Here is a 72,089-nt window from a genome sequence, read left to right as displayed (position 1 = left end):
TTCATCCTAATCCATTGGTTTGAGCAGATATTGTCACAGTTCTGAGATGCTGTTAATATAAGAGGTCCCTTACTGCACATAGTCTCAAACTATGAATGAGGGTTATAAACATCAGTAAAATGGGATTGAATATACTAGAATTTGGTGTGTTTATAACTCTAGTTTTTATTCTAGGTTCCCAGAGTCTCCCTAACTAGACTGATCCTTTTCCAAGATGGACTACGTCCTTTTGTTCCCTCACCCCCTAACCCCAGTATAAGTACCCTGTGTAGATTCATGTAATGAATCTGTAAATGTTATTGTTTAATATATTATTGACTAATACTCTGTAAATGTCAGTTAACATCTATTCTATAGTACATTGCTAAATAGCTTTTGTAACTGTGGTTTTTGAGCCCAGCCAGTACCATGCTTTTATAATTGTGTGTCAGAGTTTCTTTTTTTTTTTCTGGGAAGCAGGAACTGAATCATTTTCAGGACTTACATAGAACCTAGTCTGTCATCTTTAGTCCAAGATTAAACAAACAGTGTATGCTCTTGTGGCCTATGTGATACAAGGTATGAAAGAGCTATAATCAAAACACCCCCTGAATGGCTCACTGCAGCCCAGGAATGTTTACCGGAATGACTCGTAATCCAGCATGAAGCTGAAGGAGTTGAGAAAACACCCGCTTTTTCTTTCCATTAGGGCCTGCCCTAAGTTGTCACTGCATTGTCAGAGCTTGCTGCACACAGACACAGAGCACCTGGCATGTGAGATGGAGTAGATTACCCATTCATGTGCTGTCTCACCCATTAGACTGTAAGTGCCTCAAGGCAGGGGCAGTGTTACTCATCCCTTTAGTCCTGCACCTCCTTCTGTGCTTGTTTTTTTTTTTTGAAAAAATATTTATTTATTTATTTGGCTGCGTTAGGTCCCAGTTGTGGCACGTGGGATCTTTAATTGTAGCACTTGAGATCCAATTCCCTGACCAAGGAACTTCCCTAATAGCTCAGTTCCTAAAGAATACGCCTGTAATGCAGGAGACCCCGTTTCAATTCCTGGGTTGGGAAGATCCGCTGAAGAATGGATAGGCTACCCACTCCAGTATTCTTGGGCTTCCCTTGTGGCTCACCTGGTAAAGAATCTACCCACAATGTGGGAGACCTGGGTTTGATCCCTGGGTTAGGAAGATCCCTGGAGGAGGGAAAGGCTATCCACTCAAGTATTCTGGCCTGGAGAATTCCATGGACTGTATGTCCATGGGGTCACAAGAGTCAGACATGACTGAGTGACTTTCGCTTTCACTTTCCCTGACCAGGGGTCAAACTGGAACTCCCTGCATTGGGACCACGGAGTCCCAGCCACTGGACCACCAGGGAAGTCCCTCATGCCTATTTTTGGACTTGAAAAATGGAACCAAACAAAACCCCAAATCCACACAAAAGACTGGAATTAGAAGTCTATGTGTAGCAGAGAGAGCAGCTGGACTTGGGATAATAAATGCAGCAGGCATCTAAGACCCATGCTAAAGATTTTCTTCTTAAAATTCTTAAAGGTGAGGAATTATTAAATAGGAGGCTGATGATTTTTTCATCAGCACAAGATTGTATGGGACATACAAAAGACACATAAGTTTTCTTCACTATTTTGGGCATTCTCTTAAAAGGAGGGAAATTGGTTACTACTTCATAGGATTGTTGTGAGAGTTAAAAAAAAAAAAATTCCATGTATAGCACTTAGCACTGTCCCTGGCTCATTGTGGCTAGTAAGTATTAGTTATTTTTAATCATCATTATTTCATTGTATCCAATTTAAAGATATTTTTTGTGTCACTAAGAAAAGCATTGCCCATTAAACTATTACATGGTGATTTCTTACCACTGAAGTTATTTTCTATTTTTTGAAAATTTAGTCCTATCTAGTGGATTTTTAAAATCATATTTTATTCTCAGGACATGTATAAAGAGGCAAATGTAGATAAATCATTTGAGGTATTTTTAGAATTTTTTCATGTTCAGAGTCTAATTCTTCACAATCACTTTTAGATTCAAAGACATTGATTTCTGTGTTTTTCCTCACAATGTTGTCTCTGATATCAAGTGTTGGGAATTTGAAATGGAGCACTTCTAAAATGTGCTGCTCTGCTGAATCCCAGATTTTCTTTCAGACCGCTGCCACCCACTCTCCTTGTATTTATTCCATCTTACCAGAAAGTGTCAACAGAACATTTTCAGACAACAACCAAATTCATGTTCTTTCATGAATTCCTGCTCTACACATCCTAACCTACCTCTTCCATGGTCTTCCCACATTGGTTCATGATACCTCCATCGTAGTAGTTGCTCAGGACAAAATCCCTGGAGATGTCTTTGGCTCTCCTCTGTTTGTTATCAGGGATTCCCTGGCGGTCAGATGGTCAAGAATCTGCCTGCAGTACAGGAGACCCAGGTTCAGTTCCTGGGGCGGGAAGATCCCCTGGAGAAGGAAATGGCAACCCACTCCAGTATTCGTGACTGGAGAATTCCATGGACAGAGGAGCCTGGCAGGCTACAGTCTGTGGAGTAGCAAAGAGTCAGACATGACTGAGCGACTAACATGAGGATTACACCCCACATCCTTCCCCCATGATGCTAAATCCAGAATCTGGCTCTCATCTGCCCCACTTTATGCTACTTCTCTTGCCTGAGTATCCTCCTCTCTCATAATTACCTCCTAACAGGTTTTTCTGCTTCTGTCTTGGCCCCGCTACAATTTTATTCTCCACATAATGACCTGAGTGAATCTTACAAAAATAAGATCATGTCTCTCCACTACTCAAAACCCATCAATAGTTCCCCATTTCACACGGAGTAAAAGCCACAGTGTTGGTGATGGCCCACAAGCTGCCATCATTGATGCTCCCCGCTTTACCTTTCTCTTCCCCTCCTATTCCCTTCTGTGGCATTTTGCTCCAGACTCACTGGCCTCCAAGCTTCTTCTCAAACTCACCAAGCATATTCCTGTGTGAGGGTCTTTGCTTTTGTTCTCTCCACTATCTGGAAGCCTCTTCTTCTGGGATCTGCAAAGACTTGAAGGAAGTGAGTTAATTCCCTCACCTCCTTCAAGTCTGTGCTCAAATCCTGTACTCACAGAAGAGAACATGAGTACTCGTATATATAGTTCAAGTGCTATAACTTGAACCTTCTTCTGTACCCTAGTCCATCCCAGCCCTCTTAACCCGCTCCGTGTTTTCTTTTTCCACATGTTTTTGTGGGTCAGTTGCTAAGTCGTGTCCAACTCTTTTGAAACCCCATGGACTACAGCCCACCAGGCTCCTCTGTCCATGGGATTTCCCAGACAAAAATACTGGAGTGGGTTGCCATTTCCTCTCCAGGGGATCTTCCTAGACCGGGGATTGAACCCACATCTCCTGCATTGGCAGGCAGATTCTTTTACCACTGAGCCACCAGGGAAGCCCTTTACTTTTCCATAGCACTTATCATTATAACATACTATAAAATTTACTTATTATAGTTTATTTATTGTATATTTTTCCTCAGCGGGTAGGCGTCTTTGATTTGTTCACTGATGTTTCCCAGATGCCCAGAATGGTACCTCATCTGCATTCATTCATTACTTGTTAAAATGTACTGAATTGTGGTAAATACTATGACTGAGGTCTGTCCAAGGTGCCGTGGCCCACACTGAGCAGGCTAAAACTTTGTGAAGGACCTAATGCCTTAGCTGAACTTTTAAGGCTAAATACAGTGAGTCAGCTAAAGGAATCACAAGAAGCAGTGAAGTTACGGGTACAAAGTGCTCCCCTGGGTATTGTTTCAGGTGGATATTTAGACGGGAGTCTACCTGTTGATTACAGTTCCAGGTATGAAAGTCAAGAAGCCCCAGAGGTAATACACTTTGCAAAAAAAAGAAAACTTATTTTTGTCTTGGTGTACCACATTATAGTGAGCATGTATAACATTTCATGGTCAGACTGGCATGGGCCAGGAATTTCAGCTGGATCAGCCAAGGTGCCAGATCTTTGTTTTGATCAGTGGAGTAATCAGTAATGAAAATGTTAAGGTTCTACCAGCCAAAATAATAGTTAAGGAAGTTTACACTGATTATCTTCAGAAAGGAATGCAATGACATAGAAAGTTTTCTCCTTTGAGGTGTTCTTTCAGTATAGACCAGGGATTGTTCTCAGAGATAGAGCCTTAGTTATTTTAGTATCTGGGATAAGATACAAATTCATTCTTAAACAGCCTTGTAACTTCTGATATATGACTTATGTGTTCTTAAAAATTTATGCCATCTGGTGGCTTCATATTTAAATAATTATTCTTGATAATTAGATGTCAGGCTCAGTTGTTTCTAGCTATTGAAGGAGTATATGTGCTGTCACCATGTAAAATACATTTTAGAATTGTGTACACTTTGTTAATAAAATGTTTGCTTGTGCCCTTTAATTTCAGTAGGTAGCAAAGCTTTTTCTGCCTTCCTAATTGTGCCTCTCCTCATAGAATCACCTAAGCTCAGTCTCTGACTGGCAGATAGTAATCAATACACATTATTTAAATGAATCAAATACATTTTGGTGCAGAAGAGACCTATATTCCAAGTCTCTAAGACTTGAGGAAACCAAACTTAAGGTACTCTTTTATCTATAAAATAGGGCTCATCATGGTTCCCATCTCAGTTTTCATGAGAATTAATATATGTCTTTTTTAAAAAATAGACTTCATTTTTTTAGAAGTTTTAGATTTACAGAAGTGAGCAGATAGTACAGAGAATGTATACCTACATCCCCTCCCCTTACCCCACCCCATGCCCAGTTTCCCTACTATTAACATCTTGTATTAGTGTGGTACATTTGTTACAATTACCAAGCCAATATTGGCATATTATTATTAGCTAAAGTCTTTAATTTATTCAGATTTCCTTTGTCTCTACCTAATGCCCTTCTCTGTTCCCATAATTCCATCCAGAACACTAGGTTACATTTTCTAGTCATGTCTTCTTAAGTTCCCTGTGACAGTTTCTCAGACTTTCCTGTTTTTGATGATTTTGACAGGTTTGAGGAATACTGGTAAGGTATATTATAGTATGTGCCTCTTTTGGAACTTGTTTTGGTGTAATGCAGGAGACCTCGGCTTGATTCCTGAGTCAGGAAGATCTGCTGGAGAAGGCATAGGCTACCCACTCCAGTATTCTTGGGCTTCCCTGTTGGCTCAGATGGGAAAGAATCTCCCTTCAATGTGGTAGACCTGGGTTCAGTCCCTGGGTTGGGAAGATCCTCTGGAGAAGGGAACGGCTACCCATTCCAGTATTCTGACCTGGAGAATTCCATGGACAGAGTAGCCTCGGAGGCCACAGTCCATGGAGTCGGAAAGAGCCAGACATGACTGATCTTTTATACATCTTTTACACAAGATGTATAAAAGTGTTAGTTACTATTATTGCTTCATATTTAGATTACATTTTGGAACAGATAAGATGTTGTAGGGAGATAGTTTTACTGGATGTAAAAAGATTTATTGAAGGCTTGATCATTTTATCAGTGCTTAAAGATCTCAGGAAAAAATGTAGCTTTCCTACATCCATCCTTTCATCTGTCCATTTGATTCAGTAAATATTCTCCAAGTCCTTGTCGGGAGGGTAAAAGTGTGTTGGGTGCTGGGGATTCAATGATGTACAAAACTGCCCCCATGAGCTTCCAGTCAAATAGGGAGATGGTTAATAGGCAAATGAAAATAGAAACAACCTAAAGAATAGCTTGTGACAAGTGAAGAAAATAAAATATTCTTATATTAAAGAATATTTCAGCTGGTGAGAGGAAGGGGTACTACTTAGAATGATATATTAGTTAGGATTTAATTGTGAGGGGCGGAAAACTTTAAAAACAGAACTGAAGATAGGAATTCCTCATGTTCAGGAAGTCAGGGAATGTGGCAGCTCCATAGTATCAGGGGCCTGGGCTCTTTCTATCTTGTTGCTCTGCTGTGCATGGATTCCTTTCCCAGGATCATCTCATGATCAAAGACAGCTTCCAGGGCTCCACCCATCATATCTGAATTCCATCCAGCATGAAGGTGAAAGAGACAAGAGAAAAGAACACCCCTTTTCCCATTTCTGCTTACTTTTTGCTTGTCAGAACTTAGCCGTGGCCTTACCTAGCCACCTAACCTAGTTTTTATCCAGGTGGCTAGGTATACCAGTTAAACATCAGAAGTGTTATTGCTATAGAACAGTGGTTCTCACACTTCAGCATGCATCAGACTCACCTGCAAGGCTTGTTGAAATACAGATTTCGGGGCCCCACCCTCAGAGTTTCTCTCTCAGTAGAAGGACAAGAATCTGCATTTCTAACAAGTTCTCATGTGTTGTTGATACTGCTGCTCCAGGACCACACTTTGAGGGCCACTGCCTTAGAAGAAGGGAAGCAGGGGTCTGGAGGAAGTGGTCTCTGATTTGGAGCATAATTTGAACTTTGATCATTTACATTTTTATATTTAGACAGATGATGCTCTCTGAGGTTAAGTATTTCATCTTTGATGTACCAAATCTGGGTAGCTGTACGCAGTTTAGTCATTTTGTGTAAGGTCAGTAGTTTGGTTATCTACTGCTTGGTAGCAAAGTACCCCAAAACACAGTGGCTTAAAGCAGTAATTTGCTTATGATTCTGTAGACCTGCAATCTGAGCGGACTCGGTGGAAAAGATATGCATCTGCTCTACATGTGTGGGCTGATCATGGCTCAGGCTGGAGGATGCAGCATGGTCCCACTCACATGTCTGGGTATGGCTGTCAGCTGGGCACCTTGGGGTTCCTTCCGCTAAGAGACTTGTCTAGCAGAACAGCCTGGGCTTCCTTACATGGAGGCTTGGAGCTCCACAAGCGTGCCTGGAACTCATACCTGCCAAATTCTGTGAGTCAAGAAAGTCACAAAGCCAACCCAGGTTCAAGGGGAGAGGAAATGGACTCCACTCACTGATGGAAGTATTCTTGCCTGGAGAATTCCATGGACAGAGGAGCCTGGTGGGCTACAGTCCCATGGGGTCCCAAAGAGTCGGACATGACTGAGTGACTAACACTTTCACTGATGGAAGGAGTAGCAGAGTCACATTGAGAAAGCATGCAATTGAGGGGGATTATTGTGTCTGTCCCTGGCAATAGTCTAATGTAGTGAGAACTGAGAATGTCAATATTATAGTAGGAATACCTAACAGTTGTAAATATGGACATAGATTTGTCAATTGTGTTTTATCCCTACCAGGACTAGAGTATCATATGGATAAAACAATTCCAAAAGTGCACTGGTAGAAAAGAAATACAACAAGATTAAATAAGATTTTAGAAAGCTTTTTTTTTGGTTATTGAAGACACTTTCCCATATCTTTACTGATAACAAAGTTCACATACAAGGAAGAGAAGACAAGTTGGAAATAACATCATAAGCCTGGTCTGCTTTAGATTTTAATTGAAAGGAGTGATCTCAACTTTTGAAAGTATGTAAAAAATAATGTTCTCACTCCCATAAAACAGGACCTCATACCCTAAAAAAAGGTCAAGTTTATAGCATATTTATATGTGGTACCACTTAGGATGTGGGTAAGAGACATTCCTCCCTGCATGAAATATCTACAAGTTCCTGAAATTTTACAAGGAGTGATTCACTATTTGTTCCAAGCATTGTTCATTTTCACTGGATTATTACATAGCAGATACTTCTGGGAAGGGGAGGATAGGAAGTTGGTAGAACTGTCCTATGAATAATTTAGAGTAACACTCTTCTCAGAGAATTCTGAGTCTGGCTGCCTTTGGAGGAAAGGGTTGCCAAAGGCAGCAGCCAGGTGAGATGAGGAAAGGCTGAGGTGGCATGCACTGGGCTTATGTGATGTGAAAACAACGGACTCCATACCTGCTCTTTATTTTGGAGAGAACATTTTTCTTCTTCTAATATGATATTCATGCACTATTTGTGTTTTTTCCCTAAACACTTCTCCACCAAGAATATTTCTTTACCCTTAAAATAGCTCCTGCCACCTGCTTTGAGATCCTTCTCTTATAATAACTTTTAGCTGTTGTGCTTTTCCTTTGGAATGAAGTTATCTCTTTCAGCCCTTCCTTTTCACTCTATTTTCCCAGGTGGGAGAGATGTCCCTGGCAGTCTGCTGGACCTCTGAGGCTGCCGGTCCACTGTGGGGAAAGTCCAGCCGGGGCAGACACAGTACTGTCTGTTCACCAGGTGCAGAATCCACCACAGGACAGAGCTGCCTGCAGCCTGTGTTTTCCTCGTTTGAAGAGCAACCTTATTTACTCCTTTGATTTTCTTAAGGGTACTCAGTCTTTCCTTTTAATGTATTCCTTTACCCAGTGAAAACTAAATCCAACCCAGAAGCCCTGAGGAGTTACAGTCTAGGGAGCTGCTTCTTGTTTGAGGAGCTAGTATAGTGCGGGCCTGGGATTTTATTATTCCCACAGAAAGCAAGAGCCTGTTCTGCGGTTAGGATAAAAAGCTCTGTGACTAAAGGATTCTTTCTTTCTTTTTTGGGGTTACATTTCTCCCACTAGCTTCCAGGTCCTTTTGCAACACTTCTTCCAGGTGATGTGATCTATCATGTAGAGAGTGAAGGAGAAGTGAGAGCTGTCTGGTTTCCTTCCCCCCCACCCCCCGGCCCCGAACAGCGGCACTTCTACTCCTGCGATCAGGACAGGCCAACAGCCTGCCACGTAGGAGGTGGGAGCTGAGGAAAGGAGACTTGACTCAGAAGTATTGCAGTTCTGGAGAAGTCCCCAGATACAGGGCAGTGAGCCAGTGGGTGCAGTCTGCCTCCTGGTGTTCTCTCTCTTGGAAGCCAAGGTTTAGTTTTGCAGCCAAACTAGAGATGGGGTTCCTTCTGCAGTAGTCCTGGGAATCTACTCAATATGGATTTTACAGTTAGCTAGAGCTTGACATAAAGTGGAACTAGAGCTGACCAGGCATTGTGCCTCTTTTAAGCCTCTGCAAAGGCTTCTCCCCCACCCCACCCCAGCTGGTTGGCAGGATCCAAGGGGATACCCACAGGTGGTTGAAGTCTTCTCAGTGTTGGAGTATCCGATTTTGCACTCCAAAGTCACTATTTTCTCCCCAACCACTTCATAGAGACATGCCCTTTTTGGGGGAAAATATGTGGCAGTTTGACAAATCCAATTAGTAGCATAGTGTCATGACAGTAGCTAAAGACCATGTGATAAAAGCATCTCTAGTTTTGACAGCTTGCACAGGTCCACCTGAAAAACAGGTGAGCCACAGGCAACAAATGAATTGGAGGGAAGTGCTAATTTGCTAACAAGATAGACCAGCAAGGTGTCAACATGTCCAGAACAAAAACATTATCTCTGGTATCCTCTTGGAGAAATCTCTGCTGATGAGTCTTCCATCTTCCGGCATCTGTGCATGGGCACCATCCAATGCCGAGAATTGCTGCAGTTTCTGAGGGGCTATAGCAGTGTACTATAAAAGCATAACCAGGAGAAGAGAAACCACGCTAAGTGTCAGAATCTACGGAATATAATGCAGGTAATTGTTGGTATAGGAGATGGAAGAGCAGAGAAGCCAAGCAATGGATGGCAGGATAACTCAGAGATTAGCAACAGCAGGAAGCCACTGATTCTTATGAACTGGAATTCAGCAGGGAGGAAGTGCTTCTATACCAAAGTAGAGGAGGCATGAGGGTCATCTGGTGGAAACCACTGTGGGACTATTTGGTAGGAGCTGGAGCCACAGAGAAGATGGCAGAGGCACTGCCTTACACAGAGAGGGAGGGAGAGGAATATCTCGGGAGGGTCAGTCTGCTGGAATCCAGAGCAGCAGAGGGTGAGGACTGGCCAGGCAGGGAGCCCCGTGCGGATGTGGGTGTGTGTAGAAGGGAGTTCATAATCCAGTCTCTCTGCTCATGGACCTTGTGTCTTCTGCCAGGGATGACTCTGGCCTGCCATGAAATCTACCAGTAGCATCACCTCCTGTCATCAGATAGTCTGGTAGAGGGAGTCTCATGGTTAAGATGTACTGTATAGTTCTTGCTAGGACTGTGGGTTATTTGAATGTATATGCATTTATTCGAAACTCATTGAACTATAATCTTTTAAGTTATACCTCAATGATATATAAATATACAAAAAGAGTATTAGGTTCTGAAGTCATACTGTCTGTATTTACTACTAACTAGCTCTTTTGCACTGATTTGTGTCTTTTCCGCATTCCCTCCCCATTCCCCTACCCCTCCCTTCTCCTCCAGATTCATATGTTGTAGCCCTAAAGCCCAATGTGACTATATTTAGAGATAAGGGCCTCTAACAAGGTAATTAAGGTTAAATGAAGTCATAGGGTTGGGCCCTAACCCGTCAGGACTGGTGTCTTCATAAGAAGAGGAGGATAAATCAGAGATCTCTCTCTCTACATGTGTACCAAATGAAAGGCCATGTGAGGACACAGCAGGAAGGCAACCATCTGCAAACCAGGAAAAGAGACTTCACTAGAAACCAACCTTGCCAGCACCTTGATCTTGGACTTTGAAACTCCAGAAGGCTGAGAAAACAAATTTCTATTCTTTACATCACCCGATCTGTGGTATTCTATTACAATAGCCCCAGCTGACTAATATACTAGTATGTGACTGAGCAAATCAGTATCTTCTATCAACCTTAATTTCTTCTTCTTTTCACAGATGGAGATGGTAAAAGTTCCTCTTCACAAGATATTTGGAAGAATTAAGTGCACTGTGAGTTTAAAGCACTTCGTATATAGTAAGTATGCATATGTAGCTCTTACTCCTCATATCCCTGGATTTCTGCCTCAGTATCCCCGCCTGGAATTCCAGGTCTCGCCTCTCATCAGTTGCTGCCTCCCAACCCCGCAGCCTCACACTGGATCTTGCTGGTCCTCTCCTGTGTTCTGTTCTGGTGTCCTCCTGGCACTGCTGGCATCAGTCCTGCTGGTCCTGATTTTCTTTCCCCTGTCAGTTCTCCAGTTGCTGGCACCATCTCAACCCTGAGAGTGTCATGTCCCTGTTATTTTCTGTGTTGGTCCATCTACCAGCTGGCTTGTGTGGCTGAACCAGTGTATCCCTTTCCCACGACCCCATCCCCTCTGGACCTGGCTCCATCCCGTCAGCCCCTGTGCTTAGGTTAACCCAGCACACCTCTCATTTTCTTTAGCGCTCCAGCTGTTGACATTGACTCTGGAAGCTGTGGCTGCTCTAGATTTTTCTGTCTAGGCAGTGAAGGGGTAAATGGATGAGCTTGCTTTGAAGCTGCATTTGCATTGGCAGGCACACCTTTATGTTTGTTTGTGTTTAACTTAGACTGTGGGCTTATTGGGTTGGGTTTTAGGAGAAGTAATGGAAATTATATGTTTGGGAGGGTAGGGGGCCGTAGTCACAGGCCGATTGGATACAAGTTCCCGGCATCAGTTCCTTACTCAGCACTTATTTCTGCTTTTATTCGGGCCTTGGGATTTGTGGTTGTCTGCCTGAGGTTTGTTGGGTGGTTTGTAAGCAGTGATTCTCAGGTTTGTGATGACTCGTGTATTAGTTTTCAATTGCCACACATCTCAAACTAAACAGCCTCAAACAACACACACATTATCCTAGAATTTCTGCAGTTTTTAGTCTTTTAAAAGTACAAAAAATGATAAAGTTGGTTATAACAAGTTTAAACGTTAAAAGTTCATAAAGTGAAAATTATACATATGACCTTCTTGCATGCTAAGTTGCTTCAGTCGTGTCTGACTCTTTGTAACCCTGTGGACTGTAGCCCTCCAGGCTTCTCTGTCCATTGGATTCTCCAGGATAGAGTACTAGAGTGGATTGCCATGCCCTCCTTCATGGGATCTTCCCAACCCAGAGATCAAAACTGCATCTCCTTTGTCTCCTGCATTGGCAGGCGGGTTCTTTACCACTAGCGCCACCTGGGAAGCCCATGTCCTTCTTACTCTCCTCTATTCCAGTTCTCAGAAACAACTGCTGGTAGCCATTCAGTACATCCATTCATGTTTTTCCATGCTTCAATGAACATATGCTTACACACACATACCCCACCTTTTTTTTTTTTTTTGTAGAACAAGAATAAACTCAGACTTAAATGATGCAGGACTTTTGTTTGAAAGTGATAGAAACTCTACATCAACTATCTTAGGCAAAAAGAAGAATTCACTGGCAGAAGAATAAACCACAGGACTCATTCCCTCTGTCTTTGTCTCTGCCAGCATTCTCCACAAGCCAGAACTCTGGTTACCAGCTCCCCCAGGCTTCCCACATGAGGGCTGATCCTTCTGCCTTCAGCTCTAAGTGAGATACTCCAAAAAAGTACTTTGGCTGCAAACAACACAAAACCCAACTGTCAACAACTTAGTAGGGGATTCTTCTTTTCATGGAACAAGATGTCTAGAGGTAGATGGTTCTGTAGCAGATTGGTGTCATGGTTCTGGGTCAGTTTCTTGCATTCTCTTAGTCTTTCTCTCATGGTTGTAAGTGGGTGCAGCCGCTCATCATATTTTCCTTTGAAAATGTCTCTCTCTTTTTTTTTAACCTGGCTTCTCTCAAAACCGAAGCCCAAGACAAAGGCTGTGTGCAATGACTTGCGGTGATGATTGAAGGGAGCAGAGTAAGGACTGGAGGAGTGAAGCCAGGCATGAGGGGCAACTAATATCAGGATGCATTCCTGAGTGGGACAAGCCTGTGGGTGACTAGTGCTAGAGTCCATTGGCACCTCCCAAGGGGCCTTCTGAACTATATCTCAGCACTGTCCCCTGGGGAACCAGAGAGAGGAGCATTTTTCTATTGGTGTAGAAACTAAACAGTATGACAATGAGCATATTTTCTAGTCAATGTACGTACATGTGGTATACACAGCTCATAGCTCATAGTATTTTGCTATACAGATGAGCCACCTTTTGTGTTTTTTCCTATTAATTCATGTTTAAGTTGCATCCCTGGTTTTGTATCAATTTGCCATAAGCATTCAAAGGGATATGGCTTTTCTTTTCTTTTTTTCATTCCCAGGAAATTCCGTTTCATGGTTTTGACATATTGAAAAATATAACAATATTCCATCTTGCCAAAACACAACTATTTCACACTAACCTATTCAGAACGAAAATAGGGAAGAAGTAAAAATAGCTCCTAAGAAGCCAAATAGACGTCAAACAGCCCTGAAATCCAATGCAACAGGCAGTGCTGTGTGCATGTCACTCTAGTTTTGTCTTAAATTTCACACATTTTACTTGTAAGAATTGGGAGCCTATTTAACCTCCTTTTACTTATAATTCTAACCAGCTTGGTATCCTAGTTACTATTTCCACACCAAATAAAAAAGGAAAGAAAGCTGCTAAGGAAGCCACACTGACAAACTCAAAATCAAAAAGTGACCACTGACAAGCAACAGAGGAGGCAAAAAACCCAAACAGCAATGATGAAAAAAACCTTAAAAAATGTTGTAAACATGCAAAAGAATATTGGTGTTTTATCTACTCTATGGAACAGTAAATGGACTGAGATTCACAGCCAAAAAGGATAGTTAAAATTGCATTCAGAGTGCTCTTTACAAGGCAAGGCAATGAATAATTTATTTTATGCCTTTATATTCTTTCACGCAGTATTGACTCAGTATGATTATTTCTTATGTGTAATATATTTTAGAGAGATTTCCCAATAAGTAGGCTTAAAACGATGAAAAGAGTTGATTCTAAAAGCTCTGGGGAATTTCACTCTCCAAACAGCCATTTTCCATGGAGCTTCAGCCAAGACATTTCCTGCAGCATACCGATTGGGTAGCCAGAGGGAGTGATGTCTCTGCCTCTCTGCACAAGGGGGCGACGTTGACCAGCCTTTGCTTCTAATTCAGGCCAGCGGTGCTCTGTCTCCTGAGCACACTTGCACAGTCACCATCCATCCTGGCACTGTGATGGATTAAGCTGGGAGGTAAACGTTAAGGCTTTTATCCATCCTCCTAGAACTTTTCCGGAAATGTTAGAGGTGAGCTGGAATGGAAGCGGTAAGAAAAAAATCCTTTTCCAGGAAGAAAGGCATTTAGGAACTTTTTCTACAAAAGTATAATAACTAGCAAACATGTTGTTCATTTTTTATTTCATTTGTCTAATTAATAAACAGTAATATCCCAGCTGTGGCACCAGCTAACCAAGCTATTACTCTGTGTATGTGTGTGTGTGTGTGTGTGTGCGCTGTTGGAATAAACGAACAGTATTGAATAAAGTGTTTTTTTTTGCTTTGTTCCATTCTCTTCTAGTCTAATGCACTAATTCTTATATATTTGTAATTTTATTACTGTTGTAAATGTTACTACTCCATTTTTAAAATTCACTGTCATTTCCTCCTCTATTCTTGTTTTTTTTTTTCCTTTTTGGTCTTATGTACTATGGTAGACAGAATAACGCCCTCTGAAAGATGCTCATGTCTTAATCCACAGAACCTATGAACATATCATGTTACATGGAAAGGGGAATTAAGTTTGCAGATAGAATTAAAGTTGCTAACCAGCTGACTTTAAAATAAGGAGATTATCCTGGATTATCTGGTGGGCCAAATGTAATCACAGGAATTCTTAAGTGGGCAAGGCAGAGGCAAAAACGTTAGAAAAAGAAAACTGGCATTGTGAGAAAGACCTGCCGTTGATGGCTTTACAAATGGAAGGGAGCCAAAGCTAAGGAATGTGGTAGCCTCTAGAAGCAGGAAAAGGCAAGAGAATACATTCTCTCCTAAAGCCTCCAGAAATGGATGCAGCCGTGCCAACACCTTGGTTAGCACAGTGAGATCCATTTTGAACTTCCGACGACTAGGAGGACTCTAACATATTAAATTTGTGTTGTTTTAGGTCACTAAGTCTGTGGTGATTTGCTCCAGTAGCAACGTGAAACTAATGCACATGCTCATAAATTACATTTAAGACATTTTATGAAGCGTTTATTGAATGCTTAAGATTGTACATAGAGACAAGATGCAAAAGTAATGTGAATGGCACATCTTCTCACAAGCCACTGACATTTTAGAAGATGAACTAGGGTTTTATTTCTGTTATACAGATCCTTAGCTATCATGTGATGTTCAGAGTTGCACGTGTGCGTGCTTGGTCACTTCAGTCGTGTCCGACTCGGTGCGATCCCGTGGACTGTAGCCTGCGAGGCTCCTCTGTCCATGAGACTCTCCAGGCAGAAATACTGGAGTGGGTTGCCGTGGCCTTCTCCAGGGGAACTTCTCAACCCAGGGATCGAACTCTCATCTATAACATCTCCTACACTGGCAGGCAGGTCCTTGCAAGCCCCTCTAATCATTTACATCTTATTAGTGCCCTCTCTGTGCCAGGCATTGTCTTATAAAGATAAGTGGGACACAAAGTTGAATAAGATAAAGTTACTTAGTGTGACGAAGCAGAATTCTGCATCTCTATTATCACCTAATCTATGCTTCCTGCAGTCTTTCCCCAATCTCTCAATTAATCAAATTCCAAAACTACAGAATAGTTGGAATAGAGGTTTTCACCAATGGTATATGTGAGAGTCATTGCTGTGGTGGGTATGAATGAGCAATAAAAATATAATGCCGGTACCTGCCCCTGGGAAATTATGACTCATAGTCTGGAAAAAGTGAAGAGGAATTAAATAGCCTCTTGAAGAGGGTGAAAGAGGAGACTGAACAAACTGGCTTAAAACTCAACATTCAAAAAACTAAGATCATGGCATCTGGTCCCATTATTTCATGGCAAATAGAAGAAGAAAAAGTGGAAGCAGTGACAGATTTTATTTTCTTGGGCTCCAAAATCACTGCAGATGGTGACTGTAGCCATTAAATTAAATTAAAAGAAAGATGCCTGCTCCCTGGAAGGAAAGCTATGGTAAACCTAGATAGCATATTAAGAGCAAAGACATCACTTTGCTGACAAAGGTCCAAGTAGTCAAAGCTATGGTTTTTCCAGTAGTCGTGTATGGATGTGAGATTTGGACCATAAAGAAGGCTGAGCACCAAAGAATTGATGCCTTCGAATTGTGGTGCTGGAGGACTCTTGAGAGTCCCTTCGACTGCAGGGAGATCAACCCAGTCAATCTTTAACGAAATCAGTCCTGAATATTCATTGGAATGACTGATGCTGGAACTGAAGCTTCAATACTTTGACCACCTATGTAAAGAGCTGATTCATTGGAAGAGAACCTGATGCTGGGAAAGACTAAAGACAAAAGGAGAAAGAGGGTGGCAGAGGATGATATGGTTTGATAGCATCACCAACTCAATGGACATGTGTTTGCGTAAACTTCACTCTGGGAGATAGTGAAGGACAAGGAAGCCTGGCATGCTGCATTCCATGGGATTGCAAAGAGTTGGAACCCACTCCAGTACTCTTGCCTGGAAAATCCCATGGATGGAGGAGCCTGGTAGGCTGCATCCATGGGGTCGCTAAGAGTTGGACACGACTGAGCAACTTCACTTTCACTTTTCACTTTCATGAATTGGAGAAGGAAATGGCAACCCACTCCAGTGTTCTTGCCTGGAGAATCCCAGGGACTGAGGAGCCTGGTGGGCTGCTGTCTATGGGGTCGCACAGAGTTGGACACAACTGAAGTGACTTAGCAGCAGCAGCAGCAGCGAAGAGTTGGACATGACTTAGCAACTGAACAACAACAGTCTGAAGAAACATTTGGATATATGTTATCTTGTAAAAACCCTCTAGGTAATTCTTTACCTTATTTTAGAGAATGAGATAAATACAGTAAAACAAAAACAAAACAGGCCAAAGAAATTTCAACAAGTTAAGCATTTGCTACTGTAGAGGTGGAACCGTGCTGGCTGATTACAATGTAATACAATTATAAGTTAACAATAATAACAATAAAAGCGAGCTACCTGGGAATTCCTTGGCAGTCCAATGGTTAGGACATGCACTTTCACTGCAGTGACCCAGGTTCAATCCCTAGTCAGGGAACTAAGATCCTATAAGCAGTAAGGAGAGAAAATCTACACATTTGGAAATTAGGAAGACATTTTCCTAAATAGTTAATTTTCTGGGTGAAGAGATAGTCAGATTAAAATTGTATAATATTCAGAATGAAACCACAACGAAGGTAGTACTATCAGAATTATAAAAAGTAGACAAAGTGTCATTTGGAGGGAAATTTATAACCTTAAGTTTTTATTAGAAAATAAATCAGATTGAACATAAAATACCCAGCTCAAGAAAATACAAAAAAACCAAAAAGAGATCCCAAACAGTAGAAATATTTACGTCAGGTTAAAGATAAAACAAAATAAATGAAGCAAAATAACCCCAGTGGAATTGACTAATAAAATGAAAAGTTTGTTCCTTGATAAAGATAAATAACAAAAACAAACTTTAGTTGTGATAAATATATGATTTTATTATTAGTTGTAGTGTTAGTATTAATAGTAGTGGCAGTAGTAGTATTAAGAAAACATGAATACAGTGCTCTATATCAGAGACATTTATTACCTACCAAGTATGCACATACTTGCTACTTTTCCAAGCCCTCTTAGTCACGAGCCTGTGAGCAGAATGGCCACTGAATTGTAAGTAGAATGACATGTAGTATTTCTCAACCAAAACATTTAAGAGCTGTATATAATCCTTCAGCTTCCCTCTCCCTTTCTCCCGCTGTGATCTTGAAGGCCATGTCCTGAGATAGCAAAGCCATTCAGTGGAAGCAGCTTAGATTACTGAGTCCCCGGATAAAGGATAGATGCCCTGGGGAACTGCCTAATTGACATAGCACCCTGTGTGAGCAAGAGATTAAACTTTCCTGAGTCACTGGCTCATGTTTTAATCTAGCATAGTCTATGTTATCCTGACTAATGCATGTTTTATAAAATGTGTTTTTCTAGTGTACTTCTCAGTTGTTGGATAAATACCTATAACTTAACCAGTTTACTGTGAAAGTTAAAGTGTAGGAAGAGAGTGGAAGAGGAGAGATTAGCTGAACTCTTCAAAGTTCATCTTCCCCATTTGTTGCCAGACAAATATACCTATTAGTTTCCAGGACTTAATAGCCCTGGTATGCCTCTACAAATATGCATATACCTAAAAGCCTGTAGAAGAAAACAGTTTCCAGTCACATCCTTTACTGTTTAGAATATTTTTCTTAATTTGTTAATTCACTGTTGCTTTAGAAAGATAGTAAGACTAAGCATCAGTTCTTTTGTTTCTAACTCCAATAAACTATTAATGTGATTTATTACAGTTAACTCATTACAGCATATTTCCATCAAAATGAGAAAACAAAAATCATACACAACTAACAGGTCTCTGCATGAAATGACCTGTAACTGAATTTGACCTGATTTTCATGCTAATTCTCACATTCAGAGTGCAGAGCAAGCCATTTACTAACATTTATTGTAGAACTAGTTCTGTATTATTTATAGAGGAGTATTTTCATTTGTTAGTCATATTTCTGAAATGCATAGAACACTGAAGCATGCTCTAGTTTAATATACGGAGTCAGCTTGTCTGCATTTCTATTTCAATTTCACCACCTTACTAGCTAGGTGTGTGCTGTGCTTAGTTGCTCAGTCATGTCTGACTCTTTGTGACCCCATGGACTGTAGCCTGTCAGGCTCCTATGCCCATGGGGATTCTCCAGGCAAGAATACTGGAGTGGATTGCCATGCTCTCCTCCAGGGGACCTTCCCAACCCAGGGATTGAACCTAGGTGTACTGCGTTGTAGGTGGATTCTTTACCATCTGAGCATCAGGGAAGCCTAAGAATACTGGAGTGGGTAGACTGTCCCTTCTCCAGGGGATCTTCCCGACCCAGAAATTGAACCAAGGTCTCCTACGTTGCAGGCAGATTCTTTACCAGCTGAGCTACCAGGGAAGCCCACTAGCTAGGTGGCCTTGAGTATTATTTAAGCTCTTTGAGCCTCAGTTTCTCCTCCTGTAAATTGGAAGTAACAATATTTGAAGTGGGGATCAAAAATTGTACTCTATGTAAATTGCTCAAAAGTGTTGCTGTTGGCAGTGATGATGATGCTTATGACGGAGCAGTTTTGAGAGTAGTGCTAGTCACATGGAACTGGCACTGATGAGCAGCTCTGCCTTTTCCTGTGTGTCTTTGAACAACTTGTTTAGTTGCTCAGTTGTGTCTGACTCTTTGTGACCCCGTGGACTGCAGCACGCTAGGCTTCCCTGTCCTTCACCATCTCCCGGAACTTTCTCAAACTCCTGTCCACTGAGGCAGTGAGGCCATCCAACCATCTCATCCTCTGTCGTCCCTTTCTCCTACCTTCAGTCTTTCCCAGCGTCAGAGTCTTTTCCAGTGAATCAGCTCTTCACGTCAGGTGGCCAAAGTATTGGAGCCTCAGTTTCAGCATCAGTCCTTCCAATGAATATTCAGGATTGATTTCCTTTAGACTGACTGGTTTGATCTCCTTGTGGTCCAAGGGATCTCAAGAGTCTTCTCCAACACCACAGTTCAAAAGCATCCATTCTTTGGTGCTCAGCCTTCTTTATGGTCCAGCTCTCACATCCGTACATGACTACTGAAAGAAACCATAGTTTTGACTAGATGGACCTTTGTTGACAAAGTAATGTCTCTGCTTTTTAATACACTGTCTAGGTTTGTCATAGCTTTTCTTCCAAGGAGCAAGTGTATTTTAATTTCATGGCTGCTGTCATCATCTGCAGTGATTTTGGAGCCCAAGAAAATAAAGTCTGTCACTGTTTCCATTGTTTCCCCATCTATTTGCCATGAAGTGATAAGACTGGATACCATGATGTTAGTTTTTTGAATGTTGAGTTTTAAGTCAGCTTTTTCACTCCTCTTCTGCACTCATCAAGAGGCTCTTTAGTTCCTCTTTGCTTTCTGCCATAAGGGTGGTGTTATCTGCATATCTGAGATTATTGATATTTCTCCTGGTAATCTTGATTCCAGCTTGTGCTTCATCCAGCCCAGCATGTTGCATGATGTACTCTGCATATACCCCTGGAGAAAGAAATGGCAAACTATTCCAGTATTCCTACCTGGGAAGTCCCATGGACAGAGGATCCTGGTGGGCTACATACAGTTCATGGGGTTGCAAGAGTCAGACATGACTTAGTGACTAAACCACCACCACTCTGCATATGAATTGAATAAGCAGGGTGACAGTATACAGCCTTGACGTACTCCTTTCCCAATTTTGAACCAGTCTGTTGTTCCATGTCCAGTTCTAACTGTTGCTTCTTGACCTGTATACAGATTTCTCAGGAAGCGGGTCAGGTGGTTTGGTATTCCCATCTCTTGAAGAATTTTCCATAGCTTGTTATGATCTACAGAGCCAAAGGCTTTGGCATAATCAATAAAGGAGAAATAGATGTTTTTCTGGAAGTCTCTTGCTTTTTCTATGATCCAATGGATGTTCACAATTTGATCCCTGGTTCCTCTGCCTTTTCTAAAACCAGCCTGAACATCTGGAAGTTCGCGGTTTACATACTGTTGAAGCCTGGCTTGGAGAATTTTGAGTATTGCTTTACCAGCATGTGAGATAAGTGCAATTGTGTGGTAGTCTAAACATTCTTTGGCATTCTGTCTTTGGGTTTGGAATGAAAACAGACCTTTTCTAGTCCTGTGGCCACTGCTGAGTTTTCCAAATTTGCTGGCATATTGAGTGCAGCACTTTCACAGCATCATCTTTTAGGATTTGAAATAGGTCAGCTGGAATTCCATCACCTCCACTAGCTTTTGTTCATAGTGATGCTTTCAAAAGGCCCACTTCACTTCACACTCCAAGATGTCTGGCTCTAGGTGAGTGATCACACCATCGTGGTTATATGGGTCATTAAGATCTTTTTATATGGTTCTTCTGTGTATTCTTGCCACTTCTTCTTAGTATCTTCTTCTTTTAGGTGCATACCATTTCTGTTCTTTATTGTGCCCATCTTTGCATGAAATGGTCCCTTGGTATCTCTAATTTTCTTGAAAAGATATCTAGTCTTTCCCATTCTTTTGTTTTCCTCTATTTATTTGAATTGTTCACTTAAACAGGCTTTCTTATCTCTCCTTGCTATTCTTCGGAACTCTGCATTCAGATGGATATATCTTTCCTTTTCTCCTTTTCCTTTCACTTCTCTTCTTTTCTCAGCTATTTGTAAGGCCTCTTCAGACAACCATTTTGCCTTTTTGCATTTCTTTTTCTTGGGGGTGATTTTGATCACTGCCTCCTATACAATATTATGAACCTCTGTGCATAGCTCCTCAGGCATTCTGTCTATCAGATCTAATGCCTTGAATCTATTTGTCACTTCCATTGAATAATCGTGATTTGATTTAGGTCATACCTGAATGACCTAGAGGTTTTCCCTACTTTCTTCAATTTAAGTATGAATTTGGCAAAAAGGAGTTCATCATCTGAGACACAGTCAACTCCCAGTCTTGTTTTTGCTGACTGTATAGAGTTTCTCCATCTTCAGCTGCAAAGAACATAATCAATCGGATTTCGGTATTGACCATCTGGTGATGTCCATGTAGAGTCTTCTCTTGTGTTGTGGGAAGAGGGTGTTTGCTATGACCAGTGTATTCTCTTGGCAAAACTCTGTTAGTCTTTTTTTTGCCTTGCTTCATTTTGTGCTCCAGGGTCAAATTTGCCTGTTACTCCAGGTATCTCTTGACTTCCTACTTTTGCATTCTAGTCCCCTATGATGAAAAGGACAAAAGGACATCTTTTTTGGCATTAGTTCTAGAAAGTCTTGTAGGTCTTCACAGAACCATTCAACTTCAGCTTCTTCGGTATTAGTGGTTGGGGCATAGACTTGGATTACTGTGGTATTGAATGGTTTACTTTGGAAACAGAGATCATTCTGTCATTTTTTGAGACTGCACCGAAGTCCTGCATTTCAGACTCTTTTGTCTCAAATGCAGTACTCTTTTTTTGCTCCTTTTTGAGCAACTTACCCTCTCTCATTTTCAGTTTTCTCATGTACAAATGAGGGTAATTATAGTTATCTGGTAGACCTATTGGGAATATCAAATCAAATAGAGTATTACAAATAGTGTTTAGCACAGAGTTGGGTACACAAGGCACTCAGTAAATAATAGCTGTTATTATGAAAACCAAAAATTGGAAAACTTCTACATGGTTTGAATATATAGTACAAATATCCAAAATAATATTCTGTTACCACGTTCTTCTACTCCCTCCTGTGGCCCTAAACACTGCTATTTTCTGAACTACAGGCCAAGTTCTGATACCAAGAATTTCAATATACAAATAACCAGTTTTTTTTTGTTTGCCATGTGGCTTGCGGGATTTCAGTTCCCCGACCAGAGATTGAACCTGGACCATGGCAGTGAAAGCCTGGAATCCTAACCACCAGGCCACCAAGGAATTCCCTGCTTTGCATTTTTTAATATGCAGATTTCAAGAGGCTTTACATTTGGAAACTTGAAAATCTTTCTGTGGTTATGCTGATTTTATTTGCCCATGTTGGATTTAACTCAATCTGCATTTTTGTTTTAATCTTTTTTCTCCTTTCTTCACCGCCTCTTATTCTACTCTTCTGATCTGCCTTCTTCCCTTTCTTCTTTATAATTGAGTATACCTCCAAACTACCTTCCATGCAGCTCTCTATAGCATGAAGGACTAGATCCGTTTAATGGAAGAGCAGCTCTGAGAACGTGACACAGAAGCCAGCATTGACCTTTCTTGGCTCCTGTGTGTCCTTCTAAATGATCACCTCTCCTGCCACACAGAGGCTAGCATTGCTCTAATCATTGCTTTCACTCTCATTTCTGCCTAAACTTTACATTCTCCCAGTGCACTGAATATTAATTTCAGGTTGCAAACATTTGATCATTTTTAACCCATGCTTTTTTCTTCAAGGCTACTGTAAACATAATTAGCTTACATTAAAACATTACATAAAACATTCTTTATTGCTTACAAATTTAAAATATTAATAAAATTAATATTTTATTTCTAGAGAAGAAAAAATACCAATGATGTTGATGCTTATGTTAAGATTAATAGCTCTTCTGTGGGCTTATTATTTCTTCTCTAAGGGTCATTTTAAATCCCTCCTTCAGGCATGTTTGGTGAACATGAAAAACATTTAACACAGTTCCAGGTACAGGGTAAAGGCAGTAAATGTTTGTATTGTTATGGCTGTTTGATTATTATAATTAATTTCTATAATTTAATGATTTAGTTTAGTTCTAGAAGGAGACTTTTTTTCACTCCTCCAATCAGTCATGTGGTCCTTGGCTTTAAAATGAGTTGTTATGAGAATTTTTTTTTATGTTTGTTAGACTAGAAGGAGGATAAATCATCTTCTTCCTTTTCTCTTCGCTTTTTTTCGTAGTCCATTTAAATCTAATAAAACTCTGCCTGGTGTCGGTTTCACTCTAAGCCATGTAGACATCGAAAGAAGGTGGTTGCTTTCTCCTGCCATTTGAAATATGGATCCAGATGCAACGGAGCCCTGCTGGATGAGACAGAGTGCTAGAACTCTCAGGGGCTTGACTGCTTGTGTTTGAAGGACTGAGCAATCTCAGTCTCACTAAGAGTGGTTTTGTTTTGGGAGCCTGAGGAGTTTGATGGGGCTGTTTGAGCTCTGGTGTGGGGGGACTCCCCAGACATCTGTGTGACCTTCCTGGAGGCTTCCTCCTCGTTAATCACATGTTGGGATGTCAGAGGACTGTCATCTCAGTCCCTCCCTGGCCTTCATCAGCCACATAGGAGCTGGGACAAGAGAATGTCAGCCTCTGGCTGAAACTGAGAGGTGGCAAGGAAAGGGAAGCCTGACAGCAGACTTGGACAAGATCACTGCTGAAGCTGCGGGCCTGAAATCAGAATGCATGTGCCAGAATCTTTTTGGCTTAAATTATCTGTGATTACTTCATCACTTCAATCTATTTTTGTGAATATACTTTTTACTTCCAGAGTGCTTTCACTTTAAGTGGAAAAGCCCAGTCTTTCTCTCCTTATGTTTTTCCTTTACTCTCACGAGACTATCACATTCACAACACCTTCTGACACTTCTGGTCACCAAATGTGCGGATTTTCCCCCTGCACCAAGCAGTGTTCAGATACTACCTGAGTGTTCTACAATTTAACTCGTTCTGATAATGACTACCTGGAGGCAGTGCCAGATGCCACAGGTTAGAGCTCAGTCCCACAAGATTGCCCTGCCTTTAGATGCCAGTCACAAGTAGTAGGTCCCTAGGTCACCCACAGCTTCTGTCTGGGATATTTGGCTGTAACCAGAGTTTCCCACAACCCTTCTTTGGGTTCCTCTGGCTTGCTAGAGCTGCCCACAGAACTCAGGGAATCACTTATAATTACTAGGTTATTAAAAGATACGATAAAGGCTACAGATGGACAGCCAGATGAAGAGATATGTAGAATGAGATCCTAGTGGGTCCCAAGCACAGGGACTTCTGGCCTGTGGAGTTGGGGTATGTCACCAACTTGGAAGCTCTCTGAACGCCATGCAGTTCTGGTTTTGGTGGAGGCTTCATTACACAGGCATGATCAATTATTAACTGCATTTCCTCCCCTTCATTCTTCTCAAGAGAATGAGGGGCGGGGCTGAAAATTCCAAGCTTCTAATCATGGCTTGTTCGTTCCAGTGGCCAGCACTCATCCAGAAGACCAGCCAGAGTCACCTCATTAGAACAAAAGATACTCCTATCACCCAGGAAATTACGAGGGTTTCAGGAGCTCTGTCCCAGTAACTGGGGATAGAGACATACATATTTCCTATGATCTCACACACATATGCCAACTGGCATAATCCACGCAATCGTCTCTTGAGGCAGGCAGGGTAGGTCTCACCACTATTTGACAGCAAAGAAAACTAAAGCTTTCTCCAATAAATCTTTCTAATAAGTCACAATGCAGTTTTTGGCTCCTGGTCCCATTGTTTAGAGTGTTTTTGGCTGGGATATTTGCATTCCAAGGTAAGCATTATGGTATGCCTTGAGGCCCACTGGGACAATCTCCAGGCACCAAATGGCTCCTACTTTTCTGCATCATTTTCTGTAATTCTATCATTTTGAATCAATCATATACTTGATTTAGCCAGTACCTTTTTAAGCCCTCTCTTAAAAAATGCTAAGGGGTAGGGAAGTAATAAATGGTAAATCAGTTTGCCAGGTTACTTTCTCTCTTGACAGCTGAGTTCAGAGCCGTTAGGGGTGGAAATGTTGATGGCAGAGGGAGTTTGAAGGGCTCTCTGAGAAGGGCAGGCCTAGGAGGGTATGTTGGTTTTCTGTTGCTGTATAAGAAATGACCACAATTGTGGTAGCTTAAAACAGCACACATTTATTATCTCACAGTTTCTGTAGGTCAGGAGCCTGGGCTTGGCTTAGCGGGGTCCTCTTGTCAAGGTTACAAATCTGCAATAAAAATGCTGGTGGGGCTGCATTCCTTTCCAGAACTTGGTATCTTCTTCCAAGCTCCCATGTTTTTTGGCAGAATTCAGTTCCTTGTGGTTGTAGGACTGAAGCCCTCTGCATCCCGAGGCTGTCTTCAGCTCTCTGACATGTGGCCCTCTTCACAGGCAGTTCATATCATAGCACCTTGCTTCTTCAAGGGCAGCCATAGATTTGTTCTCTGAAATCTCTAAGTGAAAGTGTTAGTTGCTCGGTTCAGTTCAGTTCAGTCGCTCAGTCGTGTCTGACTCTTTGTGACCCCATGAATTGCAGCACACCAGGCCTCCCTGTCCATCACCAACTCCTGGAGTCCACCTAAACCCACGTCCATCGAGTCGGTGATGCCATCCAACTATCTCATCCTCTGTCGTCCCCTTCTCCTCCTGCCCCCAATCCTTCCCAGCATTAGGGTCTTTTCAAATGAGTCAACTCTTCGCATCAGGTGGCCAAAGTATTGGAGTTTCAGCTTCAACATCAGTCCTTTCAATGAACAACCAGGACTGATCTCCTTTAGGATGGACTGGTTGGATCTCCTTGCAGTCCAAGGGACTCTCAAGAGTCTTCTCTAACATTACAGTTCAAAAGCATCGATTCTTCGGCACTCAGCTTTCTTCATAGTCCAACTCTTACATCCATACATGACCAGTGGAAAAACCATAGACTTGACTAGATGGACCTTTGTTGGCAAAGTAATGTCTCTGCTTTTAAATATGCTATCTAGGTTGGTCATAACCTTCCTTCCAAGGAGTAAGCGTCTTTTAATTTCATGGATGTAATCACCATCAGCAGTGATTTTGGAACCCCCCAAAATAAAGCCTGACACTGTTTCCACTGTTTCCCCATCTATTTCCCATGAAGTGATAGGACCAGATGCCATGATCTTAGTTTTCTGAACGTTGAGCTTTAAGCCAACTTTTTCACTCTCCTCTTTCACTTTCATCAAGAGGCTCTTTAGTTCTTCTTCACTTTCTGCCATAAGGGTGGTGGCATCTGCATATCTGAGGTTATTGATATTTCTCCCGGCAATCTTGATTCCAGCTTGTGCTTCCTCCAGCCCAGCGTTTCTCATGATGTACTCTGCATATAAGTTAAATAAGCAGGGTGACAATATACAGCCTTGATGTACTCCTTTTCCTATCTGGAACCAGTCTGTTGTTCCATGTCCAGTTCTAACTGTTGCTTCCTGACCTGCATACAGGTTTCTCAAGAGACAGGTCAGATGGTCTGGTATTCTCATCTCTTTCAGAATTTTCCACAGTTTATTGTGATCCACACAGTCAAAGGCTTTGGCATAGTCAATAAGGCAGAAATAGATGTTTTTCTGGAACTCTCTTGCTTTTCTGATGATCCAGCGGATGTTGGCAATTTGATCTCTGGTTCCTCTGCCTTTTCTAAAACCAGCTTGAACATCTGGAAGTTCACGGTTCAGGTATTGCTGAGGCCCAGCTTGGAGAATTTTGAGCATTACTTTACTAGCATGTGAGATGAGTGCAATTGTGCAGTAGAGTTTGAGCATTCTTTGGCATTGCCTTTCTTTGGGATTGGAATGAAAACTGACCTTTTCCAGTCCTGTGGCCACTGCTGAGTTTTCCAGATTTGCTGGCATATCGAGTGCAGCACTTTCACAGCGTCATCTTTGACCTCAGTCGTGTCCAACTCTTTGTGATCCCATGGACTGTAGCCCATCAGGCTCCTCTGCCCTTGGAATTCTCCAAGCAAGAATACTAGAGTGGATTGCCATTCCCCTTTTGAGGGGATCTTCCCATGATGAAGTGTTACATAGTGTAGTATGATTATGTGGTTGACAGTTTGAGATTTCACCTTAAAAAAATCTGGATCTTTCAGTGAATCAGGGCCCACATTCTCACTGGCAAATAGCTGGTAGGAGCTGAGTAGTACCCGTGTTAATAGCTTGGACATGAAAGTTTTCTTTAGGGTACCCTCCTCCCATGTATGCTGCACTGCCACAGCCTGCTTCAGTCATTCACTGTACCCTTCTGTCTATTGTCAGTATCGACTTCTGTGACATGAGATTGCATTTTTGAAGAAACTGAGGAACGGTATGACTCCAAGAAATGGAGTAAGGAGGCTGTGATTGAAGAAAGGGGATGGGGCTGAAGCAATACTCTCTCATATGTCTAACTGTAACACAAAAAAAGTGAGACTGAATAGATCTGGGTTTACTTGTGGCTCCACCCTTGCATGTGTAGATTTGAGCCTATAATTTCACCTCTTTGAGCCTCAGTTTCCTCATCTAGAAAACCTCCCTTCCCCCAGAGTTTCTGATTCAAACAGATTGGGGTCAGGGACTAGGAAGCTATAGTTTTGACAAATGCTCAAGGTGACTCTTCATGGTCAGGCAAGATGACAAGTCCATTCACATCTGGGCGTTTGCCAGCAGCTCTGGCTCAGGAAGTAAGAGCCACTTCTCCATATTGACGATTATGGCTCATCTAAGCAGGCTAGAACTCATGGAAATATTTTAGCTCCAGAAGGGATAGGAAACTGAGTCAGAAACCAAACCATATAGACTGAGCCATCATGGTGTAGTGGGAGAAGCAAGGATGTAGTACATGGGGTCCCCCAGCCACTACCACCTCCTTCTCACTCCCCAGCAGCTGGTTTCCTTCCACAAGTGCGGCTGCCTGGTGGGTCAGTGCAGGGGCTGAACATCTGTGTCTTACATCTCCAAATAGTTTGGAAACTGCTGATGGGGCAAAACTATGTAGTCCAGTAAAAATTAGGGGCTTAGTAAATGTAAGGGAATCAATAAAAAATAAATGTTTTCTGGGGTCTGGTACTTGGTACCACTTTGATACACTCTTTCACTCTTAACCTCTCTGAATCTCTCTGAGAACATGGAGAGAAGTTCTTCTCTGTCTCTCCATACACTCTTTCTACTGAACTGAATGCAATCTGTAGCAAGATTGTAGATAATGAGAGACTTAATTTAGAAAAAATTCTTTTTTTTCTAGCTCAAAGCCAGTGCCCACAGTATCCTGGTTTAAAAAATGCAAAGTTATCATTTTCAATGAAAAAAAATTCTTCTAGTTTGTAGAACACATTTTTCCCAAATAAGGAAAATTTCTAGTAACTTACAGGTGTGGAAAGCCCTGTAGGCAAACTTGATTTTATCATTACATTGTCATGTTTGAAAATAAAAGAAAATTTAAAGTAACCTAACACAAAAGCTGACTCCTATAAAGCTTTGTGGTTAAAAAGACATGAGATTTATTGATGTTATGCAGTCTTTTCTTTCGAATCACACGTCAGACAGAAGACAAGACACGAAGCATGGAAGGACACATGTGCTTTATGAACTCCTGCTTAGGATAAGACTTTGCTTCCCCTAAAATATATTTTGGTCAATTTGTTCATATATTTTTGGTCTTATCTCTTTTTAACATACAACATTGGTTTGGTTTAACAGCCCATGAGAGCCTTTAAATATTTCATAGCTGATAGTCCTGATGAAAACTTAACTTGCACCAAAGTTATTTTTTATTTATGGGCTTCTGGGGGCATCCATAGTGTTCCACGAAGCATGGGAAGGACAAGTTTATGCTCTGGGCCTTCTGTGAGCGCTTAGCATTTAGATAGCAGTGACAGGCAGGAACATGATTGGCTGTGTGAGTTATTTGGAATGATAGCCTTCTGGTTGGAGTGACATGCTGTCCTGCTTGGGGGAAAACGATTATACAGGGTATGGTCGCTGGTCACTGCATTTGGAGTAATTTTTCTGGAAGTGGTGATGAGCATTTAAGGGACAGAGGTTTGGGAGGATAGATGGGAAAGAGAAAGGCGTTTGAAATGAGGGAAACAGTGTGACCCAGGCACAGGGGTGCTATATCTGGTATATTTGGTGAATATATTTGGGGGACTAGCATTAGATGAGGCTTAGTGGTGTGGTGGGCCTGCATTATGAAGGATCTGGAGAGGCAGACTTTGGTATTTCAGCAAATGAAAATAGAATACTTTCTATGGAAGGTTTCTTTTTTTAAGTTAAAATATAGTTGATTTACAATGTTATGTTAGTTTCAGGTGCATAGCATAGTGATTCAATATTTTTATAGACTATACTTCATTAAAAGTTATTACAAAATAAAGGCCATCATTCCCTGTGCTGTTCAATATATTTCTGTTGCTTGTCTACTTTATACATAGTAGTTTATATCTCCTAATCCCATATCCCTATCTTGTCTCCTCTGCTATGAAAGGTTTCTGAGTAGAGAAATGTCATAATAGTAATTAATTTTTTATTGAAGGATTACCATACACAGGTGGGCGTCCCTTGTAGATCAGTTGGTAAAGACTCTGCCTGCATTGTAGGAGACCCAGGTTCGATTCCTGGGTCAGGAAGATCCCTGGAGAAGGAAATGGCAACCCACTCCAGTGTTCTTGCCTGGGAAATCTCATGACCAGAGGAGCCTGGCAGGCTACAGTCTATGAGGTCACAAGAGTCCTATATGACTTATTGACAACAGATCAGACCATACACAAGTAATGATACAAATTCTTTCATATACATTGACTCACCTCAACCCTGGGAAGTAAACACCATTTCTAGGATCTCATTTTTCAGATGAGGAAACTGGACATAGTGAAGTGGTTGAGGTAGAATTTGAACCCAAGCTGTTTGGCTGTGCTGCCAATGCACTTAAGCAGTAGATTCTAGTACTCCTCAATGGGATAAGTGGTATCTGCATGCGTGCTAAGTCACTTCAGTCATGTCTGGCTCTTTGTGATCCTATGCCAGCAAATTTGGAAAACTCAGCAGTGGCCACAGGACTGGAAAAGATCAGTTTTCATTCCAATCCCAAAGAAAGGCAATGCCAAAGAATGCTCAAACTACTGCACAATTGCACTCATCTCACACACTAATAAAGTAATGCTTAAAATTCTCCAAGCCAGGCTTCAACAGTATGTGAACTGAGAACTTCCAGATGTTCAAGCTGGTTTTAGAAGAGGCAGAGGAACCAGAGATCAAATTGCCAACATCCGATGGATCATCGGAAAAGCAAGAGAGTTCCAAAAAAATAGCTACTTCTGCTTTATTGACTATGCCAAAGCCTTTGACTGTGTGGATCACAATAAACTGTGGAAAATTCTGAAAGAGATGGAGATACCAGACCATTTGACCTACCTCTTGAGAAACCTGTATGCAGGTCAGGAAGCAACAGTTAGAACTGGACATGGAACAACCAGCCTGGTTCCAAATAGGAAAAGGAGTACATCAAGGCTGTATATTGTCACCCTGCTTATTTAACTTATATGCAGAGTACATCATGAGAAATGCTGGGCTGGAGGAAGCACAAGCTGGAATCAAAATTGCCGGGAGAAATATCAATAACCTCAGATATGCAGACGACACCGCCCTTATGGCAGAAAGTGAAGAAGAACTAAAGAGCCTCTAGATGAAAGTGAAAGAGGAGAGTGAAAAAGTTGGCTTAAAGCTCAACGTTCAGAAAACTAAGATCATGGCATCTGGTCCCATCACTTCACGGGAAATAGATGGGGAAACAGTGGAAACAGTGGCTGACTTAATTTTTCTGGGCTCCAAAATCACTGCAGATGGTGACTGCAGCCATGAAATTAAAAGACGCTTACTCCTTGGAAGGAAAGTTATGACCAACCTAGACAGCATATTGAAAAGCAGAAACATCACTTTGTCAACAAATGTCTGTCTGGGTCAAGGCTATGGTTTTTCCAGTGGTCATGTATGGATGTGAGAGTTGGACTATGAAGAAAGCTGAGCACCAAGAATTGATGCTTTTGAGCTGTGGTGTTGGAGAAGACTCTTGAGAGTCCCTTGGACTGCAAGGAGATCCAACCAGTGTATCCTAAAGGAGATCAGCCCTGGGTGTTCATTGAAAGGACTGATGTTGAAGTTGAAACTCCAATACTTTGGCCATCTGATGCGAAGAGCTGACTCATTTGAAAAGACCCTGATGCTGGGAAGGATTAAGGGGAGGAGGAGAAGGGGACGACAGAGGATGAGATGGTTGGATGGCATCACCTACTTGATGGACATGGGTTTGGATGGACTCCAGGAGTTGGTGATGGACAGGGAGGTCTGGCTGTGCTGCAGTTCATGGGGTCGCAAAGAGTCAGACACTACTGAGCGACTGAACTGAACTGGGCTGCGGCCCACCAAGCTCCTCTGTCCATGGTATTCTCCAGGCAAGAATACTAGAGTAGGTAGCTATTCCCTCCTCCAGGGGATCTTCCCTGATCAAATCTGTCTCCTGCATCTCCTGCATTGCAGGAGGATTATTTACCACTGAGCCACCGGGGAAGCCGAAGTGGTATCTAAGGAAGGTTAATCTCAGGGTTGGTTGGAAGGGGAAAAAAAAAGCCTGGTGATGAGAAACCCAGTTAGGTGACTACAGTAGTAATTCTAGGCATATGAAAAACAGTTCCCATCTTTGCCTCCTGCCTCTTCATCACTGATTTCATCCATCCCTACTAGCCTGATTCTAAGTTCCAGGCCCCACTGTTTTCTGCCTCCTGCCTTGCTCCCCAGCAATCCATTCTCCACTCTGCAGCCAGAGGATCTTTGTAAAAGCAAATCTAAGCATGTTGCTCCATTTATTAAACCTTCCATGTTAAATCCAACTCTTCACGAGTTGGCTCTCCTTTCTCTCCACAGTCCCATTTCTAGGCACCTTCATAATTTCACACCAATAAATGTCAGCTGTTATTATCAACCCAATAAACCCACTTATCACACTATTGTATATTTGCTGAATGAAGAAAACCAGTGAGTGGGAACAGAGCATAAGAGATGGACACGGTTAATAGGCAGATGTCTGACTTTAATAATTTCTCTCCACCTGTGGGCCTGAGGCAAAGAAACACAGAGGAAAAAAGATCTACCCTTCTATTTTAGGGCCTCTGCAATCGCTCCTTCTAGTATCTATGTAGCAGATATTTTCCCACTTAGTGCAGCCTTTTTGGAAGTTCTGTTTCCAGGTCTCCATCCTGTGTATCTGCCTTGACCCCTGACTCTGCTGCCTGGAAGCCTCGGGCTTGTCCATGTTTTACTGCTACTCCATCTTCAGGAAGCTGGCCTCAGAGTCTCTCACTCCTCTGCTGCCTTGGGAAGGGGATTTGGATCATTTCAAAGGAAACGGAGAGGATGATTCAAAGATGAGTCGATAGTTTCAAGATGGCTGACTCAGAGAATGGCTAAGAAGAAAGTGGGGGGGGGTAAATAGGGAGGGCAGAGTGTGAAGGTTAAGGGCAAGGAGGCCTGTGGAAGCAGCAAGGCTGGACTCAGTCCCATTCCTGACCTCAGGGATATCCCCCTCCTGGCCCAAGTCTCAGCTTCCTCCCCCTCAAGTGGGGCCAATCTGCTGTACAAGAGTATCTTGAAGGTTAAAGGGAAAGTGACCCTCAGGCACTCAGTGTGATGGGCCATCACAGGAAGTACCCTCTAAAAGTCAACTGTCATCACTTTAAGTGAGAAGTGACAGTTAAACTGTATGGCCTAAAACAGCGACTTTCAAACTTTTTGGTATCTGGAGGGCCCCCTAAGCTTGTAAATATTATTGAGGACTTCAAAGAGCTATTGTTTACCTTTTATCTAGTAATACTTACCACATTCGAAATTAAAACTGAAATATTTAAAAGTATTTATTAATTATACGAGAGCTATAATAAACCCATTATCTGTTAACATATTGTAAAAAATGGGAGATAGTAAGTTTTTCCAAGACAAAAACAACTAGAAGAGCAGCATTGCTTTGCATTTGTGTAAATCTCTTTAATGTTGGGCTTAATATAAGACAGCTGGATGATCATATGGTTTGGGGCAGCACCACATCCAGATACCTCTGGATAACTCCTCTATACTCCTGTGAAAGAATGAGCCTTAAAAAGGCAAATAGCATTTGACGCTGTTATGAAATAGTTGTGACCTCAGTGTCTGCCTGAAGGAGTTTCAGGCTTCTTCCAGGGGTCCCCAGACCAAACTCTGAGAACCACTGACCTGTAAGATCATTCTGAAAAAATATTTTTCAATCTGTGAATAAAGATAATGCCAGAAATGAGGTCATGTATCACCTCCATCATGTGGACAAAAATTAAAGAGTCTGCCAATATCAAGTGTTTCTGAGGATGTGAAATAGAAGATCTCTCCTAGAAGCTCTCTGGGTAGTGTGGATATGTATTGGCTCAACTGCTTTATTAGGCATTACCAAACTTCTCTTTAATGTTAAAAATGCTCATACTCTACCATCCAGCTATTCTACTCTTCAATAGAATTAAGAAACAAATAATGGTGTCTTTACATAACTGAATACTAAAATGAAATACTATGATGAACAATAATGGTAATAGAATAATAACAGTAATATGATATACTCACATAACAGAATGCTGCAATTAGAAATGAATTCACTAGAGCCATGTTAATATGAGTAAATCTCAAAAGCAGTATTGAGTAAAAACCGAGTGAAAGAGATGCCAGTCCAGAGTAACATATATGTAAAGACTGAAAGTATGCCAAACAAAAGTACATGTTGCTGATGGACATGTACATACCCAGTGAAAATAAACCATCATCATGGAATGAGAAGCACCAAATTCAAGACAGTGGTTGCCCCTGAAGAATGACATGCAACGAAATCAGGGAGGAGTTTGGGGAGGCTTTAAAGATATCTGTAATGTTTTATTTACCTATTTAAAAAACCTGAATTTAAAAAGTTTTAAGTGTTGATTTAGCTGGGAAAAAGGATATGGCAAGGAAACAAAGCCATGGCATAAAAAATGAAATCTCTCTGCAAAGAACCTGTGGGCAATGACCTCCCCTGCAACTCCTTCAATCACATTGACTGTGTGGTTGGGATCACACAGGAGCAGCCAGGTTTCAAAGATTCTTTTGTAATTGATTCTTTGGTGTTTGCCATGGGTTTTCCCATAGATACAGTCAAGGCAGTTGCCTAGACTAGGTTCATCTGCCCAACCCACAGAAACCTATTAACTTCACAGACTGCCTGACCAATAGAAAGGGATCAGCAGGGTTGACAGAGTTTCCTGGTCAAGTTTGTTCTGACTTTGAGAGCCAGGAACAGATCCTCTCCTGGGCATTCTTGCTTGATCTACCCTCTACCTCCCTTCCCAGCCAGGTTTTGGGAGAGGGGATTCTCATATTTCTGAGTCAGTCAAGCTTGGCAGGGGCAGGACAGTCTGGGGTTTGTGGTTCTGTGGGTGGTTGGTCTGGGAATCTGGGGCCTAGATGGAGGGCAGCAAACTTATCAGCCCATATCTCTGAGTTGGAATAACTCTTGATCTTTGGTCAGCTTTAGAGTTATCTCTCACTAATTTTCTGCTAGGGCCTCTTTTACTTTCTCTTTTACTGACAATCTGGTTGTTTACTTACTGATCCTGTCCAATCCTAGGCAAAGATCCTGCCTACCTAGACCTCACTCTGTTTTTCCAGTGTTACTGAGATATAATTGATACATAGCTTTCTATAAGTTTAAGATGTACAGCATAATTTGATATATGTGCATACTGAGAAATGATTACCACAGTAAGTCTAGTTAACATCTATCATCACACAGTTACAACTTTTTTTGTGATGAGAATTTTTAAGCCCCATCACTTCATGGGAAATAGATGGGGAAACAGTGGAAACAGTGTCAGACTTCATTTTTGGGGGCTCCGAAATCACTGCAGATGGTGATTGCAGCCATGAAATTAAAAGACACTTACTCCTTGGAAGGAAGGTTATGACCAACCTAGACAGCATATTTAAAAGCAGAGACATTACTTTGCCAACAGAGGTCCATCTAGTCAAGGCTATGGTTTTTCCAGTAGTCACGTATGGATGTGAGAGTTGGACTATAAAGAAAGCTGAGTGCCAAAGAATTGATGCTTTTGAACTGTGGTGTTAGAGAAGACTCTTGAGAGCCCCTTGGACTGCAAGAAAATCCAACCAGTCCATCCTGAAGGAGATCAGTCCTGGGTGTTCATTGGAAGGACTGATGTTGAAGCTGAAACTCCAATACTTTGGCCACCTGATGCGAAGAGTTGACTCATTGGAAAAGACCCTAATGCTGGGAAGGATAGGGGGCAGGAGGAGAAGGGGACGACAGAGGATGAGATGGCTGGATGGCATCACCGACTCGATGGACATGGGTTTGGGTAGACTCCGGGAGTTGGTGATGGAGAGGGAGGCCTGGTGTGCTGCGATTCATGGGGTCGCAAAGAGTCGGACAGGACTGAGCGACTGAACTGAACTGAAATGAACTGACTTTCTTAACAGCTTTCAAATACATAATGCAGTGTATATATATGTGTGTGTGTATGTATGTATATGCATGAGTGAAGTTGCTCAGTCATGTCCGACTCTTGGCGACCCTATGGACTGTAGCCCGCCAGGCTCCTCAGTCCATGGGATTTTCCAGGCAAGAGTACTGGAGTGGGTTGCCATTTCCTTCTCCAGGAGATCTTCCCGACCCAGGGATTGAATCCGGGTCTCCCGCATTTTAGGCAGATGCTTTACCATCTGAGCCACAATATACATGTGTATATATGTATAAACATATATATATACATGTATACATCTATCTATATATAGATGCGTATATATATATCTAGTCTATACATACACACATACACATCTAGTCACCAAGTTGTACATTACATCGCTAGTACTTACTTATCTTATAACTGGAAGTTGGTATCTTTTGACCCTTTTCACCCTTTTTGCCCCCCCATCCCCTGCCTATTCTCTGTTTCAATGAGTTTGGTTTTTTCAGATTCCACATATATATATATGTATTTTGTAAAGGCCTGGTAATATCCTGTTGAATGGATATTAATGGATTAGAGAAAGTTTCTGCATCCTAACTCAGGGAGAACAAGACATCCTGGGGCTGATTCCAGAATGAAAGATTACAGTAGATGTAGTGTATTTACAATAGTATCTAGACAGGATAAAGGCTGAGTAAATGTTGACCATTATTATGTATAACCATATCTTCACCTTTGTTCTTTTAAAAAGCCCCACCTGTTTAATGAAAGCTTGGGCCGCTCCAGTGACAACCTGCCACTCTGTTTATTTTTTCCATTTAGAGACAAAGCTACATATAGTTGATAATGCTGGATCTCAGGCTAGCAAGGAGACCTAAGCAGCATTGTGTCCACTTCAGGAGAGTAGCTCAGTTAATTTAAAATATTTTTAAATTTTATATTGGAGCATAGTTGATAAGCTCAGTTAAATTTATCTTCCTTCTTTATCAAGGAAGAGTAACTTCTGGTGGGAGAAGGTAGAGCAGGGCCTCTGGGATGAAGCATTTGGAAAAGTTCTGGGGTCACTCATACATATTCCAACAAATATTTTTTGAGCACCATTGCTATTCATGGGGTCGCAAAGAGTCGGACACGACTGAGCGACTGAACTGAACTGATGTTTTTGAACCAGTCACTGAACAAGGCTGCTAAGCCCTGAAAATACAGATGAAAGACATTTTCTGCTCCCAAGTTGCTCACTGTGTAGAGAAGAGGATGTTGAATGGGAAAGGGTACACAGGAAAATGAACATCCTGAGAGTTCAGGAAGGAGCCTAACCCACACTAGACTGATACTTAAACTGAGCTGGGTAGGGTTCCTCCTGGGAATGAGTCTATTGAGTCATTACATTACATTAAAAAAAAAAAAGGCAAATACCATATCATAAAGGATCTTTTGTGCTGTCACAGAAGGGTTCCACAAACCTCCTTGCTCCCAGAAGGCAATGTAAGATGTCACAGGGTGCCGAAGGGACAGAAGGAATGGGAGATGAAGTCGTACTCTTTCTTCCTCCCTCAGATTTTCCTTTGCTTCCTCCTTCACTGTCCCTCCAGATTTGTCCTGCAGGGTTACAGTTGGGAAGGAGTCAGGGTGGGGGGAGAGGAGAGACAGAAGGAGAAAGAAATCCCAAATAATGGCAGTGTAGAGGAAAGGAAGCGTTGGAGCCACCTGGCTGGTGCAGTCATTTGTATTGAAGAGATGTACCTAATTTAGGCATCCGTCCTAGAAAATAAATTTCCCAGGCTATGCAGCGATTCATCAGCCTCAAACTTCATCTCCTCGTTACTTATGAGTTTTTAGAACTTGAACAAATGCCAGGCAAACCTAAATTGGGTTCTTCATTCAGTATGTTTATTTTGAAATACTTTTTTCCTATGACCGAGTTAAAAGTTAGGTTCACACAGTAAAAGGTGAAGAATAGTGATATTGGGGATAAATAAAGCAAGCATCTTGATAGCCCTTAATCCCAAATCAACTTTTCTCTCAATATTGAGGGAACGAAAGAAAATGAAATCGTGTTTTTACTCGAGATGTATGAATAACTGTAGGTATAGCAGAATATGTATTGACATATCAACTTTTCCTAAGGTGTTTTTTTTTTAAAGTTGCTTAAAATTCTAATTTTTTAAACCTCTGTGGAGTCAAAAAAATATATAAAGTTTTAAAAAATATTGGGCTGGATTTAAATATTTTTGTTTCTGCTATATGAGTCTAAGGCTAACAAAGTGATGCCTAAGATACTATTTGAACATCTCAAAGAATGTGTTGATTCCTTTAACAATAACTTTTAAGCAGTCATTTCAGTGAACTCCTTAGAAGTTATATGAAAAATTTTTAGTGGATTTAGCTATGATTTAGAAGTGATAAAGATTTCAGCTCTAGGAAAATTTATATAATGTTTCAGATCTATTATAGTCTTGAGGATCCTAGATACCATGGTAGTTTAGTGTTGGAACAAGAAATAGTTATTAAAATCGACTGGAAAAGTCTAGTGGGAGATCTTTCAAAAGCCTCATATTGAAAAACTTGAAGAGGAAAATAACATCTTGATTTCATCAAGATGAGGTGTAAAAATTAAACAGATGGGAGGACATTGCAGGAAAAAAATGTAATAACAAATCTACTGCTTTCCTTCCAAATAATTTCCCAAAATAATCAAACCTGTAAAGATTACATAATATGCAATTAGTGATGTTTTATTGTATCTCTTTTAGTTTTTCATTTTTTTTCCCTCTCCTATCTCTGCCTGTGGCCATATAGGCAGAAATTAGAAGACATGCGCTCCTCAAAACCAGCAAGGGGAGAGGACAAAGGGACACAATGAGCAGTTACCATCAGCTGGGATAATGTTCAGTTACATGGAAGAAAGCCCTGGCTTCCCTGGCTTAGACAAGGATGCATGTGATGAGGAATCTGGGTGGGGCCAGCGCAGATGCTGGTGCCCAAGGAAGTCACTGAGGACCTGGGCTCCTTCCCAGGCCCTATGATCACCTTTCCTCCACCACCAGGCACTGTGTTCATGCTCCAGGCAAGATAAAGGGGCAGGATGAGAATTGTGGAGATAGTACTGCAGAAGGTTCACCGTTGAGTTTAGCACTTATTTGCAGTCAGCCAGCACTGATTTATTCCCATGGCTAACTCTAACCATAAGGCAATCTGGAAGAGGGGAGGATTTCTAACTGGCTATTTTGCCACCTCAAATAAAGTTAAGGTCTTTCAAAAAGGAAGAATGGAGAATGTTTTCATTCTTGATCTTTAAAGTATTTAGTTTATCCCATTTGCCTTTAAATGAAGACAGGTTTAATCTCTTATTACTTATTGTCTCCTGCTGCACCTAATAATATGCATTCAACAAATGCAAGTTGATTGATAGGCTGATGACTCATCAAGTTGTCAAGCATACTTCATGTCAATATACTAGGGAATTGTTGCAGTTTCAGACATTCATACACATAAAATAATTAGAGAACAACCCAATTGACATAAAGGCAGATTATCTCCATTTGTATTTTGTTTTCTATTAATTCATAATGCTAATGTACTTGTTGAACTGGACTTGGTTCCAAGCATGTTTTTGTCAAATTATTTGGTTAAATGTGGTCAGAGGGGCAGAAAAATATAATGGGGGCAAATGATGGGGACAATAGATTCTCATTGCATCATGGTTTGTGGGATGATATATCACATAGCCTTTCTGTTTCTCAGTTTCTGTCTATAAAATACAGGCTATGACAATGACCATCCCTCATAGATACTGGGAAGGTGAGATGTAAGACAGTGAAGAGCGTGCATGGGCTCAGAAATCAGACCACCTGGATTCCTTTTTCAAATCTGTCGTTTACTAGCTGTGTAACCAGGGTAATGTACCTCAGTTTCTCTATCTATAAAATGGGGTGATAGAGGTAAAAATGACAGAGGGCTGATGTAGAGATTAAGTGGGTCAATACATGCAAAGTGTTTAGAAAGAACTTGGGACATAGTAAACACTCAAAAAAAATTAGCCATGATTATAGTGTTTCCAATGGTTTTTTTAGAAGTAAAGAAGCATGGGTTTGTTTTTCTCCCACATGTCTTTTCCTGAGTGCTTCCCTCCCCTCCTCTCTCTCTTCCCTTCCCCTTTCTCCTCCTCACATATCTAACCTGTGTCTTCTTGGACATCTTTGGGGCCAGAGGGGACAAAGGGAGCAGCTAAGATGTCTTCAGAGACGGGGAGAAGCAGCCCTGTGGACCAACTGCCATAAACCCATGTGATGGGCTCTCGGGCTGATGCCAGTCAAAGCACAGCAACCAGACCTGTCAGGAGAGATGTTGATTTCAGCTGTCACATGTGTCCCTTTTTGGCTCTCCCCAGGTCTCTTGACCCTACTCTGCAGTGGTTTGAAATGTGGACTTTAAGAGGCTTTCATTAGTCCTTGTATCTATTTTTTTCTCCTGGTATCTGGTATCTCAGCTACATGAGAGCCAGGGCCACATACTCGGCCAGCACTCTGCGCAGACCTCTCCTGCATGTCCAGCCCTCTCTCTGCCACACCAAATCTAGAGAGTGAGGTCAGGGGTTCCGAGGACCAACTCAGCTTGTTAATCAACAGAGCAATGAGACTATATTGTATCCGTCCCCTTTTTCAGTTTCCTCCTGGACCAAAATTATAAATAGGATGCTCTGTGAACTTGGGGTCAAAAAGGGAATAACCAGGCAAATGAATTTCCTTTATAATGACTATTATGAACAAAACATATTAATAATGAGAGTCAAGGATTCAGCTCAAGACAGTAGACGCAAAGCCTCCATGAGTCTTTTCTCTCTCTCTTTTCCCAGTTATTTCATAATTTATCTCAGAGTAGAGTGGTAATAGGATTTTTAAATGTTAGTAAAAATTTTCACCCCCCAAAATAACTTGCTAATTATTATCCTGAATAATTCTTTGACTGATGAAGCCCTATTGTTTTGCAAACACAAAAGGAACGATAATCCACACTAATAAACAAATCTGAGGAGTATAAAACCCTTTTAGTTGCCTAATTAGAGAAATTTCTAAAGAGTGATTTTCAAAGGAGAACAGTTATAGCATTTGTGTCTAAATATATCTTTTTGCTTTTGTTCTACTTTAACCTGAGTGTTTTAAAAATTCTTGTATAGAATTGGTTTTCCTTTGTTAAGGATACTGTTTCTCAGAATAAGTTAAAAAAAATTATACAACCCTGAGCTTCCACATTTCTTGTTGAGAGTAATTTTCTTTCTGAATTTGAAAAGAGTGATGTCCTGTCAGCATATTTGATGTTGAGGGTGTAGGTTTCATTTACTCCAGCAAAGCATTGAGTTCACACTTTCTCTCATCTTCCTGGGTAGAGAGAAATGTAAACAGTGATGAACCAAGCTCTTCACAACTCTTTCCCTGGTTTTTCTTTGTGATATCACCTTCTAGAGAGTTCAAATACGAGGGATTTTAAGAAGAAATAATCTCATTCAACAGTAAGCAATGGTTATTATGAAAAGGACTAGTAAATATTTTTTGAAATATCAAATTATCAGATAATTTAAATCTGTTAGATGATGCCCCTCCTCCTCCTGTTTTGATTATTAGGTACAAAGTTGATAACCTTCATCCCAGTGACTCCAGAAATACCCTTATGATACTGTACCTGAACTTAGGGCATTTTTCACTTAAGCAAGACTTCTCAACCCATTACTGCTAATTCTTCATGGTAAGGACTGTTCTGTGCATTTGAGGACATGGAGTAACATCCCTGGTCTCTACCTACTAGATCCTGGTAACATCCCTCTCCAGTGTGGCAATTAAAAATGTGTCCAGACATGGGCAGATGTCTCCTGGGGAGATATATCACCCTCAGTTAAGAAGCATGGGTTTACAGTGGTATTTGAATTGGGATACAGTAACAGTGTCTCTAAAAAGAGCAAAATGGCTACAGGATGTTAAGAATTAGAAACTTCTACATTCTGATGTGGGAGCACAGGCACAGAAATTTACACGTGCCTTGTGTGTAATGAAAGAGGGGCTCAGAAAGTTAAAGTTCCTGTCGTGCTTGGATGGGGAAGGTACAAAGTAGTTAATCAACAGCTTCACCTTGACTAGTCTAGTTTACTTGCAATATATTAAAAACTATTTCTCAAGAGATTTCTAATTTTCAGGTTTCTAACATAAGATATACAAGGCAATTTTATATATGGTTGCAGTTGAAATCAGTGATTATCCAAGCCTAGTAAAATGGGAAATATAGAGTTTTATCTTCTTTCTCCCAATCTGTCTCTTTTTTTTTTTTTACTATTGTTATATTTTTTATTACACATCTTACATATGTTCATTATAGGGGAAGAAAAAATTGCTGTAAGCTAAAGGGGGAAAACATCCCCCCAAATCCTATTACCTAGATATAACTACTATTAGCATGTTAAATGTATATTCTCCAAAGAAATCATTACTCCAAAGAAATCATTATATATCAACAACTTCTTTTTTCAAAACAGCTTCTTTTTTCCCTTTGAACAACATTTTACTTTGTATCTACTGCTGCATCATGGTAATGCTACCTTGGTCTTTACAAAATATTCTTCAGTAGACTCAGATGTCTTCTGATTTATGGTTATTGTTACAAAATCCCAGTGAGGTAGAAGGAACAACTATTATTATCTCTTATTTATGGAGTATTAAAAGGTAAAGAGGGTTTAAGTGAATTACTTAATGTTACAAAGTTTATCAGGGGAAAAGGTTGAAATAGGATCCCAGGTTTTCTGCTTCCTAATTCAATGTGGTTTCCATTAGTCTGATTTGGTTATTTTAAATATAGATTTATATTAAAATTTTCTTTACTAAAACTTAAGGTGCTTTAGAGATACCTTTTAACTAAAACTCTTACAGGAATTTGTAATCATGAAGGAAGACAATGGAGGAAAAGTGTAGGCGAAATGAAAAGAGATAAATCAGGATTAGTGCTTATAACTTTGCCTTCCCTTCCCTCAAGTTGGAGTGCTGTTTAAATTTGCTGAGCTCTGTGGCTGCTGAAGAACAAATGTGGGCATCACAATTCTCGGAGCTAGAGCAAAAAGGTAAATAACTTAAAGAACTGCAAGGCACTGCAAGGCAAGTATTGTAAATCAATGAAACGGGCTGGGTATGTGTCAGGGTGTGGTGGGGATGGTGGGAAACCCACAGTGGGGATGCCTCGTCTAACGGGGCAGCCAGTCCTCAGCTCTAGTGAAAAAATAGGACCAGTGGTGCCAGGTCTTCTGCTTTTACTGAAAAACCCAACATTAGATTATTGTGTAAAATATTTTGACCAAAGAACAAACAGGCCACAGTAGTATGTTAGCAAGTGAGGTGTGCCTTGCAGGTCTCAGTCTACTCTTGGCAGTTTTGAGTCTTGGCTTTCATATATTTTCAGATTTAGATTTCCCCTAAGAATAATAGTTGATTCGGTGAATGAAAAAATTCTCTGTACACTTGCATGTATTCTTCAAGAGGGACCTTGATGATAACTCTGTTTCTTCCTCTAATAATGTTCCCCAACTTTGTTTCCATGAAAAGTATTTTCTCTCCTTAGGGTTGCTTTCTACCCAACATCTACATCATGACTTCCATGGAGGTGTGACTCTCATGGGACAGATGCTCATGGGACAAGCTGTGAGGCAACCGCCTTCTGTCAGAGGTTCTGAGAACTGTCACTCAGCTCTAAGAAAATTGCCTTGCAGTGTCTACTTTGGTATGGTAACTCTTAGCTGACAGTCTTTTCCTGGTCTGTGATTTCCCTAAGTATAAATGACCTGTCGGTGCAGGAAACCAGAAGGTGATTTTCTATCACTATGAGCATGAACAGTTGCTTTTATCTAAAAATATATTTATGGACTGATCTGTTGTTTCCTTCAAATATAATAACCCCTTTTCTTTCAAATGGAAGGGCATAGTCATTTCTGTCAGACAGTGTTCAGATTAGAGACACTCGAATATTTTCTGTTTCTGGAGCTCTTCTAAGTTTCGTGTCATGAGAAAAAAACTTCTGGGAGGAACTGAATTCTGAAAGTTCAGGAGCCCCATAGCAACGTGATTTATTTTCCATTTATGTCTTCTAGTGCTCTATAAAATGCATGTAAAAATGATACAAACCCAATCCCAAGTTATATAAAAAATTTGAGAGGGTATTGTGTGGTGTAAATAATATGCATATATGTGATGCTAAATGGATGCCAATTTCTTCAAAATACATTGAGAAAATGTAAAGATGTTTCAATTTAAACAATGACTCATGTTATTAAAATGTTGGCCAGGAGAGGGCAGCATTGTCTACATAAATCCCAGAATGAAGCCTAAATCGGAACCTCACAGATAACTATGAGGGTCTTCCACCATTAGTCCACACAAGGACTAATAATAGAAGCAGAATTATTTATGTTTGAAAATTGGCAGTATTTTTCTTTCTTTTTTTTTTTTTTTGAAAATTGGCAGTATTTTTCAATAAGACATCTTTATGTCTTGGTCTAGGCAGCCGTTAGGATGAGGCTGTTATCATCCAGTGATGGCACTTCTCTTTTTTATGTTTCATTCTGTCTCTGTTCTGTCCCAGCATGTCTCCTTCGCATTCTCCTCTCAGTTTCTGTAGTTTGATGATTTATTTTTTAAAGAGTCACCCTGACTCTTTCATGATCCTGGTCATATTAATTAACCCTGGGGTGGGGTTAACTCCATTTCTCTATCTATAAAACTCCCAGGCAGTTCAGTGGATAAAATGTGGCCGAAGCTGTCGGTAGGTACTGGTTTTGCCACTTAAGAGACTTGCTCTTCCCCATTGGTGAACAGAAGGTAATAACAGCATGGACGTATAAGGAAAAGAACAGAAGGTAATAACAGCATGGATGTATAAGAAAGAAAGTGCTCGATAACCACTGAAGGAGCCGTGGTGGATTTTTCTGTTTTTAATGGAGTGGATTGCTAACATTTAAAAATCTGGAGTGATCATGTGAAATTTCTCACTGATCCAGCTTCATTCACACATATTACTGGCCTGGCTTCTGTGGGCACTTTGGTTGATGTCCTTCCCTTGGTCCTCCTATCTCCCACTGTCTATTCATTATCGTTTGATGATAGTAAAAACTGCACTATGGCCAGCAAGAACAGATGAAGGGAAGGAAACTCTGTTTTCCCCCAGGTTGCAGAAGATGATTTTGCTTAGCCTAACAGCGCTGTCTGAGTCTGTTATCAGAGCAATCTGAAACCCTTAGCGCTGCAATTTAATCTAATTTGTTTCTTTTGTCAGATTTCATTTTGAGGTGGAAGCCTTTGAGAGACTAGGAAAGGGCATTTCCTATGGGAAATTTGGCTTCATTCATTCCTAGGTGGCAGGTTGGGAGTGGGATGGGGTCAGGACTGTCAAACAGGGGAGGACATCTGGGGTCTGATGGTAGAACAAAAAGTCCCAAGGGACAGACAGAGGACAGTCACGCTGTGGCATCCTTTCTTTTTCCTCCCTCCACCCCTACGTGCCAGGGTTTTCCTATTTTTAGTTTTAATCTTGGGAAAAAAGACTGATTTCTAAAATGAGGTTTAAAAGGTTATTTCTTCAGAGCAGGAGGCTAGGGTGAAGTTTTGCCCTCCCCAGGAACCCATGGGGGAATTTAGCTATCCTCTCCTCTGATTTCTAAAACTGTGCTAAGTTATCAAAGGAAACCACGGCTCATTTAGCCAGCCCTTTGCAGTTAAACATACAGGGACGGGTGCGTATGTTGGAACAGCTCTCGGGGTGGCAGCAGACACTCAGAATGGTGTTTCCACTGAACAGTGCATTTCAGCTCATTGAAAAACACAGCACATCGAAGGGCTGTAGCGAGAACACTTTTCAGACTATAAATCGGGGCTGGAGGAGTTGCTTAATTAAATCAGTCCTGAGGTTACAGGAAGGAAAAGCAAACCTCTCCCTCCCCGAGTTGACCCGTTTCAAGTTACATGGCAGCTGGAGAACTTGGAAATGTGTTAGTAGGACTAACATCAATATACCCGAACGAGGCACTTCCCAGTCCAGCTGATGGGCAAGAAATCGCATGTAGAGACAGATGACAGCTCTGACTTTCCAACTTTATTCTGTGGGCAGGAAACACACATGAAGATGGCCAGAGAGGCTGAATCGCTGTTTCAGATTACAGTGCCAAGGACAGACTCTTTTTTTTTTTAACAAGACTTATTTCTGCAGAATCCTGTTACTCACCAGCAGGCACTTGGGAAACCTCAAAGTCAATCCTGTCTCAGAACTCTGTTTTGAAAGGGTAAATCTTTCACTAAAACCTACCAGTTTATGAATTAGGAAACCTGGTCAGAATTTGAGATCTTAGACCGTGGAGTTTGACACAAAGGAGAGCCTGTCCACACAGAAGGCACAATGAGCAGATGGTTAGTGGGGCTGGGGTACCGAGTATGTAACCAGCTCAGCAGGGTGCCTGCAAGCCCAGTGGGTCCCTGCTTTCTCACTAAACTCTCTCTGCGGTTCATGCGCTAAGTGATCACTGTTCTTCTCCATGGCCTCCTCTCTCCATGGCTTCCTCTTTCCACATCTCCCCAAACTTAAAGACAGGCTCACAAGTCTAAAAGAAAAAGAGCAGGATGTAAACGTGAAGCCACAGCATTTGGTTTTAGTCAAAAGACAAAAAGGCAGAAGACATAACTAATTTCATCTAGCCAATCAGTACAGGTGTCAGTGGTATGCCCCAGTCTGGAGCACACGGGCTCTGGTGATGAGTGTCATGTGTGAGGGAAATAAAGTTTTTTTCCACCCTTGTAGTGTTCCTGCTGGGTCTGAAAATTAAACCGATGCAAAGACTGATGAACAGGAGAAGAGCGTACACATTTATCTGTTTTCGGTGACACGAGAGTCTCCATAAGGAAGTGAGTACCCTCAAAAATGATTAAAATTGAGTGTTTCCTAAAAATAATTTATTCTTTATTTATTTTTGGTTGCATTGGGTCTTTGTTGCTGCTTGTGGGCTTTCTTTAGTTGCAGTGAGCAGGGGTTACTCTCTAGTTGCGGTATGTGAGGTTCTCATTGCAGTGGTTTCTCTTGTTGTGGGACACAGGCTCTAGGGCTTGTGGGCTTCAGTAGTGGGCTTCAGTAGAGCACAGGCTCTGTATTTGTGCTGCCAGGGCTTAATTGCTCAGTGGCATGTGGAATCTTCCCGGACCAGGGATCGAACCTGTGTCCCCTGAATTGGCAGGTGGATTCTTAACCGTTGTACCAGCAGGGAAGTCCCAAATGGAGTGCTTTTATACCAGGTTGGATGAAGAGTGGAGAGTTGTGGAGAGATATGATGAGGTGAGGGCTTCCCAGGTGGCATTAGTAGTAAAGAATCGCCTGTCAATGCAGGAGACGTAAGAGACGTGGGTTTGATCCCGGGGTCAGGAAGATCCCCTGGAGTAGGGCACGGCAACCCACTCCAGTAGTCTTGCCTGGAGAATCCCATGGACAGAGGAGCCTGGCAGGCTATAGCCCATGGGGTTGCAAAGAGTCAGACATGACTGAAGTGACTTAGCAGAGCACACGTGATTAGGTGAAGAGTATGAGCTGAATGTAGTAACTGGGGGACTTGGCCAGACCTGTTGGGTGGGATGCTTTCCATCTCAGGTGATAAGGATGCTCCTCTCCTCACTCTGGGTGCAGGGAGGGCCCCTCTCACATGACGCTGTGACCTCCTTCAGTGAAACGGGCAAGGGAAGGAGGCCAGAGAGTCTTCCCTGCACCTACTGTTTCCTCACACTCCATCAGCTGAAAACACTCAGTATATAAAGGTGCTGATTTGGGGGCAGCAAGTCTGAAACTCCATCAGTCATGATGTGAAACAAAGGACTCAGTGCCTTGCCACCATTACCACCCTCCCCTCACATCTATTGTCATATATTGATTACACTTGTTTTTCATTCATAATTTTCCATGACTCATTATTTCCCATGATACATCCACATCAACCCTGTTAGCCCCTTTGGATCTATTTGTTAACAGATCAATTCTTGTTAGGACTTTAGGTTAAGTTAATAGTCAGAGGAGGCGGGAAGGAGAGCTTTGGAAGGGAGGCGTTTATTTGCAACTGCTGTGTCTGAGTAGATGGACACAAACCACTCCCCTCCCCTCCTTTCTTATCTGATCCTTTCCTCTCTGGCACTTTCTGGTTTTGTCTGTTTTCTTCTCCTTTACATGACAAACAGGGTCTGAACAACCCTCCGAGTGTAATAGAGGTCAAGTGTTTGCCTCTCCCCAGGCAGCTCTCTCGTGCCCCCAAGCCCTCTCTCTATGATGGAAAAGAACCGAACAGCTGAGGGACGGGAAGTGGAGAAATGAGGACTGCCAAGTGGAAAGGTGTGCGGGAGGGCTTCCGAGCAGGGGAGCTGAAGGCGGGAAATTGAGACCTGGGCTGTCATTCAGCTGTAAACTCAGGGGCCAGTCTTCACGTGCCCTATGGCTGGCTCTGGGGCTCCATGAGTCCATGAACTAGGAAGTGGCAGCTTACCATTTGAAAACCCTGTAGCACCCTCTTAAAGTTATCAAAATTTATTAAAAAAAAAAAACCTGCCTGTGATCTATAAATTTATACCCCATTACCAATGCAGTTATATATGAATAACTTATTATCACCAATCAAAACAAGGGGAAAAAAAAGCACCCGAAGGCAGAATGATGAAGTGGGTGATGAATTCTACCAGGCTCATTCTGGTAAGTGAGTAATTTGTTTATTCCTTCTGTACTTGGGGTTGCCACTAAATCTGGACTGGAGAAACCAGTAAATATTTTTAATGTGACAAGAAAATCAAAGCATTCTGTGCCTTGCACACTGTTGTTACTACAAGTTTTATTTCTCTTTTTATGATTAGCCATAACCTCTTGGGCCTGATCTTGTACAAGAGCCCTATGCAATCCTGAGAGGGGTGAGAGGCCGGCTGGAGCCGTCTTCATGTGCTGGGCAATCTGCTAGTACTTCTCATCACACAATAGCTGGGGTCCTTCTGATGTGGTGCATAGGGCTGATTTGTGACACAATTCAAGAACAGTTACTTTTATTCTATTTACTTTATGGTGTTACCATATCTATCTTAGGCTATTCATGGGTTCTAAACTTGTTTAGCCCCATACCCACTTTCCAACCAGCTAATTCCCATTTGCACTTTACATCTTGATCCACACACTAGCTGGTTGATTTTGTTTTCTCCAGTGCAGTAAGTAAAGGAAACACACACATAAAACCATCTGCCCATCCTAGTGAAAACCTAATAAAAAATAATAGCAAAGAGAGGCAGGGTTTATTCAATTTGGTTTAGACCCGGGCAACTTTAATTTCCTTGTCTCAAGGCAGCCTACGTCTTGGGGGGGTTCAGTGAAACTCAGCAAAGGCGGAAGTGGAGCTGGCGAGGTTCAGTTGGTGACTCCTTCAAGCTGGCACAGAGAGAGTTAAACTTGAAAGAAAAAAAATTGAAATGCAATCCTGGCTCATGTTACCCATTAGCTGGGTATATTGACCAAACTTATAGTCAGATAATGCAAACAATAACAAAGTTATTGATTGAGGAGATGTCAGGCAAATAGGTACTTATCATGATGCTACTGATAAGCTTGGGGTCTCCCTCATGTGGCAGTGACAGAGGCCTATTGATCTTGCAGTTGGTCATCTGTGGCTTCCAGCTGACACGGGATCTGTGGGCTGATTGTATAAGCAGGAGCTTGACTTCCCTCGTGTAGCAGAGTAATACAGAAATCACCTGAAAGAATGCCACCAAACTCTGGCTGTGGAGAAAGTAAGGGTTGATACCATATTGAAAACAAGAGCCTGTGAACAAAGCCTGGCAGTGCCACGAGGGCAGAGATCGCTCCTGGGCTGTCTTCTCCTTCGGGCACACTTCTGTCCCCGTGACTGGAGGATTCACACAGGAGCGGGGCCTTAAGCAGCTGGCTTTAGGGCTGAGCGCTGAGCTGACCAGTAGGGGTGCGGAAGACAGATGAGACCCACAGACCCTCCCCACTGAAGACCAAATGCATTACCTCCACGGCACATCTGCTCCCCAACCTGGGCCTTCCAGTTGGCAGGGAGATCTGGCCAGACATATTATTATTGCTTTTCCCAGCATGCGATCAGCCTGAGGCATTCATGGTTGATTGTCTACATTTTAGATGTGAACCAGCAAAACGCCGTCTCTCTAAGCACTTTTAGTATTAGCTGATTACACGGCTGTGGAGGAGATGTCATAATACTCATTATTTTTTGGATGGCCTTGCAAGAAAAGGATGCTTGAAGTCCGCCAAACAGAACTGGTGAATCTTTTGACACCTGAGTGTGTGAGGAAGCGAGAGTGTGGTGCAGAGGATGAGAGGAGGAGGGGGTTATTTATTTTCTTACTTTCCCATTGGTAATTCTGTAGGTGATTTCCTGGCTTCATAAGTGGGGGGAACAAACCACTTTGTATTCATTATTATTGTCCATTCTTCTTGCAGAATGACACCAAAGGGTATGGAATGTTTACACAAAGGTTATGCTCTAGGAGGGTTTCCCAGGTGGCTCGGTGGTAAAGAATCTGCCTGGCAGTGCAGGAGATGCGGGTCTGATCCCTGGGTCGAGATGATCCCCTGGAGTATAAAATGGCAACCTGCTCCAGTATTTTTACCTGGGAAATTCCTTGGACAGAGGAGCCTGGTAGGCTATAGTCCACGGAGTCACAAAAAGTCAAACACGACTGAGTGCCCTCGCACACACATATGCTCTACTTAAGGAAGAGGAAGTCTATGCATTCATTCAACAGATATCTGAGGATCTACCATGCCCAGGCTCCATGCATAGAGCTGGGTGGAACAGGTGGGGAAGGCAGCCAGTTCCTATCCCTGTGTTGATTTCCAAGTGAGGAAGGGTAGGGTGGGGTGGAGGCAGGTAGTACAGAAACATGTTTGCTTTTAAAGATTTAGGTTGTTTCCAATTTCCAGCTCCTATAAATAAGCAATGGACCTCTCTCGGAGGCCCGAGATTATTCTGTGAGAGAACTGCTGTCAATTTTAAAGGTACCACCTTCTCCACTGAGATGTCCGGCATTACAGATGTTCTTGAGACTTTTCTTTTGGAGTTGTCATTCAGAGCTTACTTTTAATCTCCTCAGTCTTTGGAGAGAGAATCTAATTTGACTTTTGGAAATACTCAAGCGTCATCTGGCCTTACATCTGGTGAACGTGATGAGGATGAATCATCTCCAACTTCTTTGGCTGTTGTTAAAAATGTGTGCCTATAAAGTAATGTGACTGATTTAGGGGAAAGGGGAAGGCTCCTAAAAGCACTGTAAAAGCAAGCAGAGGAGGGCTTCTAACTTGTTCTGAACAATGGCAGCATCTCTGTCATAGGGAAGAAGGACAGAGGAGACCCCGTGGGCTATGATATCAGCGAGTTCTTGGGTCTCATCCCCACTCCTTCTCCTTGCAATGTAATGTGAAGCCAGTTCCTTAGCTCCTCTAGGCTTCCCGTTGATCATTTACAAAACAAACCTATTTCACCCATTACACAGTTATTATGAGGGTGGAATAACATAAAATATCTAGCAGATGTTATTATAAATGATACGTGAAGCACTTCCCACAAGGAATAAAGTGAAGAAACTACCCTCCCCCCCTTTTTTAAACTATAACTTCTAACCTGTTTACAAAAGATATCAGCCGCATGCTTGGAATAGTGGGGTACCATGCTGGATATTATCTGTCTGCTGCCCGCAGCCGCTCTCCACTCTTCCCCAGCCTGCTGGGTGCCTGTGTGGACTGCATGGGACAGACCCTTTTTCCCTGGCTTCTGGATGGATTCAGATGAGGGTGGATTGACAGGGGATCAGGAGGTAGGAGAAGCGAGTGACTGGGGTATTTATTCGCCCTGCTTGCTTTCCCAGGGGTACAGTCCCCACCCCCATCTGGAGGCCGCAGCCCTTCTCTGCAGTTCCGCTCCCCCACCCCCACCCCCTGGGACTGGATCCCTATCACGTAGTTAGCCTTCTAGTAGTCTACTGCCCTAAGGTTGAGATGAAAATGGTTTGATGGTGGTAATTGTGTCTGGAAAAGAGAATAGGATTTTATAAATTTTGAGCTATGCAAACAGCAGAATTTAAGAGAGACCCTGAGAACAGGCTTCAGAAATGCTTGACACTCAGGGTTTGCTTTCTAGGCAAACCGTCAGATTTTGATTTTTCCTCTCTCCTGCTGTAACGTTACACATGTCTTCATGTTAAGTGCTTGCATTGTCAGAGAAGCACTCAGAATAAGTAATGCTACTCAGTGAGTCACAAATGGGATCCATGTCAGCCAGTGTCGTGAAATGGATCTATAACTGGCTTTTTGTCCCTCAATTTGAGATGATCTAATTCAATTTCTATGATTTATGGTTTGAGAGAAGACACTTTCTGTCCCCCTCCCGAATTTTATTCTGTTTCTCTCTTACTCCCTAAATTTCCTGAGATCTGAAGGAAATTCTTTTCTGAAGGTAAACTTGAGCCCATTGCCATTGCCTAGCACAAATTATAGTCCCTTTGTTTTTATTACTGCTACTAACACAAGAGATCTCAAGTATCACTGAAACTAATCTGCGTCTTTAATATTGAGATGCTATTTCGTTTGTAGGAAAACCCCATGTTTTTTTAAGATTATGCAAATTGTAAGGATGGTGTGAAAGTGATGGGCTGGTCTGACTGCCAACATGAACTGCTAACTTAAAGATGATGGATGTGCTGCTTGGGTGGATTTCCCAGGTGGCGCTTGTGGTAAAGAATTCACGTGCGAGGGCAGGAGATGTAACAGATGTGAGTTTGATCCCTGGGTTGGGAAGATCCTCTGAAGGAGGGCAAGGCAACCCACTCCAGTATCCTTGCCTGGAGAATTTCATGGACAGAGGAGCCTGGTGGGCTACTGTCCATAGGGTTGCAAAGAGTCGGACGTGACTGAAGTGACTTAGCACAGCACAGCGCAACAGGAGCCTCCTTGTGGGAGGTTCCTGTCTTTTCCACCCAGCCTGAGGTAAGTGATTGACAGGATGGTTACAAAAGGCAAAACTCCTTACCTAAAGGGGTGCACCTCTGCAGGGGCCTCCCCTCCGGCACTCTTCATTTGCTCCTCTTCTCCAGCCTGCTCCCCTCACCTCCTGACACCTCTTGTCTTTCAGGTAGATCCTTAGTAAATCATGTATCCCTGGATTTCCATCTCAGGCTCTGCTTCAGGGATCCCAGCCCTTCTGATAGCCAACCTGAACGGCTAACTTGAAGTTAGCAATCTTATTGTCAAAGACATGGTAAGTGTGAGACGTGGATAGAGAAAGTTTGCTTGTTCTCTCACACATGTGCAGTTGATGTGCACACGGTTGCTTCTCAGAATGCTCTCGGAATAAATAGATGCCATTTTGATGACTGCATCCAACACGTCTGTGGACATACAGTTATTTGAGTTCCAACTTTCTCCAGCTGTGAGAAGACTTCAAATATTCTGACCTTAAATCCTGGATTTATTCCCCTGGGATAGCATATGTCACCAAAATTTTTGAGTTATAGGACTGTTCTCTATTTGTTCAGCTGAGAGCATTTTGCCAGATCTTTCATCTTGGAGCCTTCCAATGCAGTCATAGGTCCATGGTGTTTTGGATGACTTGGAAGCATGGTTTTGGACTATGTGCTAACCTCTTGCTATTCCTCTATGGGAAATGCTCTCTCCCTTCCTCCATGCTAAATCAAGTTCCTCATTACACGGAAACCACACTGCTAAAAATATTGTCTGAAGGACCCTGCTCTTCTCTGCTACCCCAGCCTGTCCTGCATCCCTCTGACTTTCATCATTATAACTACTGATATGACAAATTGAACTATGCTGTCAAATATAAAGCACCTATAGCTTTTCTTTATTTAAAAATTTAAAAAATTGGGGTATAATGTACATAAAAGGCATACATTTTAAGTATGTAGGTAGATGAATTTTTATGAATTTTAAGTATGTAGGTAGATGAATTTTATATGATCTTTCCCAGGAAACCACCACCTGGGTCAAGATACAGAGCACTTCCAGCACCCCATGTGCTTTCTCATACACCACCACTATTTGACTTCTAGCAATAGATTAGTTGTGTCCAGTCTTGAGGCTTCCCAGGTGGCACTAGTGGTAAAGAACCTGCTTGCCAATGCAGGAGATGTAAGAGATGTGAGTTTAATCCCTGGGTTGGGAAGATACCCTGGAGGAGCACATGGCAACCAGCTCCAGTATTTTGCCTGGAGAGTTCCGTGGACAGAGGAGCCTGGCGAGCTACAGTTCATAGGGTCACAAAGAGTCGGACATGACCTAAGCAACTTAGCACACATATGCATGCCCAATCTTGAACTTCATATAAATGGAATCGTATACTACATATCTGGCCTCTTTCACTTGTTAAATACATATGAGATTCATCTACATTATTTGTTATTTTAAAATAGCATTTTTTTTTAATGTCTGATTACTCTTTATGTTTTGCCCTGTCTTCCCTTTTACCTTGCATACTTCTTAAAGTACAGGCTGTGTCTTTTACATATTTATCAGATTAGCATATTTCAGACATTAAAAAATATTGCACAGGTGAATGCTGACTAGATTCTGGTTTATATGGTTACGGAGCGAAGGCAAGCTTTTGTCTTCTCTCCCTGGTTGCATGGCATGTGTAGCTGAAATAGTTGTGTCTGGGGCTGAAGCCTGTTTTACTGTAATAATAACGGCAGTAATAAATATTTATAGGGCCTTTATCTGAGGGATTCAGAGTGACTTGCAGTTTCTAGTTCATCTTTTCATTTTCTTTTAGAGCTTGATAGGAAAGCCATCAAGGTTGTTTTGCCAATGGGTAAGCTAACATGCTTTGAGGGTAAGCCACTGACTCCAAGTCTGAGAGAACATAAGTGGCAAAACTGAAGGTATAATTTAGTTCTAGCTCACTCTTTCTGTTGGATTCAATCCCGGGCAGCTCTCATCCCTGCAAGTGCTTTAGGATTATTCCCATGGAAAGAGATATATTAGTATAACCACAATTATCAGGGGAGATTTGAAGTTTTGGAATTCTATTATTATGTGAGTTCTTATCATAATGCTGTCTCATTCTATGTGTGTAAGTGTTGTTGACCTGTCTTTAAATTTATTTTTGTTCTCTACCTTTTCTGATAGTTGTTATAGGTACTGCTTCTACATAAATCAGATACAGGACATTAAAAACTTACATTCACAAATACATGCATTTGGAACTTTTCTATGTAAATAACATACAGTAGTCACTTTTCAGTTTGAAGACATAGGAGCTAAAAAAGTGTGTGCACAGGTTTTGAGAGAATTTATAAAACGGTTTAAAGTCAAATCCGTCTCTTCCTTTCTTGTCCTAAGGTTGGATTTTGTTTTGATTCATGTTGTTTGACCTGTGGTTTGTGTTGCAGGGGAGGAAAAGTATCTTTTCCTTCTACCTTTTGGGGTTTTTGACTGGGACCCCTATAACAAAAGACAGATGAAGAGAAAAGCATGCACACTTATTTCATGTGAATTTTATGTGACATGGGGACCTTTATAAAGAAATGAAGACCTGAAGAAACTGCTCATCCTGAGTGTTATACTAGGCTTGATGAAGAGTGGAAAGTTGTCAAATGTGGTAGGACAAAGGGGTATGAGCTACAGGTGGTAAATGGGGGAATTTATAAGGTTCAGATGACTACCAGTGTCCCTCTGTCTTTGGAGGTAAATGTGCTCTTTTCCTCATGATATTGGGACGGTATCTCCCACATGAAGGTTTTATGATTGGCCTCAGGAGAAGGTCAGAAAGTCTGGCCTGCACCAGCTATTCTCAGATTCCTTCAGGTTGAACTTTCCCATATGCCAAGGTGCCATATTTTGGGGCACCATGTTCTGAACCTCATCATTTGGTATATTGAAAGCTTTTGATATCAACATTTCAGTGCTTCTAAATAAATGGACTGAAATGGGATTGTCACCCAATTTTTAGCTTCCTTCCATTTTTCTTAATCAATTGAAATTCATGACTGGGATAGTTGTAATTCTTAACTTCTAGGGGAAATTAATAAGAAGGTTTAATAATAACAATAAATACTAATGACAACCGATCCCCTGACTTTGAGATCCATTTAAGTGTTTCTGATTCCTCAAGCTCAAATCATGAAAGTACTGAACTAATAAATAAATAACTATTCTTGAAAACACACACATGATAGTAAATATTAACAAGGTTCTGGTGTAGCATGCATTAAAATCCAGGTAATTATGGTATTTCTCTGCTTTGAAAAGAGCTCAAAATGCCACGTAGGTGCTCAGTACAGGAAGGAAAAGCCTTTACAATCTACTTTGTTCATGAGATGCTGTAACAATAAACAGAACTGCTATCCTGGAAGCATCTGTTAAACCAATTACATGGCAAATTTTCAAGTTCTAGAATGAGTGAATTTGTAATTGGTGAAAAATCTGGTAACTGAGAGAAGACAGGATCTAGAGAAGAGGGCAGGTGATGAACAGAGAATGTGTGGTGTGAGCGTGATCTGATGGTGTCTATGTTTTATTGAAACCTGGAAATTAGACACTTTTACACGTAATATTTTTTTTTTCTTCACTTAACAGTTCCCAAATAAACAGTTAAAGTGGTTTTAGGTGATTAAAGCAATATAGAAGATTAGTTTTGTTATGTATAATCACCTTTGCTTCTCCTTTATTGATGAAAAGAGCTTTTCTCAGCGGGTTGTGTTATCTATTTTAGATGTTGCCTGATCTTGTTTTTTAAATGGAAATCAGCTTTTTAATCTTTTTTTATGTAAATTTGATAGCCTGTACCAGCAATTATTCTGCTTTGTTGCAGCTCCCTCTTTAGAACTGTCTCTGTTTTATGTTTAATTGTCCTAATTGTCCAAATTTGAATAAACCTGGAGACCAGCAATGGAGATCATTACTTGATTTTAAATTTACAAAAAGATTTAAGCACTCCTTCCTGAACTTCCCTTTAATTCTTTACACTGTTAATTATGATCTAGGAGATTGGAAAACCTTGTTATTGTCCCCAGAGCTGCTACTCCAAATTATAGGTTTGTTTATTTTTGTTTTACTACTTTATATCAAACTTCTCCTTCTTAGGAACATGATAAAAAGCTCATCAGAGAAAATTTACATTCACTTTTTAATCAGTGCGAGATTTTAACAGGTGGATAGCTACATGAAGAGGTACATTCTGTACTCAGAGCTTGGAACCAGTAACTATAATCTAGGAAAGGGAATTTCATTAATCCGTTTCATTTATCCATCTATTATCCATCCATCATCTGTCTATACATCCACCCATCCCTGCTTCTACCTTTCAATCTATCCACCTTCCAATCTATCCACCTATCCATCCACCTGGCCATCAATTTTGGGAGTGCTTGAACTGATCAAAATGAATGTTGCTCAGTTGTGTCCAACTCTATACAGTCCATGGAATTCTCTGGGCCAGAATACTGGAGTGGGTAGCCTTTCCCTTCTCCAGGGGATCTTCCCAACCCAGGAATCAAACCATCTACCTGGTCATCAATTTTGGGAGGACTTGAACTGGATGACACATCAATTCAATAAGGTTATGTTCTGATTTAATAATTTTTAGAAAATGAGTAGATTATATTCTAGGTCAAATCTGACTGAATATTAAAGTTGATTTAGTGCATAATTTAATTGGAGAAAACAGAAACAAAAGAAGATTACCACAGGAAGTGTTATCTCTGTTTATGGAGCTTCTTGCAGTTTGTGGTTTTATGCTCTGGTTCAGATCAAGGCCTTGGTCAGGAGACAAGTGACTTGCTTTAGAAGTTGAACATGAGACTCATCTATGTCTGGTACCCCTGTGTCTGTACACGTATGTTCTATATAGTGTTTCTAGCAAGACATTTCTTCTCAATTACCATGCTAAAGAGAAGTTACCTTCATAGGCTCACTCAGCACCTAGAGACACTCGGAATGAACAAAGAAATAGATTAATTTCTGGTCAATCTGCTGGTTAGGTGGGATCAGACACCAGTAAGAGAAATCCTGTATGTAATATAGACAGTCACATATAGATACATAAATAACTAGCTTGACTGACTTTTGTGGCCAGATATGTCCAGAATTGCCTACAGAGACAGAGCCTTGGAATGACCTTGGACAAGACACTAAAACCCTCTGAGGTTAATTTCTACCCCAAGAGACCAGAGAAAGGAATAATTCTCAGGGGTGCAATATATGGAGAACAGACAAGTGTCACAGTATTTTAAAGAAGCTCCATTATCATATACAAGGTCAGATCAAACGAGAAAGAAATGTTTTCTCGTAGCATCTCTAAGTTTCAGCCAGTGAATTCTAGTCATGCTCTGTATTCACAGACAGGAAATATCTATTCAGAAGGAATGAATAATAGATAACTACTTTCTTTGCTTTACACCTAGTTATAATTCTACAACTAACATAATTTTAAATGAGTTCCCTTCCTCCCAGCGATGTTTCATATATGAGTTACATACTATAACCTTAAAACTCAACAGCATGAAAAATCAAACACTGGGGAAAATGTATCTTTAATTTTCCCACCAATTTACCACCCTCTGCCCTCTTCCTCCAGATTATCTGTCCAGTTCTTAGGCAAATGGTATATTCTAACTCCCTCTACTCTCATAAAGATGATGGATCCCAGCCAATCTTAGCTCCAGTTTTTCAGATCCAGTTTTTATTTGCTGGGATTTAAAACCAAGGTTTACTTTCCCAGCAGTATGTTAACTACCTCATTTGCTGAATCATACCTGAAATAAATTTAACAAAATTGTTTTTTAAATTGCATGTAGTGTTCATTTTTAGTATTATATAGCTCCTGAATAGTAATTTATGTTTGGAAGGAAGTAGTAATAAAAACTTAGCCTGGTTTATAAGAATTGTCAATTTTGTTGTTATATATAGTACATTAATTGTGAGAAGAAGAGCAATCAGGGTCAAAGAAAAACATAACACTGACTGGGAAGAAATCATAGGCATAATTTTATAAAGTGTTCATTAAAGAGGCAAGGGAACAACGTTTCTGAGAGATGAAGTGACTTGTGCAAGGTCACACAGCTGGTTAGCTCTAGAGTTGGCCCTAAACCACACAGTTTTTGGCGTCTGGTCCAGCATGCTTTCCATCACAACATGCAGCCTCTTAGTTTGTTGGTTTTGGGTCAGAAATATAATTAACACAGGGCAGGAAGCCTAGATTATGAAAAGTTGGAGGGGAAATCTAATGAAAATCAAGCTTTTATGAAAGTCATAGGCAGTCAACCTGTTTTGTGATATATTCTTGGTGTCCAGCTGCAAGAGGAGTTTGGCGAATGACTTTTCTTTCCTCTTTGACCTCTTGGTTCTCTTCCTAAACTAGTGATTTAAGAGTCTATAGTGAGTGTAGATGTTCTAGCAGAGTGAAAAAAGCAATACAGCAATAAATAATTGTAAACAAAAAAGTACAAAAATTGTAAAAAATAAATATAGAAGAAAGTAGTACAGTTATAAAAGTAGTACAATTCCAAGAATTCTCATGTGAATTGGTGAAGCAGTGGATTGGGAGCACACATTTCAGAAGTTTAGCCATGAGAAATTAAGAAAAGTAGTGTTTGTTGTCAAATGATAATATAAAAATATGACAGCTTGAAAACCAAGATGGCGCAAATACAAAAAGAGCAGGATTTAGGACTCTGATGCAGATCTGTTGGCCACACAGATGGCATGAGACATGGGATGCAGCAGAGCCCTGAGGGATTGGAAGTGAACACTGAGCCCACACAGAATCCTATTTAAATGTATGCACATGGACTGAATATATGTATATGCATATACATGATACAGATATGTACATGAGTTTGTTCCCATTCCACAGTGTTGGATTCATTGGTTATATTTATAGTATCCATTGATAAATAATATCCCCAGAAATTGCTTGGGGTGCCAAGTGGATCTCATTAACAATTTCAGTCAAGATGCTAGGAGAGGCAGGCTAAATTGCACCTCTTACAGAATGGCTCATTCTTCCTGGGTTGGGATATCTATTACACTTTTCTTTATCCCTACCTACTAATAACCAGTGTTTTCCCACTAGATCCTGGCCTACTGACTCTTCTGTCTTGATGGACAGGTCCTCTGCTTTCATTATGCCTATTAGCATCTGTATAAAAAGTATTTTCCAATGTCTCTCTTCAGTGCTAATTTGTGGGGAGGGGGACCATGATGAGGCTGATGTATGGCTCTAGTGACACAGTCTCTCAGGGAATCAACTTATCTGAGCCACCATATTAGAGTAAGAACACTGGGTATTTTAAGTACTCCTAGACCTGGTCATTCTTTTGATTATCGACTCACATGATCAGTTCCAGTTGACAGCAGAGTGTCATCATTTTAATTTATATTGATATTAATGTATATTTATAATTTATATTAATACATTAATTTATAGTTACATTTTAATTTTTGTTGAATTATTTGCATTCTATCCTGAAATGTCCCTTCCTAATATCAAGTTACCTAGAGGTGCGTTTAATCAGAATGCTGATTGATGAGCATAGATGAAAATTGCTTTGGGAGGAAGTTTTATGTAAACTTTAGAAAAGCTCAATGAAATATCCATACTTCACCACTGAAAAGATGATTTGATGACCAGATCATGGAATCTCCAAATTTGGTACTCTTTCACCATCAAAAGTATGAGTTCTCTCAGTGGAGTAGAGAAAGTGGTAAGGAACAAAATTGATAAGCTATATGTAATAGGCAGAATAGTCCCCCCAAAGATGTGCAAGCTGTGATCCCTGGAGCCTGTAAATATGCTTTCTTATATGACAAAAAGGACTTTGCATCTGTAGCAAAGATTATGGACATGGAATTATCCAAGTGGGCCTGATGAAATCACACAAGCCCTTCAAAGCAGAGAAATTACTTTAGTTGGAGTCAGAGATACGCTGTAGAACTGGGCAGGAAATGGAATCAGAGAGACTTGGAGTGTAAGGAGAGTTTGAAGTGCTGCTGCTTGTTCTGAGTATAGAAGCCACTTACAAGTTCTGGAGAGAGGTCTTTAGGAGTGAAGGGCAGCCCTTGGCTGACAGCCGTTAAGCAAATGGGGCTTCAGTCCTGCAACCTCAAGGAACAAGATTATGACAACAACTCGAATAATCTTGAAAGCAGGTTCTTCCCTGGAGCCTCCCGAAAGGAAAACAGCTGTGCTCACACCTGGATTTGATCTGTGAACCTGGAGCAGAGGAACCAGCTGAAACATGCTCTGCCCATACTTCTGATCCATAAAGTTGTGAGATAATAAATGTTTTGAGGGTTGTTTTAGGCCTTAAAATTTGTGGTTATTTGTTGCTTTAGCAGTAGAAAACCAAAATACTATGTTAGTTTGTTCAAATTCAATCTAAGAAAAACTATCTGAGAAAAATTATGCAGTTGTGCATGTGAACATACACCCCAAAAGAGAATTCGAAGGACAAGGGCAGGGAAACATGAGGTAGGTCATTCAAACACCAACTGTTATCTGTAAGATAATGAAAGGTAAACATCTGTTTCTCTGCATAATTGTGATCAAAGGAGCATAGTGTGTTTTGCACATATTTGGAAGAAAACAAACTACATCAGGATTTTCATCAGGGGAGGACTGTACAGGTGTTGAACTGTGGTCCAGGACACTCAACCTATGTTATAATGACAAGGAGGTAAATGTACAGATTTAGGTGAGTAATGAGCAGTCATAGAGTGCCAGTGGAAGATACATACCCCTTCAATTGACATCTTGGGTGGGAACCATGGTGAAGTCAAAAGAAAGGGGAAGGAAAGCCTTTTCTCTGGGCCCACTTTTTATGCTTATCTCTCATCTTCTGTTGATACCCTTTCACTGGCCCTTCCTCCTGGTTCCAGGGTTGAGCATATGATCCACGGCAGGCCCATGTGTGTATTTTTCTCTCTCTTGCACAGGGACTGGTTCAAGATGTAGCCAAAAAGCAGTCTGAAGAGCACCAGAAGTTTTTTTGGGAACAGTTGCAAAAGTGGTGCTCTCTTTCTACTAGTGCCACTGAACTGGTAAATGAATGCTCAGACTGTTGGTGGGGGTGTAGAGGGGAATCCCCTCACCATCTTGTGGGAAGAGCATACACAGTAATCAAGTCAGCCCAGACAAAGCAGAACTGAGAAGATGAGACAAGACAGATACCTGACACCATTTGTTGAGCATCTAGACCCAGATAAACCTCTGGATTTTACTCAGGACTTTTCCAGTTCCTTGGTTTAAGGTAATAGGAGGTGGATTTTTGTCCCTTGATATACAAAGAGTTCTGATAAAATCGTGTAAATTACCATGTCGCTGCAGATGACTCACAAATCTTGTTACCTATTACTCCATTCAAGTTACCTTTAGAGTGTCTACACTGGAGGCAACTTTTAACACCAGAACTTGAATGTGTTTAAAACCGAGCTCGTCATGATCTTTACTCTCTCTGATCATTCTTTATGTCCCCTTTGCTGTTCCTTTTTTTTTCTGTTAGGGTTAGAGATGTGGGAAGGGAGACTGTTTTGACTGGTAAGAGTTTCTTTTTTTTTTTTTTTAATAAATTTATTTATTTTAGTTAGGGGCTAATTACTTTACAATATTGTAGTGGTTTTTGCCATACATTGACATGAATCAGCCATGGGTTTACATGTGTTCCCCATCCTGAACCCCTCTCCCACCTCCCTCCCCATCCCATCCCTCTGGGTCATCCCATTGCCCCAGCCCTGAGCATTTGTCTCATGCATCGAACCTGGAATGGTGTTCTGTTTCACATATGATAATAAACATGTTTCAATGCTATTCGCTCAGAACGTCCCACCCTCACCTTCTCCCTCATAGTCCATAAGACTGTTCTATGCATCTGTGTCTCTTATTCTGTCTCGCATATAGGGTTATCGTTACCATCCTTCCTCTGTAATGGCCTCTTCCCTCTTTGGTTTTCTGCCTGTCCCACACTCCACATGAATTTGGTGACAATTCTACCCAGATTTTGTGCACTACTCTTCTGGAAACTGTAATTGACCCAAGGATGGGCACTGTGACCCAGGCTAGTTTTTGTCGCTTGCACCTAAATAATCCTGACAAATAAAATGTCTGCTATCTCCTCTGCCTGCCTCCAATCAATCTGCTCCATCCGCAGATCCTATAGTTTTGGGAGTTACTTTTCTATTTCCCTTTTTTTCTTCTCATTTAAATGGACAATACTTTTTTCTTAATTATATCAGTATAAGAAATACACTCCAGTATTCTTGCCTGGAGAAGTCCAAGGACAGAGGAGTCTGGCAATCACAGAGTCAGACACAAATGAGTAACTAACACTTTCACTTTTTTTTCAGGGTGCTGAATTTAGGAAAACCATTATCTGGTCATCAAGGCAGTGTATTTGGTTATAGAGTAGGGATACTTCACTGGGTTTTTCTTGAATTTGCATAAGACATTCTTCCAAAGCAATTATCACTGTTCAGTTCAGTTGCTCAGTTGTGTCCAACGGTTTGTGATCCCATGGACTGTAGCATGCCAGGCTTCCCTGTCCATCACTAACCCCTGGAGCTTGCTCAAACTTATGTCCATGCGTTGGTGATGCCATCCAACCATCTCATTCTCTGTCGTCCCCTTCTCCTCCTGCCTTCAATTTTTCCCAGCATCAGGGTCTTTTCCAATGAGTCAGTTCTTCACATCAGGTGGCCAAAGTATTGGAGTTTCAGCTTCAGCATCAGTCCTTACAATGAATATTCAGAACTGATTTCCTTTCGGATGGACTGGTTGGATCTCCTTGCAGTCCAAGGGACTCTCAAGAGTCTTCTCTAACACCACAGTTCAAAAGCATCAATTCTTCAGTGCTCAGCTTTCTTTATAGTCCAACTCTCACATCCATGCATGACTAATGGAAAATCATAACTTTGATTAGATAGACCTTTTGTCGGCAAAGTAATGTCTCTGCTTCTCAATACACTGTCTAGTTTGGTCATAGCTTTTCTTCCAAGGAGCAAGCATCTTTTAATTTCATGGCTGTAGTCACCATCTGCAGTGATTTTGGAGCCCAAAAAATTAAAGTCTCTCACTGTTTCCATTGTTTCCCCATCTATTTGCCATAATAGATGAAGTGATGGGACGGGATGCCATGACCTTAGTTTTTTGAATGTTGAGTTTTAAGCCAGCTTTCCCACTTTCCTCTTTCACTTTCATCAAGAGGCTCTTTAGTTCATCTTCACTTTCTGCCATAAGGGTGGTGTCATCTGCACATCTGAGGTTATTGATATTTCTCCTGGCATTCTTGATTCCTGTTTGTGCTTCACCCAGCCTGGCATTTTGCATGATGTACCCTGCATATATGTTAAATAAGCAGGGTGACAATATACAGCCTTGACGTACTCCTTTCCCAATTTGGAACCAGTCTGTTGTTCCATGTCCAGTTCTAACTGTTGCTTCTTGACCTGCATACAGATTTCTCAGGAGGCAGGTCAGGTGGTCTGCTATTCCCATCTCTTTAAGAAATTTCCACAGTTTGTTGTGATCTACACAGTTAAAGGCTTTGGCGTAGTCAATAAAGCAGAAGTAGATATTTTTCTGGAATTCTCTTGCTTTTTCTATGATCCAACAGATGTTGACAATTGGATCTCTGGTTACTCTGCTTTTTCTAAATCCAGCTTGGATATCTGGAATTTCATGGTTCACATACTGTTGAAGTCTGGCTTGGAGAATTTTGAGTATTACTTTGTTAGCATGTGAGATGAGTGCAATTATGCAGTAGTTTGAATATTCTTTGGCATTGCCCTTCTTTGGAATTGGAATGAAAACACCTTTTCCACTCCTATGGCCGCTGCTGAGTTTTCCAAATTTGCTGGCATATTGAGTGCAGCACATTCACAGCATCATCTTTGAGGATTTGAAATAGCTCAACTGGAATTCCATCACCTCCACTAGCTTTGTTTGTAGTGATGCTTCTTAAGGCCCACTTGACTTCACATTCCAGAATGTCTGGCTCTAGGCGAGTGATCACACCATTCTGGTTATCTGGGTCATGAAGGTCTTTTTTGTATAGCTCTTTTGTGTATTCTTGCCACCTCTTTTAGTATCTTCTGCTTCTGTTAGGTCCATACCATTTCTGTCCTTTATTGTGCCCATCTTTGCATGAAAAGTTCCCTTGGTATCTCTAATTTTCTTGAAGAGATCTCTAGTCTTTCCCATTCTATTCTTTTCCTCTATTTCTTTGCACTGATCCCTGAGGAAGGGTTTCTTATCTCTCCTTGCTATTCTTTGTAACTCTGCATTATCAGTGTATGCCCACCAATGAGCATCCTGATTAAATTCACTTCCCAGATAACTAGGTATAAGAAGAAATTTCCCAGGGTGGAAAATGTAAACAATTGTGTCAGTAGAAATTAAAATGTATGTTAAATACAAGTGTAAAATAATAAAGAAATTAAAGTATAAGTATAAAATATAAATAATTATCTATAACTATAATAACCTTACATAAAATTATAATCTACAATTAGGCCATTGGTTTAATATGCTGGCATTTTGGTTTATTTCCTTTAAGTTAGTTTGCTTATGTATTCATTTATTTATTCAATTTGGTTTATTCTTATCTGATGCAGTCAGATCCCATGGTTGGTCAGTTCATTAAAGTATCCTATTGATGTAATGGAAAGTAAATTAGATTTACAATAGGAAGATCTCAGTTACTTTGAGCAAATTATTAAGGGTTTTATATGGCAGAAAGATTCTGGGACTTGGAGCCAGAAGATTCTTTGTATATATCCAGCTCTGGCACTTTCTGTGTAGCTTTGAGTCAAGTGTCAACCTAACTGAGCCACTGAGTGTCAAATTCTTTGTCTTTGAAATGGGACTAAGGATACTACCTGGAAGGGTTGCCACCTAAGTCAGTGATGATGTGAGCAGAGAAGGTAATATTATTCTCGAAACATAGTAGGTACTCAACACATGGTAACAGTAAGTAACCTTATAGTCATCTATCTTCTGATGTAGGTCTAAGGCCTTTTCTTTGAGCCTAAGTTGGCTGTGTGAAGTCTGCAAAGTCTTTCTTGATTTCAACACATTCGTAATAGGCTATGATTTTCAATTTTAGTCTGTTCAAAGTGAAGAACTTAGAATCACTTGCAAAGCAATCTGAGTCAAGAATTCTAGAATTTTATTTATTTTCCCCTATTCTTTTGTGATGTTTTCCATATCTAATTGATAATATTTTCCCTAATAACCTTCCATTATGGACTCTTTCCAATGAATCAACCAAGTTTTATAAAAACTTTCTTCATATACACACTTCATTGGTTTTCATAGTTGAATAGATTCTATAATTACAATAACTAATATAAATGACATTAACAGGTTTGGGAAAGTTACTGACTTTAGATAAGGATGTGTATGTGCTCAGTTGTGTCCACCTCTTTGTGGCTCCATGGACTGTAGCCCACCAGTCTCCTCTGTCCACAGGATTTCCTGGACAAGAATACTGAAAAGGGTTGCCTTTTCCTACTCCAGGGGATCTTCCCAACCCAGGGATCAAACCTAAGTCTCTTGCATTGCAGGCAGATTCTTTACATTAGTGCCACCTGGGCTTCCCTGCTGGCTCAGTGGTAAAGAATCCACCAGCCAATGCAGGAGATGAGGATTTGATCCTTGGGTTGGGAAGATCCCCTAGAGGAGGGCATGGCAACTCACTCCAGTATTCTTGCCTGGAGAATCCCTGTGGACAGAAGAGCCTGGTGGGCTATAGTCCATGGGGTCGCAAAGAGTCGGACACAGCAGAGTAACTAAGCACAGCACAGCATAGAAGGCCCTTAGATCAGGATAAAAGAGTTCAATTTAGAATCGCAGAGTCTCTTAGAGAGGAGTATCCCAACACAGGCTCATTCATTCATTCATCTAATCTTTGTTTAGTGACTACTACATGCTAGGCACTGTATGTCAGATACTATTATATGTCAGGCCCCTGAGTATATAGAAAGGAACCAAACTGACAAAAACCTTTGCCTATCTGGGGTTTCTATCTGGGGTTTCCATCTTTTGTTGTTTTCGTTTAGTCTCTAAATCCTATCTGATTCTTTTGTGATCCCATGGACAGCAGCCCACCAGTCTCCTCTGTCCGTTGAATTTCCCAGGAAAGAATACTGGAGTGAGTTGCTATTTCCTTCTCCAGGAGATCTTCCCAATCCAGGGATCAAACCCTTGCCTCCTGCATTGGCTGGTGGATTCTTTACCACTGAGCCAGCGGGGAAGCCTGATTTCCAGAGTCCTGGGATATCAGTCAGCACATTTTACAGAGGGATTAATACCATCAGTTAACGAAACAAGTTGGTCATTTAAAAGTATTCTTACTGTATTTCTCCTTTTTAAAATCTACCTTGAGGGATTTTTTAAATCTCCCTCTTAACTTGAGGTGATTTCAAGCCCTCATTCTCCTTTATGCTTTACATCTTTTCTATTGTCAACTTCTGTCATATTTTTTCTGCAATGTTTCTGACCAATTACAGTAAAGAGTCGCCTCATGAGTCTCTTTGTCCAAAATGTTTTCCTTTTCCCATGTATCCCTTGAGTAGTCTTTGGCAAGTATTTTCATTCTCATACTCTGAAAGACAGGGCTGGTTTCATGGGCATGTGACCTGTGTATTTTCACAGGGCTCAGGCTCAGAAGAGCGCCATACTCTCCATACTTAATGCTCTCCTGTCAGTCTTGAAATTTTTAATAATTTTTGAACAAAGGGATCCACGTTTTTGTTTTGCTCTGGGCTCTGAGAATTATGTGGTTGGCCTGCTTAAAGATCCTTGTTTTCTGACTCTATTAAACCTTACTCCTTTACCTAGCCACTAAGGTGATTGCCCACCTTCTTCTCTCAATAACCTCTTATTTTAACCCTTTCTTGATGGAATCTTTGTTTGAGATTAGCCAGACCTGCTGCCCTTGAATGAAATAAACTCACTTCTGTGACTGTGCTGTGGCTTACACAGATTTCTCTGATGGGAAGAAGACTTGCGTTTTCTCTGCTCCAATTTGAACCTCCAGACCTTTTTATTCTGTCTTAGAACTTACCCCCCTCCAACCTGAGTTTGTTTCCTCTCAGTATTTATGTAATTATGAGTTAAGCTTTCTATTAAAATAACCATAATAGTAACTCCTCCTTTAGTGTTTACTCCCTGGCACAGAACTAAGTGCTTTGCATTCATTATCTCATCTTTACCTAGACTTCTATATCCTTTCTTTGGTTTGGGGGTATGCTTATTAGCAGTAAGGCCTGAATCTCTATGTAGACTTCACATTTTCTGAGCCCACGGGTCATGTCTTCCACATTCATCTGCACCCTCTCGGCACCATTTTTGTGGTGTTGGTATAGTGCCAGGGCTCTGTGCCTGTTGCCAATTGACAAAATATTAATAAAAGCTGAAAGAACAAAGTATGGCACTTCTTTCATCTATGGATTTTTTTGCAGCTAGCTGTATCCTAGGAAAACTTTGCTGGCCTGAGGCCTTTAAAAACTGGTCTGTACTATAACTTGAAGTAATTGTTCTTGTGATTGAAACTAACAACTATATAATGCTTTCTAGGCATAATGCCAAGACATGATTTGATTTCAGGTTAGATTTGGAGCTAAGCTGATTTTTGCAAAATATGCCCACATGTGCTCAGGCAGTAAGAATGCCCTCCCTACTTCCATTCACCCTCAAAAGTGCACTTGTCTATAGAGCTGGATGTCCTTCACTTGTTGGAATATTTGACCCTGTTCATTGCTTCCAAGACTCATTAGAAAAGATTGTTGTTGATCCGCGTCTGCCAAATGTAAAATGCCATATTCGGATGCCTTTAGGACATCCATAAAAACAGTCAGAAATGGGGCCATGGTATTTATCAAGTCAAGGGAGACTCATGCCTAATAACAGTGAGTTGTTTTATGCTGTTAAGAAACGAGCAGACCTGTCAGGAAAATGTTCAACATAAGCTAATGTCAAACTTGCTGGAATAACTTACTCACTGCAGGGTTCCCATCTGTGAAGTCGCTGGGGAGGTGGCTGCCTCCACGTGATTCTTCAGATTTGTCAGTTAAATTAGATACCCAAAGGCAAAACCAAGTGACAGGGGCATCATGATGCTCCTGGAGGATTCAGAATCCACAAGCCAAGAGCAGGTCCCATTCACAATTTTGTTCACGCTGATACTGGGGGTCATACCAGTTTTATAGGAAAGCAAGGGATAAAAGAGAAAGCAGCAGGTTAGCCCTCTAGAGACTGTTGGAGGCAACATGCCCAATGCATATTTTGCATGATTGGAGAAAAGGGAATGACTTTATTTTGTTTTGCAGTAGCAAAGTCCTGGAATATTATCTTGAGAAACAAGTTTGCAGGTTTTTAGAAATTAGATGTCTTGGCTGCACCAAGCCAGGCTACTGTCAGGGAAATTATATTTATGAGATGCTGATCAAAGTTTTACTAATGTTTCCCCATGACACACTGATCCGAGGATACAATAACAAAAGGCTGAACAAGTTTCTGTTTTGACCTCCTTTAGCAACTATAAGGAGAGTAGACATTTCATTTATTCTAGTTTCTTTTTCTCCCTCTTTTTCGTTGCCTTCCCTCCCCTTGCCCACACCATTCTCCACTAGAGGGCCTTCAGAAGATCATGGGTATGGAGTAAGGATATACTGCATATGAGAACGCAGAAGGTATTATTAACATACTACTCAATACTGTCTCAATCCACATCCTCTCCTCCCACCAATACTGATCTAAATTCTTTAGAGCAACTTGGTAAGTCTCAACTCTCTTCTTTTAGGGTAAGTTATTTCCCATGAAGTTCCTTGAACCTTAAGGGAAAAAGGCTTCTGGTAAGTTTAGTCTATTAGCCCCCAGATTCAACCAGATATGTCTGGACTGTAGGACGAACATTGAGTCAAGGGAGAAAGCACCAGTGCACTGCAGCAGAATAGCATCTCAATGACCTTGAGATTTAAATGCCAGATGGTGGAAGTCAAATATTGATAGAACAATCCCAAGTATTTTCCTTTATGTCCCTCAGAAGCAGACCCTGAGACAAGCAGTCTCAGGATATCAGAGAAAAGGGAATGAGTTTATTTTGTTTTCCAGAAGAAAAGTCCCAGAAGTGGAGGTGATATTTTTGGGAGATGACCCCAGGAAACACTGGCAGTGGAGTGAGGAAGCGGGGCAAGAAAGGAAAGAGGTCGGTAAAGGGTGTGTTATTAGACTGGTCATGACTTTGAGTAACTGAAAGGTGTTCTGCCCAGGAACCCTGGGAACATGTAGACCATACCTTAGGACTATCCCAGCTGAGAGGTGAGGAAGCTGGGATGTATATCTACCAAACACTCTCTGTCCATGTCCCCCTCCCTGGGTTGGGAAAATCCCCTGGAGAAGGGGAAGGCTACCCACTCCAATATTCTGGTCTGGAGAATTCCATGATCTGTAAAGTCCATGGGGTTGCAAAGAGTTGGACACGACTGAGCAACTTTCACTTTCACTTTCATAGGAGGGCCGACTCATCTCCTGGAGCCAAAAAGTAGAGAATTGCGGATATTCACAGTGTTCTTTGATGTGTAGAGGTGAGTGGATATGGACAGGCACTCACCCAGCCTATTATTGCAAGAGTGGGAAGCAGAGTAATTAATAAGATCAGCAGAAAACCCATTTTTTGGTGGTTTTCTATCAATGTATTAACAAAGTTCATCTCAGACAAAAGAAAACTGGGAGACTGGCTAGTGAAAGCTTTAAAATACTTATAGGTTATATCATTTCTACAAGGTAACCAACACTCAACTTGCTGTTTGGTAGGTGTGCAGGAAGTTTTAGCAAGAGAAGAGAAATTTGATTGACAGATAGGCTCAAAGAAATCTGATTGTACAATACACTTTGAAATTACCCATTGTGGACTTAATCTCTTTGCACAAACCCAAGAGTCCTTTAGCTAATTCCTTTCCCAATGAAGGAGGCAATCAATGTTCTTTCAGGGGAAAAAAATTACTAGAGAGCCTAGCATGTGTTTTGATGCCCTAATGAGGCGCTATGAATTACCCAACCCAAACCAATTAAGTCTTAGCTCAGATAGAGGGCTTCTGAAGAGATGAGGACACAGCGTGCATTTAGGACAGAATTAACAGCTTCCATAGCCTGGAAACATGCTTGGGGGAAAGCCAAACTTTGTAGGCTCTCTGCTGTCCTTAAAACTGGCAGTCAAAATGTGATCCAGCCCAATGTTAGCTTTTGATGCTTTTGCTTCTTTGGCCTTAAATTTTAAAAATGTCTGTAAAATGTAAAATACGTTTTGAACATTACATAAAGCTATTAAGAGAGGGTGAATCATGAAAACATGGTATGTCAGAGACAATAAAGTAAGTGAAATGAACTGCCACTGACTAGCTGTTTGACCTTGGGCCAGTTGCTCAGTCCTTTCTTGTCAATCAAATTGGAAATTATAGCCCAATAATGTGGTTTTGGATTGCAGCTCAATAAACAAACTCTAATCTCTTGGTTACGCCTTACTGTACCATGGGAAACCAAGCACTTATTTTCATTTTAATGTGATCTCTTCCAGTGGACTGTGACTTCCTAAAGCACCCAGCACAATACCTGGCTTGGCTCAGGGACTCAGGAGATATGTGTTGAATAAATGCGAAATGAATAGTGGAAAAAGTTATTTCAACTACTGTGGTGTACCTAGAAATATGTGAATAAACGTAACATCAACACAAAGAACTGTTTTAAAAAGGATGATGAAAATTGATCCCTTTTTGCAGCCCATGTACATTTGTGGGGAAGCGGAAACATAGCAGTTGCCATTAGAGAGAAGTGTCTCGTGTGGTGACTGAGACCCAACCTGTGGAGTCAGGCAGACCTGGGCTGAAGTCCTGAGTCTACTTCTTGCTAGCTGTGTGTCCTTGTTCAAGTTACTTGATTTCTCTGGGTTTCAGTTTCCACTTCTGGGCCTTGTAGTTTATAATAAGGATCTTGTAACTTTGCAACATCTCAAAGGGCTTGAAGGACAATATATGATTTAAAAGAGCTCAGTCCAGGGGGATCATCATGAATACACACGAAGTCCAAAGTGAGGTGGAAAACTTCTTCCACCGGGTTGCATTTTAGTCCTACTGGGTTTGTTTCAGGAGAAGGCAATGGCACCCCACTCCAGTACTCTTGCCTGGAAAATCCCATGGATGGAGGAGCCTGGTAGGCTGCAGTCCATGGGGTCACTAAGAGTCTGACACAACTGAGTGACTTCATTTTCACTTTCATGCATTGGAGAAGGAAATGGCAACCCACCCCAGTGTTCTTGCCTGGAGAATCCCAGGGACGGGGGACCCTGGTGGGCTGCCATCTATGGGGTCGCACAGAGTCGGACACGACTGA

This window comes from Giraffa tippelskirchi, chromosome 3 (genome assembly GCF_054371585.1).
Source record: "Giraffa tippelskirchi isolate mGirTip1 chromosome 3, T2T-mGirTip1v1.2.pri, whole genome shotgun sequence".
Lineage (NCBI taxonomy): Eukaryota > Metazoa > Chordata > Mammalia > Artiodactyla > Giraffidae > Giraffa > Giraffa tippelskirchi.
Note: the sequence above shows the minus strand (reverse complement) of the source record.